Genomic DNA, 72,089 nt, shown 5'->3' with positions numbered 1-72,089 from the left:
CTTTTCTGCCAAACGTGAAATTTTATATACTCTTTTGAATAATATTACCTCATACCTTTCAGCATTATTTCATGCATGGTAAACTCAATTCCTTATACATTGGGACAAATCAGACCTAAGCTACTCTAAGTGAGAGAGACTTCCATGTTTAACCCAGATGGCTAGAAAAATACCCTTATGATAGAAGGAACTTCATACCACACTGATTCTTGTTTCCAGCGCCCACAACTCATGTTATGTGTCTTTATGCTGATAATCAGTCATAGTGGAAAATCTACCTTTCATAACAACCCCTACGTAGCTGATGATAGATTTAAGATTACAGAAAGAATGCCTATGAGACTAGTATATGTACTTTAATATTGCTGCCAACCTGCAATGTAACTTCCAGACATATGTCTCTTCTAGACTTTGAGAATGAATAGAAGCCGAGTGGTATTGGGGATGTTCCTGGTCACAAGGAATTACTTAATATGTCTCCACTTAACAAATTAATCTGAAATGTTTTCATTTTGTTCAAGAAGGTTTGCTCCTGGCTGTTTGGCCTTCTCTGTCTGACACAACCCCTCTAGTGCCTGGCACAAGAGACTTTCTCCTTCTCCTCAAAAAGGTTTCATTTCTCCCCTTTCTAACCCAACAGGATGGGTTCCTACATTCTTCCTGACTTGAAATGCCCTTGGAAGAGTCCACATTTCACCCAGGCTGTCCTCTCTGGTTAGAAGTCCATGAAATACAAGCTGGTCCATAAAATCAAGTATAGCCTTGAGTCCAATTACCCATAATGGCATGGTTTCATTTACACACAGATCTCAGTAGCTGAACCCAAAACTGAAGAGTTAGTCTTGTTTGGCATAGCTATCCAACCTGTGCACAAATAATGCAATTGCTGCCTGGATTCTCAAAGTTTCCACTAATAATATGAACATCCTAAGTTGTAAGGAACTGTAGACAGGGAGGACAATAAGGATATGGGTGGAAGTTATTATTAAATTTATTATCATTAAATAAAGATAAATCAGTATAGAAGACACCATTCTGTTTCTATGATGCATTAATACCATAAAGAAAAGGAAAATGATGAGAACAATTGGTTATGTAAAAGCTTTCTGATGTGACAGCAACATGAATTGACAAGCAATTTCTTTAGTACTGCACATGATGTGAAAACAACAGCGAACCATTGTAGTTGAAGTCTACAAAGTGATTTGCCATTCAACTAAAAAATTAAATGTCTTTACTTTTCTGGCCTCCCTGATTGATTCTTCCTGGTTTAAGTTTAAGGTCCAGGATGTTTTTCACACAATTTATGTTCATAATTAGCCATTATATTCATATGACTATGGGATTGGTAATATGAATCTACTTAGCTTGAACTATGTGTGAATATTTTTCTGCTTTTGGCTATAGAGACCTAGGTACATAGATTCAAAATTTACTTTTTTACTAGGGTGATATCATGAAACTTTGGGAAAAGTAGAGAAGGAACAGGCTAGATGGTTAATGGTCATCAGCTATTGGATTAGGGTACCTGGAATTCCTCATTAGCATGGGGAAGCATTTCAGGAATCTCAGTTGCTGAGTGAAAAGTGTCTATAAGAAAAAATAAAATCGATACCATAATTGAATTGAGAGTATGTGATGCTCATCTGGTAGAGAGAAAAGTGGATGTTTTCCCCAAACAAGCCCAGTGAAGAAGAAATCCTGCTATTGTAAGGAGTCTTCAATATTGCATTGATGATAGAAGATATCCAATCACAGTGGGCTTCAATGTAATTTAGAGTGTTTCCCAAATGTATATGTGTGTATACACACACACACATGTGCACACACACACATGATGTGCACTCACACACGCACATATATATGTATATATATATAAAGTTATATATATATATATATATATATATATATATATATGGTTATATATATATATATATAGTTCATTATATATATACACATATATACAATGAACTTTAATGATTTCTTGAAATTAGAGAAATGGCCCCTTCCCTGAGTGCTGAATTATTTCCCAGCCATTGTGAGAACAAACGATGAGTGTCTAGACCTGCTGAAAAGCATAATATTTTGAATAACATTTATTTAATTCCTGCCCATCTTTAAAAATTTATATTATGAGACCTTGACGTTGTTTCAGGATAAACACAAGTTTACAAAGTGGAAGATTTTGTGTGGTTTTATTTGTCTATCCATTTTTCTCAGAATCCTCTTACTGTAGCATGGCTCCCAATTGCATGAGTAAAAATTGTAATAAGCTCAATAATTTTAATTAGAAAAGTTTCCTTTTGTGAGAGCATACATATATGAGCATGCACAACCCAATCAGAAATGCCAAAGCTCAGAGGCTGTATTATCCACAAGGACTCCACATTTCTTTCCTGTGGTAGCTTCCCTATGGTTGCTTTTCTGTTTAGCACAAGGAAATTTATTAACTTCACTTAACCTTGGAATTGGTTATATGAATCTATACAGCTTAGACTCTGTGTAAACTTTTTGCATTTGTTTGTCAGAAGTACTTGCTTATATGAACTTGGCCTATAGATATCTGGGAGCTAATACATGCAAAGACATAAGTGTGTTTGCAGAGTACAAGAGGCTATAATGACATGATACATCAGCCTCAGGATATTCAAATGAAAGTTTTATTTCAAATTAACAGATAATGTTAGTAGGTCTATGTAATTTTAGGAAGTATCTTGCAGGAATATTCAGGCAGGTGTTGATGAGACAGATCCCTCAGCTCAAGTCTGATGGGGATGTTTCATGGCAGACACAGGCTTAACTCTGCTCTTTGGTCTAATTAAGCACATCTCATACAACAGCATAATTACACACACACACACACACACACACACACACACACACACACACACACACACACACATATATATATATATATATATATATATATATATATATATATATATATATATATCCATATAATCTGAACAAAAATTTGTAATCAGACTTGGGCACCCCAATATATGGTCATATATTATCCCAAAAGATGATCCCATGGCCTTGTCACCAAGGGACAATTAATAATCAATGCTCATCAACAATCAATACTAATCTTTAACCAATAGTGATCAATAAACAATTATGATCAATAATTGGTGATGATGATGATGGTAACAGGGATAGTAAACATTGCTTACTTCTTTTATCCTCCCTTCTGGTTTTGTTGAGAGAAACTCTTGCTACATAGCACTATAACATGCTATGTAGAGCAGGCTTGTTTTAGACTCCTAGACAGCCACCTGCCTCTGCTATCACTGTATTGGATCTAAAGGTATGGGCTGCCACACACAAATGATTTTGCATAAATTTTATCAAAACTTCTGTGTAACTTCACATAGTGGTGTTAACACATTTAGGATTTATTTTAGGGGATAAGTTACATGTGACTCACAGGAGAGAACATATCCTGATTTATTTTGAGAAATTGTTAGTGCCATAATTTTGATGGTACTGAATTTTGGTTTTTTTTTTGTTTTGTTTTGTTTTGTTTTTTGAGACCAGGTTTCTCTGTGTATCCCTGGCTATCCTGGTACTCATTCTGTAGACCAGGCTGGCCTTAACCTCAGAAATTCCTCTGCCTCTGCCTTCCAAATGCTGAGATTAAAAGCATGCACCATTAATTATTAATCATTATTGGATATTGATTAGTATAGATTATTAGCCATTGATTTTATTGAATAGATTATCATAATTATTGATCATTATTCCATCACCATCATCCTCCTGCCTCTGCCTCCCTAGTGCTGGGATTAAAGGCATGTGTCACCACTGCCTGGCTGTGGTACTGAATTTGATTAATCGCATAAACATTCAAAGAGAGTATCTGGAAGTAAGGATTCTCCCTCACTGTTTCCTCATGGTAGGGGTAAAGGGAGAGTCCATGCACTAAGGGCACTACCTGGGTAAGCTTGTCATCTCTCAAAATCTAATTACGGATATGCTCATAGGTGTGTCTCTAAGTTCATTTGAAATCAAGCTGAGTTGATAGTCAAGATGAACCATCCCACTAGCAAATCCTCCCCATTTGATGTCTTTCTACTATATCACTTTAATTAGTATTGATTATAGGTCATTGATTACTATTAGTGATTAGTATTGATTATTGATCATTAATAGTTGTCCCTTAGAATCCATCTAGGATTCTCCTACTGGCTTTAGAATTTGGGCTATCTGCTTGTCATTTAAATTCCTACAAAATGTTACCTATCTCTTTCAGTCTGCCCCCATAACCTCTTTTTTCCTTTATATAGCTGTCTTAGACTTTTCCAAACACCCGTCCTCATTTTTGTTTTATGAGCCAAGGTTTCTCTGTTTAGCCCTGACTGTCCTGCAATTCAATTTGTAAACCTGGCTGGCCTCAAACTCAGAAGTTCGCCTGCCTCTACTTCCCATGTGCTTAGATTAAAGGCAGGTACCATCAATTACTGATCATTATTGGTTATTGATTAGTATTGATTATTGATTTTTGATTAGTATCAATTACTGATTAGCGTTGACTATTGATCTTTATTCCATCACCATCATCCCCCTGCCTCTGGCTCCCAAATCCTGAAATTAAAGGTGTGTGCCACCACTATCCAGCCCAAACATTCCTTTTAAATTATGGCCTGTGCCTGCAAGTTTGTTTTTTCAGATATGTTCTTTAAGTAAAGAAATTAAGTGTCTGGAGAGATGGATCAGCTGTTAAAAGTGCTTGCTACTCTATCAGAGACCAAAGTACTGTTCCCAAACTCAACCTGTAACTCCAGATCCAGGAGATCCAAATGTCCTCTTCTTTTCAGGCATATGGGGGTGAGAGTTATTTAAAAAATTAAAACAACTGTTCTGAAAACAAAATATTTTTCTGATACTATGCATAATTAAACTTAAGTCTTCAAAGGAATGTAGATGAAAAATTGAGTAATGACACTTTTTTTCTCTGTTCTTTGCCATTTAGAGGTAATCTCAATGGAATGCTTTATTCAGTCCTTACATGTACTCTGGAACCACATTGAGGAATTTCACAAGCTTTTTGACATACCCATGATGTCACACCTGTGATGTCAAAACTGTGACGTCACACCCATGATGTCACACCCATGATGTAATACCTCAGTGATGAATGACAGCAGTTATTGCAGTCAAAAAAGAATAATAATAATAATAATAATAATAATAATAATAATAATAATAAATAAAGTGAACCCAGATACTTAGCTAATGAAGTACTGATCATGGATATTGTTGGAGGATGCTGAATCAGGATTCACATTTATTAGTTTAGTCATTTATTTATTTATTATTTATGCATTATGGTCTGAAAGTATATAATTGACATGAACTAATTTTTATATATATATATATATATATAAATTGTATATATGTACATAATTTATATACATATACATACATAATTTTTTATTATTGGATAATATATAAAAAATTTGTAATAATATATTAATATCAAAATATATCAACATATAATAATATATAATATATATAATATCTCCTTATATATTTTTGGATATTTTATTCATATCACATTAATATGTGAGAAATCTTTGATCTGAGAATATATAATGGCCATGAATAAATTTTATATATTCTTTTTTAGTATTGGATAATATTATGCATATGTGTAATATAATAATATATTTAAAAATATATAATACATTAACATATATATTTATATATAACATATTAATATATAATAATAGTATTAAATATTATATAATGCTATATGATAAATGTAATATATCCTTATATATTAATTGGTGGATATTTTATTTACATTACACTTGCATTTCAATAACAATCTATCTTCAAAAAATGAATAATAGCTATGAAGAAATTATGTATATTTTTTTATTATTGGATATTTTATTTATATTTCACGTATTGCGCATATATAATAATTAAAATGTAAAGGTGGAAAATTTTCACTATCGTAAGAGAAGCAGAACTTCCTGTGACTGGAACTCTTCTCTCTGTGTCCTGTTATTGATTGTATTGATCATTTTGATCATATTGATTATATTGATTTAACTTCATCTTTCACCATCCTGGGTCACATTAGAGTATTGTGTCCAAGAAACCTAATTTCCAAATGAGAAGAAGACAGGAAGTAAATTCAAGATATAGAGGAGCTGGGGAAAATCTAGAAACAGTGTGATATAGTATATAATATATAACATTGTAATCTATACGTATTATAGTAGTAAGGAATCTATTTTCAAGAAATTTGAGTGAAAACTGTAATTAATATATATTATATATACTAATTATATGTGTAATAAATCTTATATATATATTTATAATATATAATTATATATAAATAATTTATATATGTATATATTTGTATGTATATTTTATATACTTTATTTATAATGTATACAAAATACATTATACAGAGTAATGTATTATATATGCATATATATATTTATGTATATATACATATATGTATATATGTATATATACATATATATATATTTATATGTATATATAATTTTTTTAGGTTGAGGCTATTTTCCTAACCCAAATTTATATGCATGTATTTTGTTTCATCTATCTATCTATCTATCTATCTATCTATCTATCTATCTATCTATCTATCTGAAAATAATTCATGAAAGTATAATCAGTTTATATTTTAGGACTAATAAATCTATTATCAATAAACGTGAAATATGTCTTCTTCAGATCTTCCATCTGATGAAAAACAATGTGAAAAGTTAAAAAGATGACCCTTTGTGATATTATGAGTGATGGCAGAAGTTAAAACTAAAAATGATTTAAATGATTTAAAAATTATTAAGAAATAATTTAAAAATTTATTTAGAAGGTAATGGATGGAACTAGAAAATATCATCCTGAGTGAGGTAACCCAGTCAGAAAAGAACACACATGGTATTTACTCACTGATAAGCGGAGATTAGCCCAAAAAATTTGAAAAAAACAAAGATTCAACTACCAGACGACCTGAAGCTCATGAAGAAGAAAGAACAAGTGAGGATGCCTAGGTCTTTCTTAGGAGGAGTAACTAAATAACCAAGGGAGCAAATATGAAGACAAAGTGTGGGTCAGAATCTGAAGGGGGGGGGTTGTAGGGAGACCATTGTGTCTGGGTATTCATTCCATAGGCAGTCACCAAAAATAGACGCTGTTAGGGATGTCAGGATGGGAAAGCTGACAGCAGCTGGATAAGGCTGTCTCCTTAGAGGTCTCTCAGAGTCGGACATACCCAGAGACAGATACCCACAGCTATCCATTAATCTGATCAAAGTTCCCAATGGAGGAGTTAGAGAGTAAATTGAAGGAACCGTGAACCATAAGGGCTGGTGGCCCCGTGAGGAAAGCAACAATACCAACCAGCCAGAGCCCCCCAGGGTCTAAACCACCAGCCTAGGAGCATATAGGGAGAGACACATGACTCCAGCTGTATATGTAGGGGAGGATGGCCCTGTTGGGCATAGGTGGGAGACAAGATAATTAGTACCCTGAAGGCTGAACACTGAGGGGGGGATCTGAGGGTGGGGAGGGAGGCTGGGGGTAGGTGGGTAAACACCTTCAGAGAGGCAGGAGGAGGGGGGGATGGGATAAGGGGTTCCTGGGTGGTGGGGGAAATATGGTAAGGGGATAAACTTGGAAATGTAAATATTATATCCAATAAAAGAGGGGAAAAATAGAAAAGCAGTTAGAACCAACATTCTTAATAAAATGTCAGCCCTCATCTAAAAAAAAAATATCTTGATACTAAAATTTGTTTTGAGAATTGTATATTGCAGAATGATCAGCCTTGGTGTATCTACTCAACAAGTAAGCTGGGCAGACCTGCTCAAACCTCTGAGGTCCGGGAATTCCTTCTGGAGGCAGCGAAGACACAGCATCAGAGGATTGTCAATTTGCTCTCCCCCCACTCCTCTTCTAATATCTCAATGCCCATAATCAGCTTGAAGAAGCTAATGATGAGTCAGCGCCCCTATTCCCTGGACATGGGGACTAAGGTGGTAAATGTTGGGCTGTCTCTCTAGGGAAAACTAGTGGTTTTGTCAGAATAGAGAGGATTAGCTAGGGTTTATTGCATAGCCATAACCTATTAGTAGAAATCTGTATAATTAATATCAAGATGAAGATATAAATTCTTAAATGGCACCAATTTACTTTGTTTACAAATTTTAAGGTTTTCATTGGCATGAGCTTCTTAGTGATATAAGAGTGAGATGAATATTATTACTCCCATAGGCATTGTACCAGTATTACACATTTAGGAATACAAAGCTTAGACCCAGTCCTTCTTTAACTTTTTTAACTGATTTGAGATGGTCAGCCTGTGAGTTAAGGGACTATAGCAAACTCATGGCTTGGAGTTTATTATAAGGGTGTTCTCTATGTTTTATTTAGAAATAGCTGAGTGGAGTTAACAGGCAACAGTCCAGATTACCTTACATGGATAGCTGGTTTTCAAAACATCAGAAATCCTTAGAATTGACATGACAAACATTTCAGTATTAATGTTCATTTTCATTAGAGACCTGTCTGCTCCGGACAGCTTCCTATGTTAAACTCTAAGAAGAAATTGAGCATCCTTGGAGTTACTCCAGTTGTGGTGAGACAGCCACTAGGCAAGAATTGCCACTTTCCTTCTACAGACAAATTACTGTCCAGAAAAGGACACACTTGCAGAATAGTCAACTGATTATATCTGCCTAGACAGAGTAATCAGCCCTTAATAATTCTGCAGCACTAAGGTCTGTCAGATGATCCTGGGCCAGAAGGCAGAAGAACGGATGCCCCAACGTTTTGAAGTAGAGCGAGTGTCCAGGTGTTCAGAGGTCTCTATAAATTGGCTAAGTTTTAGAAGCTATGCTTTGTGCTTCCCACAATTATAGCCAACTCAGTCATTCTGGATTTCTGATGGGGTTGAAAACTTATAGCTATTTATCTTGAGAGAAAAGATCTGAGTGGATGGTCGTCAGCTGACATTCATCCTAAAGCCAGGTTCAGGACTAAATGTTTTAGTTAGGAGAGATGACAGAGGTGCTGGTAGGTCAACAAATGGATGGACTGGGTATTAGGACTATCTTGTACCTCACTGGTACAAATTGGCATAATTATGCTCTAATTGTATTTTGAGAGAAAAGTTTCCTTTTAACAGGAAGGGTGATGTGTAGAAGGAGCTAAGGTGGGAGGAGTACTGAGAGGAAGAAAAGGAGTAAGAAGAGGAAAAGAAGAAGGAGAGGAGAAGCTAGGTGATGAAAGAGAGATAGAGGGGGGAGACAGGGAAGCAGATGTTCATGTATCTCCACCAGTCAAAGATAGTAGATATATCTAGGTTGGGTAGTGGGTTACACCTCTGATTGAACAATACCAAACTTATAAAGCCTATGATTAACATTTTTTAAAAAAAATGTATAAATTCAAAAAGGAAAAGGGGGCATGTGATAGGGGTTAATTAAGGGGGGGAATGGGGAAACGGGATGGCATCTGAAGTGTAAATGAAAGATATAATAAAAAAAATTATTAAGAAATAATTTAAAAATTTAATCAGAAGGTAATGTCCTAATTCAAAATTATATCAAATTATTTAAAATTATTTTTAAAAATTCATTTGGAAATAAATGTCATAAATTAAAATAATTAAAATTATATAAAATTATTAAAAATTGTAGAATAATTTATTTAATACCAATTTGAAAATTATCATTGTAAATGTTAATCATTTAAAATACTTTAAATTATTTACAAATTATTTAAAAATTCATTTTGAAATTGATTTCCTAAATTAAAACTATTTAGAATAGTGTAAAAATATTAAAATAATTTTAAATTATTTCATAATTTTTATAATTTTTGTTAACATGATTTAAATCTTATACAAATAATACATTTAGAAATTTATGACCTAAATGAAAATTATTTAAAATTCTTCCAATACTATTTAATAATATTAAATTTATTTTAAAATATTTAAATCTCATACATAAAATACATTTTGAAATTAATGTCCTAAATGAAAATTACTGAAAAATAATGAGAATCATTTCATATTCTCATTTACAATTATTTCAAATTATTTAAAATTGTTTAAAATTAAAGTTGTTTGATATTATTTGAGATTATTTGAAATTAATTAAATATTATTTAAAACCACTTTTAGAAATTAACATCCTAAATTTGAGTGAAATTGAAAGAATTAATGAATATTCTGATTATAAACTACTTTACATAATGTGTGTATTCCAATGATAGATTATTTTATATCACGGGTGTATTCCAATGTGTGCTTGGAAGAAATACTATTCATGGATGTCATGTTTTATTGATTAGATATCAAAACAATTGATAGAGGATGAGATTCACCTAAAACAAACAGACAAGCATATATGTTGTTTCACATATCTATATACATGAGAAATATTATTTCTTCAGAATATAATATATAATTTATGAAAGTATAATTATTATGTATTATATGAGGAAAAATTCTATTAAACAATTTGAAAAAAATACAAAATTAAGATTTACATGGAAAAATGCATTAAAAAACTGAAGATGATTTAAGAAAAATTACAGAAAAATTGAATATTTGCATGGAAATAAATTCTGATAAACTTAAAGGTTTGTATTAAAAATTAGTGATAAAACTTAAGGTACATATAAAAAGTTGTTAAAAACAAAACATTTGTAGAAAATTTTGGTTTATATGAAGTGAGATATAGAAAAATGTATGCAAATATTGAAACTGTAAATGAATGTAACTATGAATGAAACTGTAAATGAAATGTAAATATTATATCCAATAAAAGAGGGAAAAAAGAAAAGTGGTTAGAACCAACATCCTTACTAAAATATCAGTCCTCTTAAAAAAAACTATCTTGATCCTAAAATTTGATTTAAGAATTGTATATTGCAGAATGATCAGCCTTCGTGTATCTACTCAACAAGCAAGCTGGGCAGACCTGCTCAAGCCTCTGAGGTCCGGGAATTCCACCTGGAGGCAGTGAAGACACAGCATCAGAGGCTTGTCAATTTGCCCTTCCCCCACTCCTCTTCTAATATCTCAATGCCCATCATCAGCTTGAAGAAGCTAATGAAGAGTCAGTGCCCCTATTCCCTGGGCTTGGAGACTAAGGTGTAAATGTTGGGCTGGCTTTCTAGGGAAAAGTAGTGGCTTTGTGGGAATAGAGAGGATTAGCTAGGATTTATTGCATAGCCATAAGCTATTAGTAGAAATCTGTACAATTATTATTAAGATGAAGATATAAATTCTTAAATGGCACCAATTTACTTTGATTACAAATTTTAAGATTTTCATTGGTACCAGCTTCTTATTGATATAAAAGTGAGGTTAATATTGTTATTCTCATAGGAATTGTACAAGTATAACACATTTAAGAATACCAGGCTTAGACCCAGTCCTTCTTTAACTTTTTAACTGATTTGAGATGGACAGCCTGTGAGTTAAGGGACTATAGCAAATTCATGGCTTGGAGTTTATTGTTAGGGTGTTTCCTATGTTTTATTTAGAGATAGCTGAGTGGAGTTAACAGACAACAGTCCAGATTACCTTACATGAATACTTGGTTTTCAAAACATCAGAAATCCAGAGAATTGATGTGACAAACATTTCTGTATTAATATTCATTTTGATTAGAGACCTGTCTGCTCCTGGCAGCTTCCAATATTGAATTCTAAGAAGAAATTGTGCATCTTTGGTGTTATTCCAGTTGTGGTGAGACAGCCACTAGACAAGAATTGCCTCTTCCCATCTACAGACAAATTACTGTCCAGAAAAGGACACACTTGCAGAATAGTCAACTGATTATATCTGCCTAGACAGAGTATTCAGCCCTTAATAATGCTGGAACAATAAGGTCTGTCAGATGATCCTGGGCCAGAAGACAGAAGAACAGATGCTCCAATGTTTTGAAGTAAAGGGAGTGTCCAGGTGTTCAGAGGTCTCTATAAATTGGCTAAGTTTCAGAAGCTATGCTTTGTGTTTCCCACAATTATAGTTAACTCAGTCATTCTGGGTTACAACTTATAGCCTAACAGCCAATCCTGGCAATTTACCATAAGAGAAAATATTTGAGTGGATAGTCGTCAGCTGACATTCATCCTAAAGCCAGGCTCAGAACTAAATGTTTTAGTTAGGAGAGATGACAGAAGTTCTGGTTAGTCAACAAAATGATGGACTGCGTATTAGGACTATCTTGTACCTCACTGGTACAAATTGGCATATTTATGCTCTAATTGTATTTTGAGAGAAAAGTTTCTTTTTAACTAGAAGGGTGATATGTAAAAGGTGCTAAGCTGGAAGGAGTACTGAGAGGAAGAGAAGGAATAAGAAGTGGAGGAGAAGCAGGAGAGCAGAAGCTAGGTGATGAAAGAGAGAAAGGGGGTAGACAGGGAGGCAGATGTTCATGTATCCCTACCATTCAAAGATAGTTGACATATCTAGGTTGGGTAGTGGGTTACACCTCTGAACAATACCAAACTTGTAAGCCTATGATTAATATTTTTTAAGAAATATATAAATGCAAAATGGAAAAAGGGGGCATGGGATAGGGGTTTTCTAAGAAGGGGAATGGGAAAAGGGGATGGCATCTGAAGTGTAAATAAAATATCTAATAAAAAATAAAATAAAATAAAATGAAGAAAGAAAGTATAAAAATAGTGAATCTGTTCATAGAGAAATCTCTAAAAAATTCACAATTGATTGACATAGAAAATTCATTATAAAAGTGAAGACTGTTTAGGAAAAAATAGGGAAAAAGACATTAGTAGCATGGAAAATTTTTAATAAAATTGAAGGCATTATTTTTAAAATTAGTGATAACATTAATGTAAATAGAGAAAAAATTGTTGAAAAAATTTAGAACATTTGACGAAAACATTTGGTTAAAATGTATCATATAAATATCATTACACTATATTATATATTCATATTATTTATAACATGTTATATATAATACAATATAAAATAATTATATTAATATGTTGTATTATATTTATTAAGATATTAATTGTGAATATTATATTGTATACTATATTATTATATTGATATATTATATTAACTAATATATTACATATTTTAGTATATTGGTATTCTATATTATAATATTAATATGCATTATATTATATATTATAAATTATATATGTTATATCTTATATACTGTGATATTAACAGTTACATCTTCATATCAATAATATATAATAATGGTGCCATGACTCACTAACTGCTCACCTGCTATAGACGTGTATATCTTTTCTTCCTATGTCAATTGTAGAAGACAACCACCTTCCCAGAATCACCACATGATGTCATAACTGTGTTGCCACACCCATGATGTCACATCTGTGAGGTTGTACCCACATCATACCCATGATGTCACACCATGATGATATAGCTGTAATTTCACTCTCATGATGTCATACCCATGATTTCATACCCCAAATGTTATGCCCATGATGTCATACCCATGATCTCATAGCTATGATATCATACCCATGATTTCACCACAGTGATGTCATACCCATGTCAAACCCGTCATACCCGTGATGAAAAACTCATGATGTCATGTAGAAAGCCGTGGTTAGTGGTGATACATTCAGCCCTTGCAAGATGGCGCTGACATCCCGTGTCTCCACAAGTAAACAACTGACTGTGCAGGTGCAAAAGGCAAAAAGCGTGCCAAAATCACTGCCCATCCCGGGGCATATTATGGGTAATGAGTGAACAGCCAATCAGAATTGAACAAGTCACTCTAGGGTGTATATAAGCAGTGCCTTTTCCAGTCTTTCTGTCTTTCCACTTCTGCTTATACAAGAAGTAAATCCTCGCTGTAGTGACCACCTGAACACTGCCTCACGTGTCTTTTTCGTTGGTGAAGGGGACACAGAGGGGCTCGGAACATCATCATGCCCTTAAAGTTACACTTGCATTGTCACACTTGTGATTTCACACTCGAGATGTCACACTTGTGATGTCACACTCATGACCTATGATTTCATACCCATGAAGTCATATCCATGTAATACTCACGGTATCATACACTCGATGAAACATGCATGATGTCACACTGTGACACTCATGATGTCATATACACGATATCATACCCATAATGTAACACCCATGATGTTATGCACATGATGTAACACAGATTATGTCAGACTCATGATGTCATACCTCAGTGACTCACAAAACATTACCATGATCAAGAAAAATCATCACTGCAGTCAAAAAACAGAATAAAAATAAATAATAGTAGTAATAATAATGAATAAGGTCAACCTCAACCTATAGATAAAGAGTATTGATCATGGATATTGATCCTTGATGGCGAAGTCTGAATCAATATTCAGAATTATTCATTTTTACATTTATTTATTTATCATTTCTTATGGTGTTGAGCACAGCTTGGTCTGTGAAGGTTAGGTTAAGTGTAGTGGAAACGCTTAAGGTGGTATATGTGACTAGGCCATAGCACAGGTTGGCACAAGGTGTAGAAAAACTTAATGTGGACAACAGGAAAATTGTTCCTGAGGGTACCTTTCTGTCTTGGTAAAAGGATGAGACAATTGTTTAGTAATAAATTATATAGAGGGTGACAGGATTCATCCTTGTTTGGGGTGGTGGGCCTTGCACCTCTGAGAACTCAGAGCAGGCCTGCCTGGATAGAAAGAGCTGTCTTGCTTGTATTAGAGCAGATGCCTCCAGGAAGCTTGGGAGGGAGGCAGAAGTGGAAAGCAATGCCAGACTTCTCTGCTGGTGGTTGTTAGATGGGTCTATTTATACCAGCTGTGACTTAAGCTCTCAACAGTGCAGGAGAGGACCTCTGGAGACTCTCAGTGCTCAGGAAAGGAAGGCTTGCAGGTGGATAGTGAAAAGCACTTCAGAAATGACCATGGTATTCATTATCTAGTAAATAAAGAGGTGCTTCTGCTCTAGAAAATGTACCTGGACGTGTATACATTGGCAAGCCAAAAAGAGATAGAAGGAGGTAGGTAGGTATTTAGGTAGGTAGAAAAAGATAGATAGATAGATAGATAGATAGATAGATAGATAGATAGATACATACATACATACATACATACATACATACATACATACATAAATACATAGATAGATACATAGATAGATACATAGATAGATACATAGATAGATACATAGATAGATACATAGATAGATACATAGATAGATACATAGATAGATACATAGATAGATAGATAGATAGATAGATAGATAGATAGATAGATGGATATAGAGCTAGATAGAAAGATAGGAGGTATGTAAGTAGGTAGGAAGGTTGGTAGGTAGCTAGATATGTAGTTAGGTAGATAGGTAGAAAAAAGGTAGATGATAGAAAGATTGCTAGTTAAAAAGATAGGTAGATAGATAGATAGATAGATAGATAGATAGATAGATAGATAGATAGATAGATGATAGATAGATCATGCTGTGTTAGTGATCTCTTGGAGAGAAAGTTTGAAGACACCTTGAGTATTTTCAATGTGCACTCTCAGAAGACATTGGTGTGAATAGGTCAAGGAGGAGTTGGTGAGGAATTGTGCTGCATGGATACTGGTGAGACAAATGAGACATGCTCATTGTGCTTTGTACATAGTTGCCTGTCATCTTGAGTCCACTTGAATCCGTTCAGAGAGCTCTGAGTTGCATGTATGCCTAGTCCCTACACAGGTAAGTACGTGGTTGTGTGGTAGGATATAGAAAGAAGGATCCATGGTGAGAGTGACTTGGTGACTTTAGAGGCAGGAAGAAGATCAAAGTGTCCACAGAGTGCTCCATAGCAGTTGGTGAGTGGCTGGGGTGTGATAGAGGTGGGTGGAGGGTTTGAGAGAAGAGAGAGATTCTGAGGGAGTTTGAATTAGCTCATAATGGTTGCCAGGTAACTTGACAGGTGCCCAGGGATGCTTTTTTTGTAGGTGCTTATAATTGGGGGCCCAAGGCCAGAGCTTGGTTTTTAAGGGGGAATGTGGAGATGATATACTCACTTCTTGTTTAGATATATCCTTGTCCTCAGCTCATCATGCTAGCTGGAATGCATGTGAGATTTTGAAAGATATCAGCAAGAACCTCTGGGCCTTTGTGGACAACAGATGATGGGATGACTTTGTGAGGCAGCATCTACCAGAACTCATTGATGGATACCTGAGATACAAACCTGTGTGACTAGGTAAGTAGACCAAGGATTTTGTGGGGGCCCTTCTTTTCATCTACCACCACACTCTGAGAGTGGCTCAATCCAGGGAAACTGGGATCAATCCAGGGAAACTGAAGGCCTCGTGTATGCACAGAGCAGCTCACAGAGTGCCATGTGTCCACTGCAGTTCCTCCTGATCCTATGTGGGATGCCACTGTTGAGACTAATGCCAATGGAGACGGTTGGTTCCCAACTCATGCTTTGGACTCTGTTCAACTTCCCCTGTCTCCTGAGCTCTCTGACTCCACCACACATGTGATATGTCCTTGTCCTCAGCTCAGCATGTTAGATAGGCAGAAGGTCAGACAGTGAATGTGGGTGGACAGCCACTATGGGGCTCTGAGGTGGACAGATGACTGGATGACTTTGTGGAGCAGCATCTACCCGAACTCAAATTGAGGGGTATTTGAGATACCAACCTGTGTGCCAAGGTGTGTATACAAAATTTTTCAGGGGGTGGGGAGGGCCTCTTTTTGGTTGGAAACTGAGGTCCTCAGTAACACATAAAGCAGCTACCCATTTCTCTGGCTCCAGTGCAGTACCTCCTGCAGCTAAGTGGATAGCTTATGTTGGGACTAATGCCAATTGAGAAGGTTAGTTTCCCACCCCAAACACCTATGTCCTCTGTTAACATTTCCCTGTTCCCTGAGCCCTGTTTCTACCACCTGGCTACCCTATAAGCTGATGATCATCCTGGGAGACCTTTCTATCTGGGTGCCAATTCCTTGCATCTTGTTAGAGTGTAAAAATGCACAGAGGAGTCTGACTCTTCAAAAAAGAGAACTGGCTTGGGCTTAGGGAATCTTTGTGTGGGAAAAGTCAGGCAGCCTCAGGCTGGATCAATCTCTGGGCCTAGCCCAGTCCCAGTGTTCTGAGTGGACACTGAGAGGGTTGCCCCATCTCCTGGTCCTCAAGTCCAGGCCTTTGATTCTGATGCTCTGCCCCTAAGGTCCAGGTCATTATGAGGTTTAGGTAGGGCCCTCACAGGATCCTTTGCAAGTACAAGCTGACACCTCTTGTTGCTTGACTCTCTCTTGCAGCACCCTTCACTGGCTGGCAGATGTCCTGCAGTTGAAAAGCTCCTGTGATGCCTGACACTTCCATCTCCACCATGCACAACCTCCACTTTCCTTGACACTTATGGACAAAAATCCATATTTCCAAACCTTATAGTAAGGAGAATGCATGCACACACAAAAGTGCAGGGGCATTCTCTCTTGCAAGATCACATATATGTGCCATCAACATAGTGGCAGACATGCTTTTAGCCAGTTTATTCTGGATGTACAAGCTGGAATAAGACCTCCTGTGGACTACTAGACCAAAGGGAAAACTGTGGGTGAACAAGGTTCAGCTGACCAGAGCGGAAGGCCTGCAACAACAGGTTTGGGTATCCTGACTTGGGAAGCACAGCCTCCCAGGCCTGAGCACCATGCAGCTTTGACTTAAGCTCTCTACAGAGCAATGGACCTCTGGACATACTCAGTTCTCAAAAAAGAAGGCTTGTTGGTTGATACTAAAAATCATTTCACAAATGAAAATGGATCTTATCATGTGGTAAACAGAAAGCTGATTCTACCCTAGAAAATATAACAGGAAGTGTATGTATTGGTGACACAAAAGGAGATATTAGGAGGTGTGTAAGTACATAGGTAGGTAGGTAAGTAGATAGGTAGGTAAGAAGGCAGGTAGATATATAGATAAGTAGGTATAAAATATAAATAAAGAGATAGATAAATAGATAGATAAATGACAGATATATAGATAAATAGAAAGAGAATTACAGACAGACTTTTACATATATAGCAAGCTAGGTGTTATCAGGCTGTGGGAGTGAGAAACTTGTGGAGAAAGTTTGATGGCACCTTGAGAATTTTTTATCAGACAGCTAAGGGACCTTGGTGTGAATTTGTCTATGAGAAACTGGTGAGTGAAGGCGATTTGCAGCAGAGATCCTGGTGGGATATGAGATAAATGCTCATTGTGCTTGGTGTCTAGGTACCTGTCTCCTGGGATCCACCTGAATCCCTTTAGAGAGCTCTGAGTTGCATGTGTGCTTAACTTTTGATTGGGTAGATAGTTGAGTATGTGCTAGGATACAGAAAGAATGATCCATGGTGAGAGTAACTTGGGAACTTTAGAGGCAGGAAGAAGATCGAAATGTCCACAGAATACTACATGGCAGTTTGTGAATGATTAGGGTGTGATTGAGGTGCCGTGGAGTGTTTGAGAGAGGACAGAGATTCTGAGGTAGCTTCAATTAGCTCATAATGGTTGTGAGGTATCCTGGTCAGTTGCCCTGAGATGCTTATTTTGTAGGTGCTTAAAATTGTGTGCCCGAGGCCAGAGCTTGGTTTTTAAGGGGGCATGTTGAGATGAAATATTCACTTCTTGTTTAGATATGTCCTTGTCCTCAGCTCATCATGCTAGCTGGAATGCAGGTGAGTTTTTGGAAGTGGGCAACAAGACCATCTGGGCCTTTGTGCAAAACAGATGATTAGATAACTTTGTGAAGCAGCATCAACCAGAACTCATATTGATGGATATCAGAGATACCAACCTGTGTGACAGGGTAAGTAGACCAAGGTTTTTGTGGGGGCCGTTCTTTTCATCTCCCACCACACTCTGGGCTCAATCCAGGGAAACTGAAGGCCTCATGGATGCACAGAGCAACCTAGGGAGTGTCATGTTTTTAGTGCAGTGCCTCCTGCTGCTATGTGGGATACCAGGGTTGAGACTAATGCCAATGGAGAAGGTTCGTTCCCCAACACGCCCTGTGGCCTCTGTTCAACTTCCCTTGTGTCCTCAGCTCTCTGACTCCACCACTCTGGTTCTTTTAATCTAAGTTGGTACTATCCAAAATGGCTACCTATTTACAAGTTCTATGATAAAGACTTAGTAACTTTCTACCAAAGCTTCTTGTTTACAAGAGCCAATAACAATCTGTTTCTGTGCTTTTCCACAGAGTCCCAAGAACATGTATGTCAAGCCTATTGGTGATTTTAGGTGTATGGTTGATTTTAGGTTGTCAGTGTATAAGCAGGGCTGCCCCTGACACCTCCTTCCTTCTTAAGTATAGAAGGGCAGTGGCAATTCTAATCTTGTGAAGGATTTAAAGAAAATTTAGTTAATAGAAGTGTTTGTGAGGCATAGGCAGAAGAGATTGTCTGGAGGATCTTCATTTGCTAGGGGAACTGAAGTCCCCTATTGTAGAGAATGTAGGTTTAAAACACCCCTTTGACACAGGGGCTACTTTGAGAGCCTTTTCAATAGACTTTGATTTCCAAGTTCCACAGAAATTGAAGGTCTAAAATCCATTTTGTAAGTGGAGGTAGACAATAGAACCACAATCCTATTGGGAAGACAGGAAATGTTAGATGCTCTTTTATGCTGAATGTGTGGTATAAGGCTCCCTTGATCTGACAGCCCTTTAAGGAGAAAAGACTCAAAGCAACTTGGAAGGACTAGGAATATATAAAGACCACGTAAGGTGTAATAAGTGCTCAAGGCCTCACTTGGCAAATGAGGTCTAGGGAAATGCTAGTCCTAGGAGAGTTCTGCAATTCTGTTCAATGTAGTGAGAAGTAGTAAGTTAACACTCAGAAAAGTGAACCCCATTTAAGAAAGGAAAACTCTGATGCCCTATTGACAGAATCTCCTTCAGGCAGTGTGAAGGTGCCATATACAATTCTGTCTAAGGTAAAGGTCCTGGGTATTTTGTACTGTGGAGACACTTTCTAGCAGTGATCCTAAGTTTCCAGTTCTTATTCAGAGTTTTTTATCTTTTTAGTTTGTGTTCATTCTTAGAGAAAGCAGGCACCAACTTATTTCTCTTCCCCAATGTTCTGGATGCCTGTTGCTGGCTAGGTTATTTCTAGTTTGTTCAGCTACCTAGATTGAGACAGAAATGTCGACATTATTACATTCCTATGGACTTACCTGGCATCAGATGGCACAGGTTCTAGGCTCTTATTCTAAACTTCGACTATTGGCCTCAATCCAATGTGGATTAGGGTCACTTGTTTTAATAAAAAATGAGTCACTTTTGGATCTATGCCTGATCATTTAGGTAGAGAAACTACTTTGACTATATGTGGGAATGTCATTGTTCCCATTTTTGAGAGAGATAATATGTTGGGAGGATAAGGAAGAGCAAAAAGGTCACATAATTGCTCAGGCAAAAGATTACATTGAGAATTGAAAGTAGGTACAGAAAATACCATATCAGGTGCAAATGTCCTCACAGTCCAGAATACCGATTTGCTCTGAGACTCAGAGATGTGCTTCCCAGCTATCAGAAAATTTTTTTCTTACAAATTAGTTTGTAATCTTTTGCTCTATGTTCTCCAAAAGCTGTTTATCAGCAGCACCTGCATGGGCAACAAAGATGGACCTGCTCCATTTCAAGTGTCAATCTGAAAGATAAAAGTTAGATCAGGGCTCAGATTGTTACTGTCAGGTCTAAAAACATCATTTTATGTCCAAGGATATCCATTCAGAGTGGTATGCCATCCCTTCAGTAACTTGGGAATGAATTGTCACTAACATCAGAAGGGAAACATTAAGACCTGCTAGAGAAACAGAAGTGAGGATTATATGATTGGAAGTGTATTCTCTAAAGAAACCATTGTCAGCAGATGTTTGCTCAAAACATTATGAAAATTTTTATACTCTGATCATCTCTCCTGTCACAAGGAAATGAGGACCTCCCTTCTTGTCTGGGGTATTCACTCCTTCTATCATTGATTAAGGAGACATCATATTTTATTTTCTCACTGAAGCAAAGGGAGGCTCAGATTATTCCATTATGTCCAAATGAGGCTTAAACATACATTTAGGTTGAGGAATCACATACACTTTCATGAACATCCCTGTGTGTTTTTATGTCAGTGGCTTCTTTATCAGCCATGTAATCAGAATAATTGGTATTATGTTTCTTTCAAATTTAAGGGTGTCAAGATTTCCCTTATTCTAAGACGTTTGAACATGTGCTTCTTCATTGACAGAGTATGCATGTCAAAGATTCTTTATATCATCATTACTGAACCTACAGTTTTCCTTGAGCTGAGGGAGAAATTTCAGAAACAATAGTCCATAAATTTCTGATATTATGGACTGAACCTCAGATATTTTGCCTATTGTTTCACAGATTTCTCCTTCAGTTCAAGGACAATTGTAGGTTCAATAATGATGCAATGAAGAATTTTTGACATACACACTCTGTCAAGTAAGAAACATACATTATTTCTCCTTTGAATAAGGGAAATCTAGAGACCCTTAAATTTGAAACGGACTTAACACAATTTCTTCTGATTATGGAGCCTACAGAGAAGTCACTGACATGAAAACTCACAGAGATGTTCAGGATGTAAATTGTATATGATTCCTCAAAGTAAATAAATGTTTAAGCCTTCTGACACACTGTAATGATCTGAGGCTTCCTTTGCTTCAGTGAGAAAATATGAGGTCTCCTTAATCAAAGGTAGAAGGAGTGAGTACCCTAGGAAAGAAAGGAGATGCTGATATCTTTTTGAGATGAGAGATGATCACAGAATTAAAGTTCCCATAATATTTTAAGCAAAAATAAATTTGCTTACCTTAGCTCATGAGATCTTAGCATTGCCTGAACTTCTAACTGTTTTTCACAGTCTACAGTATTCATATTTTAGCTGAAGCAGCAGGAGACCAAATACAGTGACCATGATTTATGATCTTCATGGGTATGTGCCCTTAGCATGATTACCTCCTGAGACTTAAGTTTAACCAACCAGAACTATGATAGACTGATGATTTCACAATGTGTCATGTGACTTTACTCAAGGAAGTGGTATAAGGATCCGTGATTTTCTTCCTCCCCTTGATTTCTCTGAACTTTGATTAAAAACAAAAATGTTCCTTGGTCAGAGGTAAAATATCTCACAGGCCACTGAGAATTAAGAATTGTTATGAGAGCCTACTGAGTCAAAGGGATAACTTTTAAGGCCTCAATCATCAGAGGAAAAAAATACAAAAATTTTGGAAAAGAGAAAGACCTTCAATCCTGTTGGAGAGTAGGGAAGTATCCCTGTTTACCTTCTGTAGAGGATGTTGGTCCAGGCACTCCAGGCTCCACATCTTCAGAGAAATCTAGAAATTTGTTTTCTTTGAGGACTCCAAACACTGCAGACTTGACAGTGTTCTGAGGTTTCTTCTGACTAGTTGGGTCAAAGTCCATGGAGCTGTTCCCTATTTAAACTTAAAATAAGCTGCACAGGTGTGCGTTTGGAGGACTGTTACCTTTCTGGTGATCAGAATAAAGATAGATGGTCTTGGATCTAGTTTGAGTTTATCATTCAGTGGCCATTGGACTTGAATCCAGAGTTCTTGAGGTATTATTGGATGGACAAAGGTGTATTTTCTGACCAACAAAGTCTGAGGGAGAATCTCTGGTTTCTCTTAGTTGAATGGTAGACCTGAGTCTGCCGTGAAGAAAGAGAGAAGGTTCTGTGCATTCTTGGTGTAAAGGATTCAGTCTGAAGCACATTACAGGCAAGCCTAAATGTTTGAGGCACACTCTTCATTCACAAAGACAGTTCTATAGCTTTCTTCATCAGAGTGGAATGTCTCAAACCTCTCCAGAGCAGACATAGGAAGAATAAAATGTTTTTTATTCTCCAGGTCAGCTGACCTCTTTGGCATACCCTTAATGTCAAGTGCTGATGTGATTAGAGATAGTAAAACTAAAGTCCTCTTCAGAAGATATTTCAAAATGTTATCAGTCCCCTTAATGTCATGGGTTAGTTTACATCTGAGGGGGCATGACTTAATGGAGTTATTACCTGGAAGCATAAATTGTCCTTATAGAACGGCCCATCTTGGGCCCCATTGTGACTTCATCAATTCTATTGCAGGCTGATAGTGGAGGGTTATATCTGTAGCCTTCTCAAGAAGTTTTAAAGGACTTAAATCCTCGGCTTACTATGTCATAGGTCTCAGGACTTTTTTTGTCATTGAAGACCTATGTGACAACTTATTTCTTAGGTGGTAACTCTGAGATCAATTGGAGCAATTAATGAATGTCTGATGTTTCAGGGTCTCAAAAGTATTGTATGTTAATGCTCCCCTGAACATTGGAAAGTCACTGACAAATTTGATGTTGAGGAAGTACATCTGTAACCACCTCATGTTATTGGTGAAAATTGTGAAGCACACTGGTTCTAGATAATTTAAATTAAGATCAGTTAGGCTATAGGGAAAGATCTGAGGATCCCTGGTTCAAAGCGCATAGATCAGAAGTTCTTTTTATTCATATAGAAATTTGGAAGATCAGTAGTTCTTATGCTGTAGGTCTGAAGTCTACATGAGAAAGACTAGAGTGCATTTGCTTATCTGGTAAAGACAGAATATGCCCAAGGACCCCGTGAGCCCTTGACAATGATTTGAGTCCCACTACAGTGACTGGGGAAAGTGTGAGTCTTTCTGGTTCTGTATCAGAAACACAATTTCAATTACCAATGAACAGAATGAGAATGTTGACATATCCCAAAACTATTAAGAATACCAATCTTTAGAGGCAAATATCAGGAAAAGCAAGACTTTCAATGACTCTTGTATCAGGGGAAGATCAAGAATCAATTTGGAGGGTAGAGAAGGCTGAAACATTTTCTTATCAAATCTTCATGGGAACCTAGAACATCCATGTCATGCAGGCCAGGCAGCAGTGAAATCAATCTCCATCACACTAAGGGGCAGTTCCCAGCTAGGTCTCCTGATAAATCAGCTGCCTATTTTTCAATATGGCATATATTTCTTGCTTTTGCTGACCAACTTTAAAATATATATCCTGGGTTTATAACTTTGTAAACTACTCTTAGACATTAGATCTTCAGGCACCAGAGTCCTACTCTTTGGATAGAGGTCATGAGTTCAGAGGATCAGAGTAAGATGTACTCAGTTAAACTAAGATAGTGATAGTTGATTTTTCAGCAATTAGGTCAGATCAAATAGGCTTAGATCCACATTAGTCAGAAGAAGCACATGCTATTCTCCATGAGGAGCACATTGTATAGCATGCTGTTTTGACTACAAATTGTGAGGTATTCTTAATCAGAAAAGGAATTCTTACCATGCTTTAGTCATAGGAACCCACCTGATGCTTCAATGTATGTGAGGCAGCTAAGAGTAGTAGCTGCAAGTTTGACAAAGGATTGACTAGAAGAAAAAAATTAAAACTCCTGTTGTTTTTATGGGGCACAGCATTCAAAAACATCAGGGTGGCTTTTAAATTAAAAAAAAAAAAGGATTGAAGATGCCATGGTAAAGAAAACTAGGGACCAGGCAATCCTGTTGAGATGGGCTTTCTTAAAGCTTCCATTTGGCAGGCTAGGATGCTCTGATGCCTTGTTGGGAAGGAAAGGTATGTAGGAAGTTTCATAAGGCAGAACCAGAATGTTTTATCCATTGTTGATATAGAAGACACGTGTCTAAATTTTTGTAATAAAAAGCAACCCTGAGGCACAATGTCTTAGATGGGGCCTTTGAGAGTCCATCTCTTTCACCCTGAAATATTCTGAGGCTGCCTGAAATGGGGAGGGTAAACATATCCAATATCCCTTTGGTGAGAACTGGAAAGACTGAATCGACATTGGTTAGACTGATTAGGACTGATAGTTCTTTTAGGGGAGAGGATATTACTGCATCTCCCCCTTTTCAGAGGAATCCCTTTGAGATTGCTTCAAACAAAATGTGTATATCTTTGGTCACCTAGTGCAAGAGTTTCCCAATACGTGTACCCAGGTTCATATTGGAATGCTGGGTCTCACTCTTGGTAACTATGGTAAGGTACCAGGTTCTCTAGTTGACATATGTCATGTTGGAAATTTCCTTGACTAACAGGAATATAGTTGCAATCCCTTTTGGAATTGATGCAGGGATGAATCACCATAAGATATGAACCAAAGCTGTAGGCTCCTGTCTGGAACTAATGGAATGTTTTCCTTCTTCTTGGACAATAGGAACATGTTATGAGCTCTCCTTAGTACAAACAAGGTGACTGATATCCTCTTGGGGTGATGATGAAAGGTTGGCACCCCCTTGGGGACTGTCTCTGTCTAGAGATGACTCAGTGTCTTTTTGGTCTTCAAGTGAACTTTTCAGGTCTCCCTGCATATCAGAGGCATAACTCTTTCTTCTCCTGGTAAAAGTAGTGTGTCTGGGAATCGCACAAGGAGAGGTGGAATGCCTGAGGCTCTCTTTATGAGATGGAGTGGTTTGTGTGCACTCTTCTTTAGAGATGGAGGATGCTATGCCCTCTTGGTGAGTATTTTTCACTTTTCTATCTTTTTTGGAAGAGGAAGAATGTCTGAGCTCTTTTTGTGACAAAGAGTATGGTTTGCAGGTCTTATGGTCAGAATTGAAAACTTGAGTGTTGCTATGGCCAAAAGAGGAATCTTTTGATGTGCTTTTTGTATACTTGGACTGTCTGTGAATGCCTTGGGAGATGTGGTACTTCTGAGACCCTGCTCAGTAGATGGCAAAAATTCTATAGAACCTATAACAAAATCTGAAGTCATAAAAGTGGATTGGGTAGATGGCAGAGGTCGTTCTGACTCTGGACTACGTGATGAAGAAGGTGAAAGTCTGAAGGTATCTTGTTCAAGTGACAAATGTTATATAATCTTTCAGGTGATATATAGTATTCCTGCAGTGTTTTCCATACATGTCAATGTTTCTAGTGTACCCAAGCAGATTCAGAAACTCTAATATCTTCTGGATCAGATGTTGAATTTCTTAAAGCCTCTTTTTCCACTCAGGGCCCTGGGGACTCTTGAGATTAACAGGAAAGGTTCTGGAGGCCCTTGGTCAGATGTCAATGTCCCTAGAACACAATGGGCATACAGGAAAGGTATCAATGTCAATAAGTCAGGTTGTGACACTCTCAAATTGAATTTGGCAGATGGAGAAGATCCTAGACTCATTATGGAAGTTGGCGATAATTTTTAATATCCTGGTGAAGCATTGGTTATTCCTGGTTTCCATGTGTACAGCTATAACATTTCAGATTCTCCTGTAAAGACAGGCAAGGGCCTCCAGGTTCTTCAACAGATATCATAGGTCCAGCATTCAATTGAACACATAGAGACATTGTCAAAAGCTCTAGGGAAGATGATACATATCCTAGTGTTCCTTGTCCAGATAAAGAAATTATCATAGGACATTTGGAAGAATGCATAGATCCTGAAGATTCTGAAGCATTTTGATGTATTTGTTGGATTCACTGAGTGAAATTCAAAGACTCATTTGTTCTCCAGCATGAAGTTTAAGGTCTTAGAGTACTCTCTATCAATTTAGAGAGAACAAAAGTCCCTTCTACAGAAAGGGAAGAATCTGAAAGCCTTAGGGAATTAAGTAAGGGAATAAGCTGGGCAGATATTGAAAGTCCTAGAGGTAAGCCACCAGATACCACATGTCCTGGGGTAGCTGTTGAAGTTTTTGCACACCTAGTGCAGATGGTGAATATAGACGCCCCTTGGCAGATATCAAAGTCTGTAGAAAGCCTTGTGCAGTTGCAGAAATTGTCAGAGATCCTTGATCAGATTTCAATGTTCCCGCCATCTTTTTATGAGGGTCAGTATATCCCTGACACACATGAGTAGATGGTGAGTCTGCTTCAGTGCACTGTGTAGAAGTGGACTGTGTTCCTATATCTATATCCTAAGGCATTTTGCTGAGATGAAGAAATTCTTAATGTGCCTTGTGTACCTGTGCCAGTCTTGACTGTGACTTCAGACTGAGGGGAAAATACTAGAGCTACCTGTGTAGATTTGGTCTCTCTTAGAGCATCATGGTCACATGAGATATATCTAAGAGCCTCATGGGAAGACATGGCATTTTCTAGACCTCCTTCTTGTGTATTGTGGAAGTTGGAAGGGAACTTTTGTTAGCTGGAGAAGGGAATAACTCATTTTGTGTAGAATGTCAGGTTTCATATCCAACTTGATGGGCAAAACAGATTCCAAGGATCCTTTGGAAGATAAGGCAAAATCCATAGCCATTGTGGTATTAGGAATATGTTCTGGAGACACTTGTGTGCATGAAGAAGAAGTAACTGTCCTCTGTGCAGATTGGAAAGTGTCTATACCATCTTGTGTAGATGGAGAAGATGGCTGATCCTCGAGGAAATAGGGAATTTCCTAGCACCTTCTCCGAAGTTTGGGGAGATCCCATGGATTCTTGTGCACAGGCAGAATTTAATAAATCTCCTTTTTTAGTTGTACAGGATGCTTCACACCCTTGTGCATGAATATAATGTCCCATAGACCCTTGTTCACATGAGAATGGATTTATAGCCTTCTCTTCAGATGATATATGTCTTAGAACATCTGTTGTAGATGTGCAACATCCAAGAGCCATTTCAGAAAATGGGATAGTGTCTAGAACTTTTTTTGTATATGTATTCTCTCCAAAAGACCTTTTCTGAGTTAGGGTAGTACTTGGAGAACTTGGTACAGGTTTGAGAATTCGTAGCAACTCTGATGTATTTGTAGAAAATTTAGGAGCCTCTTCTATCAAAGCTGAATGATTTAGAGTCTCCTGGGTAGGCAGGGAATGTTGTATCTTCTGAGCACACTGTAAAAGTATGGAGCTTGCACGGCTCACTGGCATGGTTTTGGCACAACCTTGGCTCTTTTGGACCTGATGACATTCAGGAGGGCCCTTTTGAGTGGTAGGGGACATTTGAATAATTCTCTGTCAGATATGGATATTTTCAAGACTGGTTGTTTAGAAGGAGGATCTTTCACTGTTGTTTTGATAGGGAATTTCCAGGGTCCCTTTCATAGAAGGAGAATAATTTATTCTTTTTTTCTGTGGGAGAGCAGATTTGAGAACATGTCTTTGACCATCTTCTGTAGAGTGGGACAATCCTAGTGCCCCCTGACAGATTGGGAATGCCCCAGAACCCCTGGTGAAAATGGTAAACGTACTAGATTAGTTTGTGTGTGTGCAGAAGGCACAATAATAATTTGGGTAGATTCAGGGTTTTCTCCCACATCTTGTGTATGTGCGGAACACTCAAGAACCTCATCTGGAAATGGAAAGCGTCCTTGAGCTCCTGATGTACTTGTAGAAAATTTTGTTCTTGCTTGGGGAGGTGTGAGCCTTGTGATGCTCCCTTCTGGAACTGCAATTGCATTTAATCCTCTTTGGACTGTAAGAGATGATCTAAGCCCATTTTTTAATGGTGAAGGACTTTGATATTCTTCCTGGTCTAATGGGCAAGGTCTGAAATCACCTTGGTCAGCAAGCTCAGGTATCAAGCTCACTGTACTGAAAGCAGATTACATAGGGAACTTTGTGGGAGTTGGAAATACCTTTGGTTGTCTTTGAGAGCAGACTTATCTATCTGCCATGGCTTGGCAGCTGTCAAATGTGTTAAACTCTCTTGGGACAAGTGGTCTGACTTAATCTATTTGGAATTGATAAAGGAGCATCATAATTGGACAGTGAAAGGTGTGCTGAGAAGACTGTGCTCTCACATCCTGCTTGCACCAGGATAGCACCCTCTAATGGGAGGCCATCTGTGTTGTAGGAATGTCTGTTGGAGCCTTGTTAACTGAATGAGAAAGGCTGATTTAGAACCTTGCACCTCAGAAAATTTGTGGGCTGAATAACCACTTGGGCATTGTGCTATCGAAGAACAAGTGATAAAATTTGAATACAGTGTATGGAGTACATGGAATGATATTACAGATATTATTCTGTATTTTAAACATGACTTATCCTAGATAAATTTATGACAACTGTGAGTCATCCTGGATGCTGAAAGTCATCTTTAAATGACTAAAAATACCCACTACAATATAATTATTGTAACATAAATATTTTAAGTATTGTTTGGAGAATAAGAAAAAAACAATAGTCTCCATATGGTACAGATGCCAGTTGCATTTCAAATACTTTCATCTGTGTGTGACTAAGTGCATAGATTGAGAACACAGATGCAGTTGGACTTGGGAATATAGCACATATGGGCTTAAACAATTTTTTGTTTGGCACAGCTGGAACATAGTTGCACAGAATGATTTTTGAAACACTTAGTCAAGTTGATTCTTTCAAAGGTCATGCTGTATAGCTGTTGATACACTGAGAAAGTGTAAAATTGAGGATATATATGAAGATACCATTTTACTAACAGAAACTTGATTTGGTCGTTACACATCTTGCTAGGGTTTTGTGCAGTTTTTTGATCTTGCTGGGTGAAAGGCATTGGTTTGTTTGTTTGTTTGTTTGTGTATTTTATTTTATTTTGGGAATGATTTCTGTTTCCATTTGGCTACACAGCCAATAAGCCTGGCATCATTCAGAAGCACAGGGGCACTTTAATATCATCTAATTATTTTCCTGTGCCATTACCTTAGTGCTTGGCTGCATTCTTTCTTTTTGGAATTTCCAAATTCTTCATTACCCACTTTCTTTTTTTGACCCAAATATATCCCAATAATTCTAATTTTAAAGGCATATGCTCCCAGGAAATCCTTTCTTTTCCTACAATGTGGGGTAAATTCTGTTCTTGACTAATTCTGTATTCACAGTCGTTATCCCCATACTATACAAGTCATAACTTCGATCTCACTTAATTAAATTTCCGGTTGGTCTTTTACAGTCTTTAAAGAGACTGATTTTATGTACGAGAATAATCCTGCTAAGTGTGAATAATAGCAGGGTAAAATAAACAGGTGATTATAGGCATCAATTCAGATAATATACACCTTTGGAGAATTAATTTGGCAATTTTGATGTCAGAACAAAGTCAGTTTCTAAATTTAAGTTAAAGTAAATGTGTTGTTTTTCACATATGTTATCAAGGTAAAGTGAGTAATGTTTTATATGTATGTGAATGACTGCTTGAAACATGGTAACATTTAAAAGTAATTTCAATTTTTCTCTTTGAAATTAAATATCTGAAAATTTTGATTTATGATTTGCTAAAGTTTCTGTGACTTACTTTACATACTTGTGAATGTTTCTTAAATAATATTATTATTAATAATAACATTATTAATTTGTTCAAATAAAATAAGTTTTTGCATAGTAAATTTATAAATGAAAATAACTGACTAATATATTTTGTAATATTTAACTCAGTAATTCATATTCCTTTCTCACACTTTTAAATGTTATTCATTTTTTCAGCAGAATACAAAGAAATGTTACATTACAGCATTTTCATTATTATGCTTTTATTCATACACACACACACACACACACATATATATATATGTGTGTGTGTGTGTGTGTGTGTGTATATATATTTATTGCATGTGTGTAATGGAATTATCCTTTGTTGTCTAGATGATTACCAGGTTTATTACCTTGCATGAACAAACAACTGGATGCACTGGAAAGCTCAAAGACCAAGCCTTATCAAAAAACATATTAGTAACATTATATATTCGGGTTGGGTGAAGCTTGAGACTGGAAGTCAGTTAAACAAATGCTGGTTTGAATATTTAATAGGTCTCTGGTGTTCTTTCCTTTCTAGTACTGGATCTGTCTAGATGATCACCCAGGTGCTTTCCTGCTATTTTTTCCTGGCACAGCCTTCTGGGAGCAAAAAGACACCATCTCAGGAAGCATGCCTTAGTTTTTTTCTTTCTGCTTATCGTCTTGTAACTCCTCTTTTTTAGAATTCTCTCTCTCTCTCTCTCTCTCTCTCTCTCTCTCTCTCTCTCTCTCTCTGAGTGTGTGTCTGTGTGTGTGCATGTATGGCTGGCTAGGAGAGTGTGAGTGAAGGTGGATGTTAATGGCATGTATGTGTAATGTGTTTGCATTAATGTAGGTACACATATGTGTGGTTATATGTTTATGAATGTGCCTATCAAGACCACAAGTTAATTTTGAGTGTCTTTGATGAGTCTGTTCTTTATTTACTAAAACAGGGTTTGGCTTGTGTTGCTAGTCAGCTTGTCTCTGGGATTCCCAGTCCCCAACTCTCCAGAGTAGAGATGAGCCGACACACTCACTCACCACTGACTACTAAAGTTCTAAAGTTTGGTCCCCATATTTGTGTTGCAAGTGCTTTATTCACTCAACAAACTACTAGCCTCTATTATTTTTTAAAAAAATATCATTAATAATTGGCTTTTATGTCCTATATTTCTATTTTAGAAAGCTTAATGGTGGCATACAAAAAAGCTTTTGACTTTTAAATGTAGATTTTGCATCATTCTACTTTGCTGAAAATGCTTATACATCAGTTTTCTGCTGAAGAATTTTAAGCATAGGATTACGTTCTGCAAATAGAGATTATTTGACTTCTTCCTATCTTGTTTGTATTCCTGGTGGCATGTACACTAGTATAGGACTGTGTAAATCACTACATAACTTTTCGAACATAGACATATTATGTGGACTAGCTGTCACACTAATAGACAAATACTTAAAAAACAGAAAGTCCTACAAGTCACATATATGGAATCTATGTTTATTTCTATGATATTCACATTAGCTAAGAAATGGAATGTTTTTTTCTCTTATGAGCTTAAGAGAATATATATATATATATATATATATATATATATATATATATAAATACATACATATATATACATATATATACATATATATATGCATATATACATATATATGATGGTATTTTAGTCAAACAAGGTAGCTGAAATCATGGCATTTGGAGTCAAATGGATGGAAGGAGATATTGTTATGTTTGGTGAAGTAATGCAGATTTAGAAATAGGGAATTAATATTGGTTTTCTTTCATGTGGGTTTGCAATCATTTTTATTTATTTTATATATTTTTATACATGTGTGTGCTTGAGTTCATTAAACTAGAAAATTCAGCATAAGAAAAGAAATATTGAGAAGAAAATAGAAAATAAAAATAAAATAAATATCACATAAAACCATAAATGGTTGTTTAGTAACTACTGTATTATTAATGTGGTAAAACACAACTACAAAGGCAACTGTTAGGAGGACAGATATTTTGGCCTATAATTTCAGAAGAATAAGATTTCATCATGATGTCACAACTCAGCCCAGGTGCAGAGCTGGTGTCCCAGAACTCCTCCCACATCCAGAAACACTGTGACTCCCAGGAGGTTGTCATAACCAGGCTCACAGTTGAGAAAACCCCTACCCTAATACATGGCCTTAGAGGGATCTCCACGGACCCAGTGGATGCAGACCCTATCTGTCCTGCCCTGCTAAAGACACATTTTCCTGCTGGCCCACATCTATACCTGGGGCAGAGCCAATGCTTCAGACCACCTCCCACACCCAGAGACAGCTAGATTCCCAGAAGGTCCATTACAACATGGAACACAGGCTCACAGAAAAGACAGTATCCAGTTACAAACAGTAAGGCTAGTTAAAACCTAAGATAACCAGATGGTGAGAGGCAAGCCCAAGAAATAAGCAAGAGAAAACCATGACACTTGTGATGATTACAACCAAGTTCGCTAACCACAGAAAGCCCTGGATAATCTTAACCCACCTGAAAATCAAGACTCCAACCTAAAATCTTATTGAATTAAGATGATAGAAGACCTTAAGGAAGAAATAAATAACTCTCTTAAAGAAATACAAGATAACACAGGTAAACTGCGAGAAACCAGTAAAGAAGACACAACCCCTAAAGAAATACAAGCAAAACACAATCAAATAGGTGAAGAAATTGGACAAAATGATCCAGGAAATTAAAAGGGAAATAGAAATATGAAAGAAAACACAAAGGGAGACAACTCTGGAAATGGAAAATCGAGGAAAGAGATCATGAGTTAAAGATACAAACATCTCCAATAGAATACAAGAAATACAAAGAGAATCTAACGTGTAGAACATATCATAGAAGATATTGATGCAACAGTCAAAGAAAACACAAAGCACCAAATATTTTTAACCCAAACCATTCAGAAAATTCAGGACACAGTGAAAAGACCAAACCTAAAAATAATAGAAATAGTAGAGAGGGAAGATTCCCAATGCAAACTGTCAGAAAATATCTTCAACAAAATCAAAAAAAGAAAACTTTCCTAACCTAAAAACAGAGTGGTCATAAAAGTTGTAGTAACTATTGAAAAAGGGGCTGGAGTTCAAGCCTCATGTCTAAGCTGTGGCATCTCTGGCTAGATAAGATGCCATGTTCAGTGGCCAGGGGGTACTTGGTCACCACAGCTAGGAACAGCCCATCAGAAAAAAATAGCCCTGCCACTCACGAGATGCCAGCATGAAGATAGCTCTGCCAATCTTCCATGCTGTGTCTGCAAGCATGGGAATTGCCCAGACCATCCTGACATACATGGACGCCCAGTAGAAAAATGAGACTCTAATGCTTAAAGATTAAGCAAAGACTTACATATTTGGTAAGGACCAAAAATACAAAAATACAAGCAGAGGTAAAACCCAATACCCAACCTAAACATACCAATTTCCTTTCAGACCCTCTTCCCCTCTAACTCTCATCTTCTCTCTCCTCTCACTCCTTCTCTTCTGTCTCCTCTTTCTCCCTTACTTCTCCTCTTCCTCTCTTTACTCCTATCACCTTAGCTTCTCCTACACATAAACATAAAAGAAGCCTAAAGAACACTAAATAAATTGGAACAGAAAAGAAATTCTTCTCATCCCATTATAATCAAAACACTAAATGCACATGCTAGAGTAAGAATATTAAAATTGGTAAGGGAAAAAGGCCAAGTAATATTATGAAGGAAGACCTATTTGAATTGTACCAAGCTTCTCAACAGAAATGTGAAGCCAGTAGATCCTGGAGAGTAGACCCTAAGAGAATACAAATGCAAGCCAAGGGTACTATATGCAAGAAAACTTTCAATCACCAAAATGGAGAAACAAAGGTATTTTATAATAAAACAAAATTTAAAGAAGACATTTTCACTAATCTAGGCTACAGAGAATAATAGAAGGAAAACAGCAACACAAAGACAAAAACCAAGAAATTAATCACAACTCAGAAAAAAACATATATTCTGTAATTGAGCAGTCTGAAAAATGTCCTCTCAGTCTGCATTTCCTTACAGCTCTAGAACAAAAAGAAGACATGACACCCAAAGAAGTGGCGGCAGGAAATGATCAAACTATGGGTAGAAATCAAAAAATAGAAAAAGAACAATACAAAAAAAATCCATGAAACAATGTATTGGTTCTTTTACTAGAGTGCTAAGATCAACAAACTCTTATGCAAATTACCTAAAAGGCAAAGAGAGAATATCCCAATTAGCAAAATCACAAATCAAGAGGGGGAACATATCCAGAGACACCTGATAGGTGGAAAAGATTTTCAAAATGATTCATCCTACAAGGACTCTTACTCAACCATGATAATTGCTGCTGCCTTCATAATAACCAGCAACTGGAAACAACATATATCTCCATAAGCTAAACAATTGATGAAGAATCTGTGGTATATTTATGCAGTAGAATATTACTCAGCTGTTATAAAAAATTAACATCATGATAAATTTTTAGGCAAATGGTTGGAAATAGAAAACAAGACATACTGAGTAAAACAACCCAGTCCCCAAAAGATAAATATGGTATTTATTGATTTATATCTTGATATTAACTGGGCTGGGTGTTTTATTTTTGGTCAACTTGACACATGTACAATGATCCTAGAGCAAAGAAGCTCAATTGAGAAAATGCTGCCTTAAAATTGGGTTGTAAAGGCAAGACTGAAGGGCATTTTCTTAATTAATGATTGATTGGGAGGGATCCTGATCATTGTTGGTACTACCATCACTGGATTTGTGGCTCTGAGTTTTCTATGAGAATGCAAACTAAGCAAATCATGTGGAACTAGCCACTATGCAGTACCCAACCTTGTTCTCTGCATCAGCTTCTGCCTCCAAGTTTTTGCACCATTTCTGTTTCTATTCTGTCTGCCTTCAATGATGAAGAGCAATAAAGAAGTGTAAGCCAAGTAAGTCCTATTCTTCCCAACTTGCTTTTTGGTCACAGTTTTTTGTGACAAAAGAAACACTAAGACATTTGATACTATATAAGTGATGTGTAGTCTACAGTCTGTAGATTCAGAGAAGTTAGGTATAAAAGAAGGGACTGGGGTGGTTACATGGATGTCCATGGTATGGGGAAATAGAGTAGAATGTATTGGTAGACTGGGATGGACAAGAATGAGAAGATCAATTGGCATGGGGAAGAAGATTGCATTGAGGGAGGGAGTGCAGGGAGAGATAGTTGGAACTGAGAGGCATTTCATGCATGATATGAAAACCTAGAGCAGTGATCATATTCTAAAATATGTAAAGGTGAGCCTAAAGCCTAAGTCTCTTATTAAGGAGGGAGACTGATTGCCAATTGGCCATCTCATGTTACCAAACAATGCTACCAATACAGGTACTAAGTTCCATTCCATAGAGTTGTTAGCCATGGGGATGCCATGCAAATCTCCAATCAACTGAGGACACTGTCAAAGACAATGGGCTGTTCTCTGCAAACTGACTCTGCGGCTCCACTGCTGAGGAAAATACCAACACAAATCAGTGATCATGAAGAAAGCAAGCTGTTGCCTACACAGGGCCATCACTCATTCATTCTAGTACCTTTGTTTCAGGAAGATACTCTGGAGTCTAACAAAAGAAAAGTGTTAACTCTAATCCAGCATCAAAACCTTTGTTATGAATCTTTTCTACCTGCAAGACATGCTAGGTTAATGTTGTAGATAACTTGTGGGAGTGAATAAAGAGTAACTGATTTCACTTAAAGTGCATTCCACAAGATGAAACCCATACAAAAGACTGCTTGTCTCTGGGCAGTCTTGTCTTGCATTGACCATGGATTCCCCAGAGATATCCTGGAGGATCCATGGATTCCATAACCCTAGGTAGGAACACCCACACACTGCCCTAAACTCATGGCTGGGTGCTGAGGGCACTCAGATTCCAGGGGATACACAACCCCTTCCACCCCTGCAGAATAGCACTTCCCATCTACCCCTCTCCCAGATCTGAGGCCTGGACCAGACCTCTGCCCTGTCTGCTCTTGTGTGGACCCTGGATTCTTCCCAAGACATTCTGGAAGGTCCACTCAACACAGAGCCAAAGAGGAACAACTGAACTCAGGGCTTCAGACAGCATATCCTGAGATATCCTGGAGGAGACACTGCACTCAGATTAGTGGGCACCTTGTCTTGATACATCCTAGAGGAGACACTTTACCCAGAACAGCAGACATCTGTCTGGTCTGCTACCTTGGAGGCTCCATAATCCTGAAACATCCTAGAGGTACGACTGTTCTCAGTGCAGCTGGGGAAGATCACAGAGACATCTGGCCCCTGAGAAGATCAGACACAAGCAAGATAACTGGAAAAGCAGGCTTTAGTTAGAGACAGCAAGTACAGGCAGCACTACAGTTAACAAGATGGAGAAAGTCAAGCACAAGAACGTAAGCAATAGAATCCAAAGTTACATGGCATCATCAGAACACAGTTTCCCCATCATAGCAAGCCCTGAACATCCCATCACACCACAAAAGCAGGATTCAGAGTTAAAATCACTTCTCATGATGATAATAGAGGACTTTAAGAAAGACATAAATAACACTCTCCAAGAACTTAAGGAGAACACTGGTAGACAGAAAGAAACTTTTAAAGAGGAAGCACTAAAATCAATTAAGCAATTCCAAGAAAACACTACGATCAGGAGAAAGATATACACAAAACAATCCAGGATCTAAAAATGGAAGTAGAAAAAATAAATGAATCACAAAGGGAGACTACCCTGGAGATAGAAAACCTAAAATAAGAATCAGCAGTCATAGACACAAGTATCACCAACAGAATACAAAAGATATAAGAGAGAATCTCATATGCAGGAGATACCATGGAGATCATTGACACAACTGTCAAAGAAAATGCAAAATACAAAAAAGCTACTAACCAAATATATAGAGAAAATCCAGGACACAATGAGAAGGCCAAACCTAAGGAAAATAGGTATAGATGAGGGGGACGACTCGCAACTTAAAGGACCAGTAAATATCCTCAACAAAATTATAGAGGAAAACTTCCCTAACCTAAAGAAAGGGATGTCCATAAATATACAAGAAGCCTACAGAACTCCAAATAGTTTAGACCAGAAAAGAAATACTTCCAGCCACATAATAATCAAAACATCAAATGTACAAAACAAAGAAAAAATACTAAAAGTAGTAAGGGAAAAAGGCAAAGTAACATATGAAGGGAGACTTATAAGAATTATACCAGACTTCTCACCAGAGACCATAAAAGCCAGAAGATCCTGGACAAATATCATACAGACCATAAGAGAACACAAATACCAGCCCAGACTACTATACCCAGCAAAACTCTCAATCAATATTGATGGAGAAACCAAAATATTCCATGAGAAATCCAAATTTACACAATATCTCACCACAAATTTAGCACTTTAAAGGATAATGGATGGAAAACCACACAAGGAGGAAAACTACAACCTAGAAAAAGCAAGAAAGTAATCTTCCAACAACCCTAAAAGAAGGTAGCTATACAAACCTATCTCCACTGCCAATAACAATAATAATAGGAAACAACATTCATTTTTTCTTAATATCTCTTAATATCAATGGACTCAATTCTCCAATAAAAAGATATAGAGTATCAGACTGGATATGTAATCAGAACCCAACATTTTGCTGCATACTGGAAATGCACCTTTGTGAAAAATACAGACACTACATCAGAGTAAAAGGTTGGAAAACAATCTTCCTAGCAAATGGTCCAAAGAATCAAGTGGGAGTTGCGATTCTAATCAAATAAAATAATTTTTCAACCAAAAGTAATCAAAAAAGATAAAGAAGGACCCTTCATATTCATCAAAGGAAAAAATGTGCTAAGAAGAACTCACAATTCTGAACATCTATGCCCCGAATTCAAGGGCACCCACATACATAAAAGAAACTTTACTAAAGCTTAATACATACATTGCACCCTACACAATAATAGTGGGAGATTTAAATACCCCAGGCTCAGCTATGTGCTGATCATGGAAACAGACACTAAACCAAGACACAAAGAAACTAACAGAAATTATGGACCAATTGGACTTAACTGACATTTCATCCTGAAACAAAAGAATATACCTTCTTCTCAGCAGCTCATGGTATCTTCTCCAAAATAGACCATATAATTGGTCAAAAAACAGGCCACAAAGAATACCAAAGGATTGAAATAATCCCTTTTACCTTATCAGACCACCATGGAGTAAGACTCATCTTTTACATGGACAAAAACAACAGAAAGCCCACATACTCTTAGAAACTGAACAATGCTCTACTCAATGATAACTTGGTCAAGGAAGAAATAAAGAAAGAAATTAAAGACTTTTTAGAATTAAATGAAAATGAGGACACTTCATATCAAAACTTGTGGGTCTCCCTGACAGCAGTACTAAGAGGAAAAATCATAGCTCTAGTGCCCACAAAAAGAATATGGAAAGAGCATACATTAACACCTTAACAGCTCACCTGTAAGAGTTAGAACAAAAAGAAGCTAATATACCCAAGAGGAGTAGATGGCAGGAAATAATCAAACTCAGGGCTGAAATCAACCAAGTTGAAACAAAAAGAACTATTCAAAATATCAACAAAACCAGGAGCTGGTTCTTTGAGAAAATCAACAAGATAGACAAACCCTTAGCCAGACTAACCAAACGGTGCAAAGACAGTATTCAAATTAATAAAATCAGAACTGAAAAGTGAGACATAACAACAGAAACAGGGGAAAGTAAAAAAAATCATCAGATCCTACTACAGAGGCCTATACTCAACAAAATTGGATAATCTGGATGAAATGGACAATTTTCTAGATAGATACCAGGTACCAAAGTTAAACGAGGAGCAGACAAATCATATAAACAGTCACTAACTCGTAAAGAAATAGAAGCAATAATTAAAATCTCCCCACCAAAACAATGTCTGGGTCAGATGGTTTCAGTGCAGAATTTGATCAGAACTTCAAGGAAGACGTAATACCAATACTCTTCAAGCTATTCCATCGAATAGAAACAGAAGGAACACTACCAAATTCGTTCTATGAACCTACCATTATGCTCATACCTAAACAATAGAAAGACACAACAAAGAAAGAGAACTACAGATGAATCTCTCTTATGAATATTGATGCAAAAATACTCAATAAAATTCTCAAAAACAAAATCCAAGAATACATCAAAATAATCATCCATCATGATCAATTAGGTTTTTTCCCAGGAATGAAGGGATGGCTCAAAATTCAGAAATCTATCAATGTAAATCACTACATAAATGAACTCAAAGAAAAAAACCACATGATTATCTCACTAGATGCTGAGAAAGCATTTGACAAATTTCAAAACTCCTTCATGTAAAAAGTCTTGGAAAGATCAGGAATTCAAGGCCCTTAACTAAGCATAGTAAAAGCAATATACAACAAGCCAGTAGCCAAAATCAAACTAAATGGAGAGAAACTTGAAGCAACCCCACTAAGATCAGAGAGTAGACAAGGCTGACCACTCTCACCTTATCTATTTAATATAGTACTGAAAGTTCCAGCTAGAGCAATTAGAAAACAAAAGGAAGTCGAAGGGATACAAATAGGAAAGGAAGAAGTCAAAATTATACTATCTGCAGATGATATAATAGTATACTTAAGTGACCCTAAAACTTCCACCAGAGAACTCCTAAACCTGATATACAACTTCAGCAATGGGGCTGGATATAAAATCAACTCAAACAACTCAGTATCATTTCTCTACTCAAAGGAAAAATAGGCTGAGAAAGAATATAGGGAAATGACATCTTCACAATAGCCACAAATAAAATAAAATATTTTGGAGTGAATCTAAATAAGCAAGTGAAAGATCTGTATGAAAAGAACTTCCTGTCTCTAAAGAAAGAAACTGAAGAAGATCTCAGAAGATGGAAAGATCTCCCATGCTCCTGGATTGGCAGGATTAACTTAGTAAAAATGGCCATCCTGCCAAAAGCAATCTACAGATTCAATGCAATCCCCAAAATTAGGATACGGAGAACTATTCTCAACAATAAAAGAACTTCTGGAGGAATCAACATTCCTGACCTCACACTGTACTACAGAGCAGTAGTGATAAAAACTGCATGGTATTGGTACAGAGACAAGCTGGGAGATCAATAGAATAGAATTGAAGACTCAGAAATGAACAAGCACACCTATGGTCACTTGATCTTTGACAAGGGAGCTAAAACCATCCAGTGGAAAAAGGTCACCATTTTCAACAAGTGGTGCTGGCACAACTGGAGGTCAGCATGTAGAAGAATGCAAAGTAATCCGTTCTTATCCACTTGTACAAACATCAAGTCCAAGTGGATAAAGGACCTTCTCATAAAGCCAGATACACTGAAACTAATTGAAGAGAAGTTGGAAAAGATCCTCAAATACCTAGGCACAGGGGAAATGTTCCTGAACAGAACACCAATGGCTTATGCTCTAAGATCAAGAATTGACACATGCAAACTCATCAAATTGCAAAGCTTCTGTAAGGCAAAGAACACTGTCAACCAGACAGATTGGGAAAAGGTCATTAGCAATCCTAGATCCTGTACAGGGCTAATATTGAATATATACAAAGAACCCAAAAAAGTAGACACAAAACAATCAAATAACCCCATTAAAAATTGGGTACAGAGCTAAACAAAGAATTCTCGATTGAGGAAACACGAATGGCTGAGAAGCACCTTAAGAAATGTTCAACATCCTTAGTCATCAGAGAAATGAAAGTCAAAACAACACTAAGATACCACCTCACACCAGTAAGAATGGTTAAGATCAAATATTCAGGTGAGAGTGGATGCTGGCAAGGATGTGAAGAAAGAGGAACACTCCTTCATTGTTGTTGGGGTTGCAAGCTGGTACAACCACTCTCGAAGTCAGTCTGGCGGTTCCTCAGAAAATTGGACATAGCACTACCTGAGGACCCAGCTATACCACTCCTGGGCATATGCCCAGAAAATGCCCCAACATATAATATAGACATATGCTCAACTATGTTCGTAGCAGCCTTATTTATAATAGCCAGAAGCTGGAAAGAACCTAGATGCCCTTCAATAGAGGAATGGATACAAAAATATGGTATATTTACACAGTGGAATATTACTCAGCTATTAAAAATAATGAATTCGAGAAATTCTTAGGTAAATAGATGGAACTAGAATATATCATCCTGAGTGAGGTAACCCAATCACAAAAGAGTACACATGGTATTTACTCACAGATAAGCGGATATTAACTCAAAAGTTTGAAACAACAGAGATGCAACTAACAGACCACATGAAGCTCATGAAGAAGGAAGAACAAGTGTGGATTCTTAGGTCTTTCTTAGAAGGAGTAACTGAACTCCCAAGGGAGCAAATATGGAGACAAAGTGTGGGACAGAAACTGAAGGAGAGGTTGTAAGGAGACCTTTCCACCTGGGTATTCATCCCATGTGCAGTCACCCAAAATAGATGCTGATATACATGACAGGAAAGGAAAGCTGACAGCAGCCTGATAAGTCTATCTCCTTAGAGGTCCCCCAGAGTCTGACATACCCAGAGGCAGATACTCACAGCTAACCATTAATCTGGTCAAGGGTTCCCAATGGAGAAGTTAGAGAGTAAACTGAAGGAGCCAAAATTGTTGGTGGTCCCATGTGGAGAGCAACAATACCAACCAGCCAGAGCTCACCAGGGTCTAAGCAACAGGCCTAGGAGCACATATGGAGGGGCACATGACTCCAGCTGTATATGTAGGGAAGGAAGGCCTTGTTGGGCATAGGTGGGAGAGGAGACCTTTGGTCCCATGAAGGCTGAACACTGAATGGGGCGGGGGCGGGATCTGAGGGTGGGGAGGGGTGAGTGGGGTTTAGGTAGGTGCACATCCTCATAGAAGTAGGAGAATGGGGGATAGGATAAAGGGCTCCTGGGTGGTGGGGCAAATGCAGTAAGGGGATAAAATTTGAAATGTAAATATTATATTCAATAAAAGAGTGGGGGAAAGCAGCTAGAACCAACATCCTTAATAAAATGTCAGCCCTCTTAAAAAAAAAACCACTGTTCTTCTATAATTTTCCTACATAATGTTGGTTTATCACAGTAGTAGTTACCTATTGTGAATATTGCAGTAATAAACATACATTGCATATATGTCAGTAATTGGACTTTTTTTTTCTTTTTTTTCTTTTTTTTTCATTTGAGTATTTTTCTTTTTTCTTTTTTTTGAGTATTTTTCTTTTTTTTCTTTTGAGTATTTGTCCAGGAGTGTGACAGCTAGGTTTTATAATAAGTCTACATTTGAAAACCTATGTAGTGATTTACATAGTGCTATACTAGTTTATAAGCCACAAGGACTACAAATAAGAGAGGAAGAAGTCAAATGATCTCTATTTGTAGAAAATATGACCTGTGCTTTAAAGCCTTCAGCAGAAAACTCATATAAACATTTTCAGCAAATAGGAATAATACAAAATCAACATTTAGAAGTCAACAGATTTATGTATGCCACCAACAATCTAAGAAAGAAATAAAGGACATAAAAGTCAATTCTTAATATCATTTTAAAAAAATAATATGAGCTGGTAGTTTTTTGATTGGTTAAAGCACTTGCCCACAAATGTAAGGACAAAAGATCAAATCACCAATACTTAAATTGAGAGAGTGTGGCTGCTCACCTATATTCTGGAGAGTTAAAGACTGGGAATCCCAGGGACAAGCTGGCTGGCTAGAAAAGCCAAACAGTATTTCAGTAAATAATGTGTAGACTCATCAAAGACACATAACATAAATATGTAGAAAATTCAGGCACATGCACATACAGGCAGATACAGCCATACATATGTGCAACTACCTACATGAAAACACATTACACATACATGGCATTAACATAAACCTCCAGTCACACACACACACAATCATAAATTAAGAAATATATATATATATATGTATATATCTATATATATATAGATATATACATATATATATCTATATATATACATATATATATAGATATATAGATATATAGATATATAGATATATAGATATATAGATATATAGATATATAGATATATAGATATATAGATATATAGATATATAGATATATAGATATATAGATATATAGATATATAGATATATAGATATATAGATATATAGATATATAGATATATAGATATATAGATATATAGATATATATAGAGAGAAACAGAGAGAGAGACAGAGAGAGAAAGACAGAGAGACAGACAGACAGAGAGAGACAGAGAGAGAGAGAGAGAGAAACAGAGAGAGAGAAACAGAGAGAGAGAAACAGAGAGAGAGACAGAGAGAGAGAGAGAGTTACAAACAGAGGAGGAGTTACAAAAAGATAACCAGAAAGGAAAAATTAAAGCAGGCTCCCTGAGATGGTGTATTCTTGTTTTCAGAACTCTCTGACAAGAAAACTACCAGGAAAGCACCTGGGTGATCATCTAAACAGGTCCAGTACTGGAAAGAAAAGAAATCCAAGGCTTACTAAATATCTGAACCAGACTTTGTTTAACTAATTTCCAGTCTCAGGCTTCTCCCATCACAAAATAGAAAATTTACTAATGTGGTTGTTGACAAGGCTTGGTCTTCTCTGTCTTTCCGGTGAATCCAGTTGTTTATTCATGCAAAGGAATGAACTTGGTAATCATCAAGACAACAGTGAAAAATTCTTTTAAAAAATGCAATAAAATCAATAAAGCATATATATGTGAATATGTGTGTGAATAAAAACATATGCATGAATGTGCTGTAATGAATCTGTTTTCTTTGTAGTCTGACCAAGAAAATGAATAACTTTGAAAAGCTCAAGAAATGAATATTAATCACTGGAGTAAATGCTACAATATATACTATTTTGTTATTTTAATTTTTAAATTTACTATGCAAAAAAGTTATTTAATCTGAACTATTTTATAATGTTAGTATTAAAGATATTATTTAGGAAACATTCAAATGTGTGTAAAATAATTCACAGAAATCTTAGCCAATCATAAATCAAGTAATGTCATACATGTACATATAACCACTACTCAGTTTACCTTGATAGATTAGGTGAGGTAAACATAGTGACTATAACTGAAATTGATAAACCCATTTAGTGTTGACATTAGAATTGCCAAGTAAATTCTAAAAAGGTATATATTACCTTAATTGATACTAATAATTTTCTGCCCATTAACCCTGCAGCAAGTTCTTCATGCCTAGCAGGATTATTCTGGTATGTAAAAAAAAAATCTCTTCAAATACTGTAAAATAACAACTGGAAATTCAGATAAGCGAACCAAAATTATGACACGTACTAGCATGGGGATAATGACTGTGAATACATAAATAGTCAAGAACAGAATTTACCACAGATTAAAGAAAAATAATGGATTACCTTGAAGCAGATATATGCCTTTAAATGAAAATTATTTGGATATATTTGCATTAAAAAAAGAAAGTGAATGATAAACATTTGGAAAATACAAGGAGAAAGAATGTTGCAGAGCAATAAAGGAATTGTACAGTATTATAATTAGATAATAGAAAAGTGCTTATCTGCTTCTGAACTACACAAGGCTTATTGGCTGTGTAGCCAGAGGAAACAAATTATTCACAAAATAAATCAAATAAAGCAGAGAAACAAACAAAGCCCTTTCAACCAGCAAGATCAAAATCCTGCTCAAATATTTTGGCAAGGTGTGTGAATACAAAATCAAGTTTCTCTGTCAGTAAAATGGTATCTTCATACATATCTTCAATTTTACACATGTTCACTGTACCATCTGCTGTACTAACATGACCTTTCAAAGAATCACCTTGACTAAGGGTTTCAAAAATTATTCTCTGCAACAATGCTTCAGCTGTGTCATTGGAATGAAAGCAAATGGCCCAAGTAGAGCCACCAAGATGAGTCAGTAGCCTATTGTGCCTTCAGGAGAATTATGTGCTCTTCCAAACACAATCCAAATACATAAATGTTATAAGTACTCACTGTACACTTTGACAGGCAAAGCAATTACTTAAGACCATAGGAGCTACATTCAAGAGTCTGACAGCATCTGTGTTCTCAATCTATACACTTAGTCAAACACAGATAAAAGTATCAACTTGCATCTATACTCTAAGTAAACTAATATTTTGTGTTTATTTTCCAAATAATAGCTATAATAGTATATAATTTGCACAATAATAATATTGCAATATGTGTTATTTAGTCATTTAGAAATGACTTTCAGCATCCAGAAAGACTAAGAGTTGTCATAAATTTTTCTAGGATATGTCATCTTTACAATACAGAATAATATCTGTAGTATCATTCCATAGATTTTAGGTTCTATTCAAATTCAATCACTTCTTCTTTCCATAGTACAATACCAAAGTGTAACTTCCAAACATATGTCTCTTCTATACTTTGAGAATAATTGAAGCCGAGTGGTATTGGAGATGTTCCTGGTCACAAGGAATTACTTAATATGTCTCCACTTAACAAATTAATCTGAAATGTTTTCATTTTGTTCAAGAGGGTTTGCTCCTGGCTCTTTGGCCTTCTCTGTCTGACACAACCCCTCTAGTGCCTGGCACATGAGACTTTCTACTTCTCCTCAAAAAGGTTTTATTTCTCCCCTTTCTAACCCAACAGGATGGGTTCCTACATTCTTCCTGACTTGAAATGCCCTTGGAAGAGTCCACATTTCACCAAGGCTGTCCTCTATGGTTAGAAGTCCATGAAATAGAAGCTGGTCCAGAAAATCAAGTATAGTCTTGAGTCCAATTACTCATAATGGTGTGGTTTCATTTACACACAGATCTGAGTAGCTGAACCCAAAACGGAAGAGTTAGTCTTGTTTGGCATAGCTATCCAACCTGTGCACAAATAATGCAATTGCTGCCTGGATTCTCAAAGTTTCTACTAATAATATGAACATCCTAAGCTGTAAGGAACTGTAGACAGGGAGGACAATAAGGATATGGGTGGAAGTTATTATTAAATTTATTATCATTAAATAAAGATAAATCAGTATAGAAGACACCATTCTGTTTCTATGATGCATTAATACCATAAAGAAAAGGAAAATGATGAGAACAACTGGTTATGTAAAAGCTTTCTGATGTGACAGCAACATGAATTGACAAGCAATTTCTTTAGTACTGCACATGATGTGAAAACAACAGTGAACTATTGTAGTTGAAATCTACAAAGTGATTTGCCATTCAACTAAAAAATTAAATGTCTTTACTTTTCTGGCCCCCCTGATTGATTCTTCCTGGTTTAAGTTTAAGTTCCAGGATGTTTTTCACACAGTTTATGTTCATAATTACCCTTTATATTCATATGACGATGTAATTGGTAATATGAATCTACTTAGCTTGAACTATGTGTGAACATTTTCCTGCTTTTGGATATAGAGACCAAGGTACATAGATTCAAAATTTACTTTTTTACTAGGGTGATATCATGAAACTTTGGGAAAAGTAGAGTAGGAATAGGCAAGATGGCTAATGGTCATCAGCTATTGGATTACGGTACCTGGAATGCCTCATTAGCATGGGGAAGCATTTCAGGAATCTCAGTTGCTGACTGAAAAGTGTTTATAAGAAAAAATAAAATCGATACCATAATCGAATTGAGAGTATGTGATGCTCATCTGGTAGAGAGAAAAGTGGATGTTTTCCCCAAACAATCTCAGTGAAGAAGAAATCCTGCTATTGAAAGGAGTCTCCCATATTGCATTGATAATAGAAGATATCCAATCACAGTGGGCTTCAACGTAATTTAGAAGTGTTTCTCAAATGTATATGTGTGTATACACACACACACACACACACACACACACACATATATATATATATAATAAACCTTAATGATATAAATTTATATTATGAGACGTTGACTTTGTTTCAGGATAAACACAAGTTTACAAAATGGAAGATTCTGTGTGGTTTTATTTGTCTATCAGTTTTTCTCAGAATCCTCTTACTGTAGCATAGCTCCCAATTGCATTAGTAAAAATTGTAATAAGCTCAATAATTTTAATTAGAAAAGTTTCCTTTTGTAAGAGCATACATATATATGCATGCACAACCCAATCAGAAATGCCAAAGCTCAGAGGCTGTATTATGCACAAGGACTCCACATTTCTTCCCTGTGGTAGCTTCCCTATGGTTGCTTTTTTGTTTAGCACAAGGAAATTTATTAACTTCACTTAACCTTGGAATTGGTTATATGAATCTATACAGCTTAGATTCTGTGTAAACTTTTTGCATTTCTGTTTAGCACAAGGGAATTTACTAATTTCCCTTAACCTTGGAATTGGTTATATGAATCTATACAGCTTAGACTCTGTGTAAACTTTTTGCATTTGTTTGTCAGAAGTACTTATTTATATGATCTTGGCCTATAGATATCTGGTAGCTAAGACATGCAAAGACATGAGTGTGTTTGCAGATTACAAGCGGCTATAACAATATGATACATTAGCCTCAGGATATTCAAGTGAAAGTTTTATTTCAAATGAATAGATAATGTTAGTAGGTCTATGTGATTGTAGGAAGTATCTTGCAGGAATCTTCAGGCAGGTGTTGCTGAGACAGATCCCTCAGCTCAAGTCTTCTGATGGGGATGTTTCATGGCAGACACAGGCTTAACTCTGCTCTTTGCTCTAATTAAGCACATCTCATACAACAGCATATATATATATATATATATTCTGAACAGAAATTTGTAATCAGACTTGGGCACCCCAATACATGGTCGTATATTATCACAAAAGCTAATCCCATGGCCTTGTCACCAAGGGACAATTAATAATCAATTCTCACCACAATCCATACTAATCTGTAACCAATAGTGATCAATAAACAATGATGATCAATAATTGGTGATGATGGTGATAGGGATAGTAAACATTGCTTACTTCTTTCATCCTCCCTTCTGGTTTTGTTGAGAGAAACTCTTGCTACATAGCACTATAACCTGCTATGTAGAGCAGGCTTGTTTTAGACTCCTAGACAGCCACCTGCCTCTGCTATCTCTGTATTGGATCTAAAGGTATGTGCTGCCACACACAAATGATTTTGCATAAATTTTATCAAAACTTCTGTGTAACTTCACATAGTGGTATTAACACATTTAGGATTTATTTTAGAGGATAAGTTACATGTGACTCACAGGAGAGAACATATCCTGATTTATTTTGAGAAATTGTTAGTGCCATAATTTTGATGGTACTGGATTTTGTTTTTTTGTTTGTTTGTTTGTTTTGTTTTGTTTTGTTTTGTTTTTTTGAGACCAGGTTTCTCTTTGTAGCCCTGGTTATCCTGGTACTCATTCTGTAGACCAGGCTGGCCTTAAACTCAGAAATTCCCCTTCCACTGCCTTCCAAATGCTGAGATTAAAGACATGCTCCATCAATTATTGATCATTATTGGATATTGATTATTATAGATTATTAACCATTGATTTTATTGAATAGATTATCATAACTACTGATCATTATTCCATCACCATCATCCTCCTGCCTCTGCCTCCCTAGTGCTGGGATTAAAGGCATGTGTCACCACTGCCTGGCTGTGGTACTGGATTTAATTAATCGCATAAACATTCAAAGAGAGTATCTGGAAGTAAGCATTCTTCCTTGCTTTTTCCTCATGGTAGGGGTAAAGGGAGAGTCCATGCACTAAGGGCACTACCTGGGATAGCTTGTCATCTCTCAAAAAATAATTACGGATATGGTCATAGGTGTGTCTCTAAGTTCATTTGAAATCAAGCTGAGTTGATGGTCAAGATGAACCATCCCATTTGATGTTTTTCTACTATATCACTTTAATTAGTATTGATTATAGGTCATTGATTACTATTAGTTATTAGTATTGATTATTGATCATTAATAGTTGTCCCTCAGAATCCATCTAGGATTCTCCTACTGGCTTTAGAATTTGGGCTATCTGCTTGTCATTTAAAATTCCTACAAAATGTTACTTATCTCTTTCAGTCTGCCCCCAAAACCTCTTTTTTTCTTTATATAGCTGTTTTAGACTTTTCCAAACACCCCTCCTCATTTTTATTTTCTTGAGCCAAAGTTTCTCTGTTTAGCCCTGACTGTCCTGCAATTCAATTTGTAAACCTGGCTGGCCTCGAACTCATAAATTCGCCTGCCTCTACTTCCCATGTGCTTAGATTAAAGGCAGGTACCATCAATTACTGATCATTATTGGTTATTGATTAGTATTGTTTATTAATTATTGATTAATATGGGTTATTGATTAGCATTGATTATTGATTATTATTCCATCACCATCATCTCCCTGCCTCTGGCTTCCAAATCCTGGGATAAAAGGTGTTTGCCACCACTATCCAGCCCAAATATTCCTTTTAAATTCAGGCTTGTGCCTGCAAGTTATTTTTCAAATATGTTCTTTAAGTAAAGAAAATAAGTGTCTGGAGAGATGGATCAGCTGTTAAAAATGCTTGCTACTCTAGCAGAGACCAAAGTACTGTTCCCAAACTCAACCTGTAACTCCAGATCCAGGAGATCCAAATGTCCTTTTCTTTTCAGGCATATGGGGGTGAGAGGTATTTAAAAAATTAAAACAACTGTTTTGAAAACAAAATATTTTTTCTGATACTATGCATAATTAAATTTAAGACTTCAAAGGAATGTAGATGAAAAATTGGGTAATGGCACTTTTTTCTCTGCTTTTTGCCATTGAGAAGTAATCTCAATGGAATGCTTTATTCAGTCCTTACATGTACTCTGGAACCACATTGAGGAATTTCACAACCATTTTGACATACCCATGATGTCACACCTGTGATGTCAAAACTGTGATGTCACACCCATGATGTCACACCCATGATGTAATACCGCAGTGATGAATGACAGCAGTCATTGCAGTCAAAAAAGAATAATAAATAATAATAATAATAATAATAATAATAATAATAATAATAAATTAAAGTGAACCCAGACACTTAGGTAATGAAGTACTGATCATGGATATTGTGGGAAGATGCTGAATCAGGATTCACATTTAATTATTTAGTCATTTATTTATTTATTATTTATGCATTATGGTCTGCAAGTATATAGTTGCCACGAACTAATATATAAATAAATAAATATATATATATATATATATATATATATATATATATATATACATACATTTATATACATATATATACATCATTTTTTATTATTGGATAATATATAAAAATTGTGTAATAATTATATATTAATATTAAAATGTATCAATATATAATAATATATAATACATTTAATATCTCCTTATATATTTTTGGATATTTTATTCACATCACATTATTATATGACAAAACTTTGATCTGAAAATGTATAATGGCCATGAATAAATTTTATATATCCTTTTTTAGTATTGGATAATATTATGCATACATGTAATATAATAATATATTTAAAAAATATATAATACATTAACATATAATATATTTATATATAACATATTAATATATAATAATAGTATTAAATATTATATAATGTGATATGATAAATGTAATATATCCTTATATATTAATTGGTGGATATTTTATTTACATTACATATGCATTTAAATAACAATCTATCTTTTAAAAATGAGTAATAGCTATGAAGAAATGTTTTTATTATTGGATATTTTATTTATATTTCACGTATTGCGCATATATAATAATTAAAATGTAAAGGTGGAAATTTTTCACTATCGGAAGAGAAGCAGAGCTTCCTGTGACTGGAACTCTTCTCTCTGTTTCCTGTTATTGATTGTATTGATCATTTTGATCATATTGATTATATTGATTTTACTTCATCTTTCACCATCCCGGGTCACATTAGAGTATTGTGTCCAAGAAACCTGATTTCCAAATGAGAGGAAGACAGGAAGTAAATTGAAGATAGAGAGGAGCTGGGGAAAATCTAGAAAGAGTGTGATATAATATATAATATATAACATTGTAATCTATATGTATTATAGTAGTAAGGAATCTATTTTCAAGAAATTTGAGTGAAAACTGTAATTAATATATATTATATATACTAATTATATGTATAGTCTTATATCTATATTTATAATATATATTTATATATAATTAATATATATGTATATTTTTGTATGTATATTTTATATACTTTATTTATAATGTATACAAAATACATTATACAGATTAATGTAATATATATATATATATCTATACATATATATAATTTTTTTTAGGTTGGGGCTATTTTCCTAACCCAAATTGATATGCATGTATTTTGTTTCATCTATCAATCTATCTATACTTCGTGCATTTTTATTGATCTATCTATCTATCTATCTATCTATCTATCTATCTATCTATATGCAAATAATTCATGAAACTATAATCAGTTTATATTTTAGGACTAATAAATCTATTTTCAATAAACGTGAAATATGTCTTCTTCAGATCTTTAATCTGATGAAAAACAATGTGAAAAGTTAAAAAGATAACCCTGTGTGATATTATGAGTGATGGCAGAAGTTAAAACTAAAAATGAATTAAAATGATTTAAAAATTATTAAGAAATAATTAAAAATTTATTTAGAAGGTAATGTCCTAATTCAAAATTATTTAAAATTATTTAAAATTATTTTTAAAAATTCATTTGGAAATAAATGTCGTAAATTAAAATTAATTAAAATTATTTAAAATTATATAAAATTATTAAAAATTGTAGATGAATTTATTTAATACCAATTTGAAAATTATCATTGTAAATGTTAATTATGTAAAATACTATAAATTATTTACAAATTATGTAAAAATTCATTTTGAAATTGATTTCCTAAATTAAAATTATTTAGAATAGTTTAAAAATATTAAAATTATTTTAAAAATATTTAACAATTTTTATAATTTTTGTTAACATGATTTAAATCTTATACAAATAAATCATTTAGAAATTAATGTCCTAAATGAAAATTATTTAAAATGATTCCAATACTATTTAATTGTATTAAATTTATTTTAAAATATTTAAATCTCCTACATAAAATACATTTTGAAATTAATGTCCTAAATGAAAGTTACTGAAAAATGAGAATTATTTCATATTCTCATTTATAATTATTTAAAATTATTTAAAATTGTTTAAAATTAAAGTTATTTGATATTATTTAAGATTATTTGAAATTAATTAAATATTATTTAAAACAACTTTTAGAAATTAACATCCTAAACTGGAGTGAAATTGAAAGAATTAACCAATATTCTGATTATAAACTACTTTATATAATGTGTGTACTCCAATGATAGAATATTTTATATCACGGGTGTATTCCAATGTGTGCTTGGAAGAAATGCTATTCATGGATGTCATTTTTTATTGATTAGATATCAAAACAATTGATAGCGGATGAGACTCACCTAAAACAAACAGACAAGCATATATGTTGTTTCACATACGTATATACATGAGAAATATTATTTCTTCAGTATATAATATATAATTTATAAAAGTATAATTATTATGTATTATATGAGGAAAAATTCTATTAACAAACAATTTGAAATAATACAAAATTAAGATTTACATGGAAAAATGTATTAAAAAACTGAAGATGATTTAAGAAAAATTACAGAAAATTTGAATATTTGCATAAATAAATTTTGATAAAAGTAAAGGTTCGTCTTAAAAATTAGTGATAAAAATTAAGGTACATATAAAAAGTTGTTAAAAACATAAAACATTTGTAGAAAATTTTGGTTTATATGAAGAGAGATATAGAAAAATGTATGTAAATATTGAAAGTGTAAATGAATGTAACTATGAATGAAACTGTAAATGAAATGTAAATATTATATCCAATAAAAGAAGGAAAAAATAAAAGTGGTTAGAACCAACATCCTTACTAAAATGTCAGTCCTCTTAAAAAAAAAACTATCTTGATCCTAAAATTTGTTTTAAGAATTGTATATTGCAGAATGATCAGCCTTCGTGTATCTACTCAACAAGCAAGCTGGGCAGAACTGCTCAAGCCTCTGAGGTCTGGGAATTCCATCTGGAGGCAGTGAAGACACAGCATCAGAGGCTTGTCAATTTGCCCTTCCCCCCTCCTCTTCTAATATCTCAATGCCCATCATCAGCTTGAAGAAGCTAATGAAGAGTCAGTGCCCCTATTCCCTGGGCTTGGGGACTAAGGTGTAAATGTTGGGCTGGCTTTCTAGGGAAAAGTAGTGGCTTTGTGGGAATAGAGAGGATTAGCTAGGATTTATTGCATAGCCATAAGCTATTAGTAGAAATCTGTACAATTATTATCAAGATGAAGATATAAATTCTTAAATGGCACCAATTTACTTTGATTACAAATTTTAAGGTTTTCAATGGTACCAGCTTCCTATTGATATAAAAGTGAGGTTAATATTGTTACTCTCATAGGAATTGTAGCAGTATAACACATTTAGGAATACAAGGCTTAGACCCAGTCCTTCTTTAACTTTTTAACTGATTTGAGATGGACAGCCTGTGAGTTAAGGGACTATTGCAAATTCATGGCTTGGAGTTTATTGTTAGGGTGTTTCCTATGTTTTATTTAGAGATAGCTGAGTGGAGTTAACAGACAACAGTCCAGATTACCTTACATGAATACTTGGTTTTCAAAACATCAGAAATCCAGAGAACTGATGTGACAAACATTTCTGTATTAATATTCATTTTGATTAGAGACCTGTCTGCTCCTGACAGCTTCCAATATTGAATTCTAAGAAGAAATTGGTCATCTTTGGTGTTACTCCAGTTGCGGTAAGACAGCCACTAGACAAGAATTTCCTCTTCCCATCTACAGACAAATTACTGTCCAGAAAAGGACACACTTGCAGAATAGTCGATTGATTATATCTGCCTAGACAGAGTATTCAGTCCTTAAGAATCCTGCATCACTAAGATCTCTCAGATGATCCTGGGCCAGAAGACAGAAGAACAGATGCTCCAACGTTTTGAAGTAAAGGGAGTGTCCAGGTGTTCAGAGGTCTCTATAAATTGGCTAAGTTTCAGAAGCTATGTTTTGTGTTTCCCACAATTATAGTTAACTCAGTCATTCTGGGTTACAACTTATAGCCTCATATCCAATCCTGGCTATTTACCATAAGAGAAAAGATTTGAGTGGATGGTCGTCAGCTGATATTCATCCTAAAGCCAGGTTCAGAACTAAATGTTTTAGTTAGGAGAGATGACAGAAGTTCTGGTTAGTCAACAAAATGATGGACTGTGTATTAGGACTATCTTGTACCTCACTGCTACAAATCGGCATAATTATGCTCCAATTGTATTTTGAGAGAAAAGTTACCTTTTAACTGGAAGGGTGATATGTAAAAGGAGCTAAGGTGGAAGGAGTCCTGAGAGGAAGAGAAGGAGCAAGAAGAGGAGGAGAAGGAGCGCAGAAGCTAGGTGATGAAAGAGAGAAAGAGGGGGGAGACAGGGAGGCAGATGTTCATGTATCCCTACCAGTCAAAGATAGTTGACATATCTAGGTTGGGTAGTGGGTTACACCTCTGATTGAACAATAACAAACTTGGAAGCCTATGAGTAACATTTTTTAAAAAATATATAAATGCAAAATGGAAAAAAGGGGCATGGGATAGGGGTTTTCTAAGAAGGGGAATGGGAAAAGGGGATGGCATCTGAAGTGTAAATAAAATATCTAATAAAAAATAAAATAAAATAAAATGAAGAAAGAAAGTATGAAAATAGTGAATCTGTTTATAGAGAAATCTCTAAAAAATTCACAATTGATTGACATAGAAAATTCATTATAAAAGTGAAGACTGTTTAGGAAAAAATAGGGAAAAAGTCAATAGTAGCATGGAAAATTTTTAATAAAATTGAAGGCATTATATTTAAAATTAGTGATAACATTAATGTAAATAGAGAAAAAATTGTTGAAAAAATTTAGAACATTTGATGAAAACATTTGGTTAAAATGTATCATATAAATATCACTACACTATATTATATAATTATATTATTTATAACATGTTATATATAATATGATATAAAATAATTATATTAATATGTTGTATTATATTTATTAAGATATTAATTGTGAATATTATATTGTAAACTATATTATTATATTGATATATTTTATTAATTAATATATTACATATTTTAGTATATTGGTATTCTATATGATAATATTAATATACATTATATTATATATTATAAATTATATATGTTATATCATATATACTGTAATATTAACAGTTACATCTTCATATCAATAATATATAATATTGGTGCCATGACTCACCAACTGCTCACCTGCTATAGACGTGTATATCTTGTCTTCCTATGTCAATTGTAGAAGACAACCACCTTCCCAGAATCACCACATGATGTCATAACTGTGTTGCCACACCCATGATGTCATATACCTGTAATTTCACTCTCATGATGTCATACCCATCATTTCATACCCATAATGTTATGCCCATGATGTCATACCCATGATGTCATAGCCATGATATCATACCCATGATTTTACAACAGTGATGTCATACCCATGTCAAACCTGTCATACCCGTGATGAAAAACTCATGATGTCATGTAGGAAGCTGCGGTTAGTGGTGATACATTCCGCCATTGCAAGATGGCGCTGACATCCTGTGTCTCCACAAGTAAACAACTGCGCAGGTGCAAAAGGCAAAATGCGTGCCAAAATCACTGCCCATCCCGGGGCCTATTATGGGTAATGAGTGAACAGCCAATCAGAAGTGAACACATCACTCTAGGGTGTATATAAGCAGTGCCTTTTCGGGTCTTTCTGTCTTTCCGCTTCTGCTTATACAAGAAGTAAAGCCTCGCTGTAATAACCACCTGAACACTGCCTCACGTGTCTTTTTCATGGGCAAACAGGACATGGAGGGGCTCAGGAAAATCGTCATGCCCTTAAAGTTACACTTGCAATGTCACACTTGTGATTTCACACTCGAGATATCACACGTGAGATGTCACACTCATGACCTATGATTTCATACCCATGAAGTCATACCCATGTAATACTCATGGTATCATACACTTGATGACACATGCATGATGTCACACTGTGACACTCATGATGTCATATACACAATATCATACTCATAATGTAACACCCATGATGTTATGCACATGATGTAACACAGATTATGTCAGACTCATGATGTCATACCTCAGTGACTCACAAAACATTACCATGATCAAGAAAAATCATCACTGCAGTCAAAAAACAGAATAAAAATAAATAATAGTAGTAATCATAATGAATAAGGTCAACCTCAACCTATAGATAAAGAGTATTGATCATGGATATTGATCCTTGATGGCGAAGTCTGAATCAATATTCAGAATTATTCATTTTTACATTTATTTATTTATCATTTCTTATGGTGTTGAGCACAGCTTGGTCTGTGAAGGTTAGGTTCAGTGTAGTGGAAACCCTTAAGGTGGTATATGTGACCCGGCCATAGCACAGGTTGGCACAAGGTGTAGAAAAACTTAATGTGGACAACAGGGAAATTGTTCCTGATGGTACCTCTCTGTCTTGGTAAAAGTATGAGACAATTGTTTAGTAATAAATTATATAGAGGGTGACAGGATTCTTCCTTGTTTGGGGTGGTGGGCCTTGTACCTCTGAGAACTCAGAGCAGGACTGCCTCGATAGAAAGAGCTGTCTTGCTTGTATCAGAGCAGATACCTCCAGGAAGCTTGGGAGGGAGGCAGAAGTGTAAAGCAATGGCAGACTTCTCTCCTGATGGTTGTTAGATGGGTGTACTTACACCAGCTGTGACTTAAGCTCTCGACAGTGCAGGAGAGGACCTCTGGATACTCTCAGTGCTCAGGAAAGGAAGGCTTGCAGGTGGATAGTGAAAAGCACTTCAGAAATGACCATGGTATTCATTATCTAGTAAACAAAGTGGTGCTTCTGTCCTAGAAAATGTACCTGGACATGTATACATTGGCAAGCCAAAAAGAGATAGAAGGAGGTAGGTAGGTATTTAGGTAGGTAGAAAAAGATAGATAGATAGATAGATAGATAGATAGATAGATAGATAGATAGATACATACATACATACATAGATACATAGATAGATAGATAGATAGATAGATAGATAGATAGATAGATAGATATAGAGCTAGATAAATAGAAAGATAGGAGGTATGTAAGTAGATAGGAAGGTTGGTAGGTAGCTAGATATGTAGTTAGGTAGGTAGGTTTTAGACAGATTGCCAGTTAGATAGATAGGTAGATAGATAGATAGATAGATAGATAGATAGATAGATAGATAGATAGATAGATCATGCTGTGTTAGTGATCTCTTGGAGAGAAAGTTTGAAGACACCTTCAGTATTTCCAATGTGCACTCTCAGAAGACCTTGATGTGAATAGGTCAAGGAGGAGTTGGTGAGGAATTGTGCTGCATGGATACTGGTGAGACAGGTAAGACATGATCATTGTGCTTTGTACATAGTTGCCTGTCATCTTGAGTCCACTTGAATCCGTTCAGAGAACTCTGAGTTGCATGTGTGCCTAGTCCCTACACAGGTAGGTATGCAGTTGTGTGCTAGGATATAAAAGAAGAATCCAATGTGAGAGTGACTTGGTGACTTTAGAGGCAGGAAGAAGATCAAAGTGTCCACAGAGTGCTCCATGGCAGTTGGTGAGTGGCTGGGGTGTGATGGAGGGGGGTGGAGGGTTTGAGAGAAAAGAGAGATTCTGAGGGAGCTTGAATTAGCTCATAATGGTTGCCAGGTATCTTGGTCAGTTGCCCTGAGATACTTATTTTGTAGTTGCTTAGATTTGGGGGCCCAAGGCCACAGTTTAGTTTTCAAGGGGGAATGTGGAGATGATATACTCACTTCCTGTTTAGATATGTCCTTGTCCTCAGCTCATCATGCTAGCTGGAATGCATGTGAGATTTTGGAAGATGGCAGCAAGAACCTCTGGGCCTTTGTGGACAACAGATGATGGGATGACTTTGTGAGGCAGCATCTACCAGAACTCATTGATGGATACCTGAGATACAAACCTGCGTGACTAGGTAAGTAGACCAAGGATTTTGTGGGTGCCCTTCTTTTCATCTACCACCACACTCTGAGAGTGGCTCAATCCAGGGAAACTGGGATCAATCCAGGGAAACTGAAGGCCTCGTGTATGCACAGAGCAGCTCACAGAGTGCCATATGTCCACTGCAGTTCCTCCTGATGCTATGTGGGATGCCAGTGTTGAGACTAATGCCAATGGAGATGGTTGGTTCCCAACTCATCCTTTGGTCTCTGTTCAACTTCCCCTGTCTCCTGAGCCCTCTGACTCCACCACACATGTGCCTTACCAGATGAGGATCATCCTATGAGGGCCATATTTGCTTTGTGCCTTGACCTGGGAAGTGAGAGAGTGTGCCCAGAAATCATAGAGTCTGCATCCACAAGAAGAGAACTGGCTGTCAGCATTAGGAGATACCCATGTGGATGGAGTCAGGCAGGTAAGTTTCTTTTATAATTCAGGGCAGATACTTGGAGGAAGCTTAATAGGAATGGAGAAGCAGAAATCAATGTAAGGATTCTCTCCTGGTAGTTGTTTGTGGGGTCTTTTCCTACAAGCTATCACATAAGCTCTTGAAAGAAAAAAAGGAGAACACATTTTCCCCTGTGTGCTACATGGTGTTTGGTGAATGCCTGGGGTGTGGTGGCAGTGGTGTGGAGGGTTAGAGGAGAGAGATTGTGAGGGAGCTAAAATTAGCTCATAATGGTTGACTGGTTTCCTGGACAGTTGCCTAAAGATTTTTACTTAGAAGGTGCTTAGAACTGGGGGCCTGAGGCCAGAGCTTGGCTTCCAAGTGGACAAGTTGGAATCTAATATTCATTTCTTCTTTTGACATGTCCTTGTTCTCAGCTCAGCATGTTAGATAGCCTGCAGTTCAGAGTGTGAATCTGGGTGGACAGCCACTATGGGGCTATGAAGTGGACAGATGACTGGATGACTTTGAGGAGCAGTATCTACCAGAACTCAAATTGAGAGGTAGTTGAGATACCAACCTGTGTGCCCGGGTGTGTAGACAAAATTTTCCAGAAAAAACTTTTCAGGGGGAGGGGAGGGCCTCTTTTTGGTTGGAAACTGAAGGCCTCAGGAACACATACATCAGTTACCCATTTCTCTGGCTCCAGTGCAGTGCCTCCTGCAGCTAAGTGGATAGCCTATGTTGGGACTAATGCCAATTGAGAAGGTTAGTCTCCCACCCCAAACCCCTGTGCCCTCTGTTAACATTTCCCTGTTCCCTGAGCCCTGATTCTACCACCTGGCTGCACTATGAGCTGAGGATCATCCTGGGAGAGCTTTCTGTCTGGGTGCCATTACCTTGCATCTTGTTAGAGTGTAAAAATGTTAGAGTGTAAAAATTGCCTCTTCAAAAAAGCATACTGGCTTGAGCTTAGGGAACATTTGTGTTGGAAAAGTCAGGCAGTCTCAGGCTGGAGGCTGGATCAATCTCTGGGCCTGGCCCAGTCCCAGTGTTCTGGCTGGGCACTGAGTGTTGGGGGCCCTTCTACTGTTCCTCAAGTCCAGGCCTTTGTTTCTCATGCTCGGACCCTAGGGTCATGGTTAGAATGAGGTTTAGGTAGGGCTCTCACAGGATCCTTTGCAAGTACAAGCTGACACCTATTATTGCTTGACTCTCTCCTGCTGCACTCTTCAGTACCTTGGAGATATTCTGCAGTTAAGAAGCACCTGTGTTGGGGGACTCTTCCTTCTCCACCATGCACAACCTCCTCTTCCCCTGAAACTTATGGACCAAAATCCTTATTTTTTAACCTTATTGTCAGGCGAATGCATGCACACACAAAAAGTGCAGGAGCATTCTCTCTTGCAAGATCACATATATGTGCCTGTGAACATAGTGGCAGACGTGCGTGTAGCCAGTCTATTCTGGCTGTACAGGCTGAACTAGGGCCTCTGGTCGACTTCTAGGTCCAGAGGAGACCTGTGGATGAGCAAGGTTCAGCTGACCAGAGAGGAGGGCATGCAAAATCAGGTTTGGGTGTCCTGACTAGGGAAGCACAGCCTCCCAGGACTGCTCACCATGTAGATCTGACTTATGCTCTCTACAGTACAATGGACCTCTGGAGACTGTCAGTGCTCAAAAAAAGAAGGCTTGCTGGTTGTTACTGAAAACCATTTCACAAAAGACAATGAAACTTATCATCTGGTAGACAGAAAGGTAATTCTGCCCTAGAAAATGGAACTGGAAGTATATGTATTGGTGACACAAAAGGAGATATTAGCAGGTGTGTAAGTAGGTAGGTAGATAGGTAAATAGATAGGTAGGTAGGAAGTCAGGTAGATATATAGAAAAGTAGGAATAAAAAATAAATGATGAGTTAGAATAATGGAGAAATGACACATATATACATAGACAGACAGACAGACAAACAAAGAGACAAACAGGCAGTCAGACACATTTACATATATAGCAAGCTAGTTGTTATCAAGCTGTGGGAGGGAGCAACTTGCAGAGAAAGTTTGATGGCACCTTGAGAATTTTTATTGGGCAGCCACAGGGACCTTGGTGTGAATTGGTCTAGGAGGAATTGGTGAGCAGAGGGGATATTCTGCAGGGATCCTGGTTGGACATGAGATAAGCGCTCATTGTGCTTTGTGTCTAGGTGCCTGTCACCTTGGATCCCCTTGAATCCCTACAGAGAGCTCTGAGTTGAATGTGTGCCTAAGTTTTATCAGGTAGATAGTTGAGTATGTGCTAGGATACAGAAAGAAGGATCCATGGTTAGAGTGACTTGGGGACTTTAGAAGCAGGAAGAAGATTAAAGTGTCCACAGAGTGTTCCATGGCAGTTGGTGAATGGCTTGGGTGTAATTGAAGTGGGGTGGAGGGTTTGAGAGAGAAGAGAGATTCTGATGGAGCTTGAATTAGCTCATAATGGTTGCCATGTATCCTTGTCAGTTGCCCTGAGATGCTTTTTTTTTTGTAGGTGCTTAGAAGTGGGTGTCCGAGGCCAGAGATTGCTTTACAAGAGGGCATGTCGAGATGAAATATTCCCTTTTTGTTTAGATATGTGTTTGTCCTTAGCTCATCGTGGTAGCTGGAATGAAAGTGAGATATTGAAAGTGAGCAGCAAGACCATCTGGGTTTTTGTGCAAAACAGATGATTGGATGATTTGTGAGTCAGCATCTACCAGAACTCATTGTTGGATACCTGAGATACCTACCTGTGTGACTGGGTAAATAGAACAAGGTTTATGTGGGGGCATTTTTTTCATCACCCACCACACTCTAGACTCACGCCCTGGAAACTGACGACCACATGGATGCACAGAGCAGCACAACCATTGCCATGTGTCCAGTGCAGTGCCTGATGCTGCTATGTGGGATGCCAGTGTTGAGACTAATGCCAATGGAGAAGGTTGGTTCCCAAACTCCCCCTGTGGTCTCTGTTCAACTTCCCCTGTCTCCTGAGCTCTCTGACTCCACCACACAAGTGCCTTACCAGATGAAGATCATCTTATGAGGGCCTTCATGGATTTGTGACTTTACCTGGGATGTGAGAGAGTGTGGCCAGAAACCATTGACTCTACATTCACAAGAAGAGAACTGGCTGTCGGCTTTAGGAAATACCCATGTGGATGGAGTCAGGCAGGTAGGTGTCTGGTATGATTCTGAGCAGATACCTGCAGAAAGCTTTATAGGAATGGAGAAGCAGAAATCCATGTAAGGCTTTTCTCCTGCTGGTTGTTAGTGGGGTCTTTTTCTACCAGCTATCACTTAAGCTCTTGACAGAAATGAAGGGGAACACATTTTCCCCTGAGTGGTAAATGGTGTTTGGTGAATGCCTGGGATGTGCTGGCAGTGGTGTGGAGGGTTAAAGAGAGGAGAGAGATTGTGAGGGAGCTGGAATTAGCTCATAATGGTTGCCTGGTTTCCTGGTCAGTTTCATAGAGATGCTTCCTTAGTAGCTGCTTAGAACTGGGGGCCTGAGGCCAGAGCTTGGTTTCCAAGTGGGCAGGTTGAAATTTAATATTCATTTCTTTTTTTGATATGTTCTTGTCCCTAGATCAGCATGTTAGATAGCCTGCAGGTCAAATTGTGAATATGGGCGGCCAGCCACAATGGGGCTTTGAGGTGGACAGGTGACTGGATGACTTTGAGGAGTAGCATCTACCCAAACTCAAATTGAGAGGTATTTGTGATACCAACCTGTGTGCCTGGGTGTGTAAACAAAATTTTTCTTGGGTTGGGCTGGGGCTTCTTTTCAGTAGGAAATTGAAGCACTCAGGAACACATACAGAAGCTACTCATTTCTCTGGCTCCAGTGGAGTGCCTCCTGTATCTAAATGGATAGCCAATGTTGGGACTAATGCCAATTGAGAAGGTTAGTTTCCCACCCCAAACCCCTGTGTCCTCTGTTCACATTACCCTGTTCCCTGAGCCCTGATTCTAACATCTGGCTGCCCCATCAGCTGAGGACCATCCTGGGAGAGACTTCTGTCTGTGTGCCTTTCCCTGGCATCTTGTGAGAGTGTAACCATGGGCAGAGGAGTCTGCATCTTCAAAATAGAGAACTGGCTTGAGCTTAGGGAAACTTTGTGGGGGAAATCCAGTCAGCCTCAGTCTAGATCCATCAGTCTGCCTGGCCCAGTCCCAGTGTTCTGGCTGGGCACTGAGTGGGAGGGCCCAGCTCCTGGTCCTCAAGTCCAGGCCTTTGATTCTGATGCTCAGCCCCTAGGGTCCAGGTTAGAATGAGGTTTATGTAGGGCTCTCACAGGATCCTTTGCAAGTACAGGCTGACACCTCTTGTGTCACCCTGTGGACTCTGTTCAACTTCCCTTGTGTCCTCAGCTCTCTGACTCCACCACTCTGGTTCTTTTTATCTAAGTTGGTACTATCCAAAATGGCTACCTATTTACAAGTTCTATGACAAAGACTTGGTAACTTTCTACCAAAGCTTCTTGTTTACAAGAGCTAATAACAATCTGTTTCTGTGCTTTTCCACAGAGTCCCAAGAACATGTATGTCAAGCCTATTGCTGATTTTAGGTGTATGGATGATTTTAAGTTTTCAGTGTATAAGCAGGCCTGCCCCTGACATCTCCTACCTTCTTAAGTATAGAAGGGCAGTGGCAATTCTAATCTTGTGAAGGATTTAAAGAAAATTTAGTTAATAGAGGTGTTTGCCAGGCATGGGGAGAAGAGATTGTCTGGAGGATCTTCATTTGCTAGGGGACCTGAAGTCCCCTAGTGTAGAGGGTGGAGGTTTAAAACACCCCTTTGACACAGGGGCTACTTTGAGAGCCTTTTCAATAGACTTTGATTTCCAAGTTCCCCTTTCACAGAAATTGAAGTTCTAAAATCCATTTTGTGGGTGGAGGTAGACCATAGAACCACAATCCTATTGGGAAGACAGGGAATGTTAGATGCTCTTTTATGCTGAATTAGTGGTATAGGGCTCCCTTAATCTGACAGCCCTTTAAGGAGTACAGACTCAAAGCAACTTGGAAGGACTAGGAATATATAAAGACCACGTAAGGTGTAATAAGTGCTCAAGGCCTCACTTGGCAAATGAGGTCTAGGGAAATGCTAGTCCTAGGAGATTTCTGCAATTCTGTCCAATGTAGTGAGAAGTAGTAAGTTAACACTCAGAAAGGTGAACCCCATGTAAGAAAGAAAAACTCTGATGCCCTATTGACAGAATCTCCTTCAGGCAGTGTGAAGGTGCCATATACAATTCTGTCAAAGGTAAAGGTCCTGGGTATTTTATACAGTGGAGAAACTTTCTAGCAGTGATCCTAAGTTTCCAGTTCTTATTCAGAGTTTTGTATCTTTTTAGTTTGTGTTCATTCTTAGAGAAAGCAGGCACCAACTGATTTTTCTTCCCCAATGTTTTGGATGCCTGTTGCTGGCTAGGTTAATTCTACTTTGTTCAGCTACCTAGATTGAGACAGAAATGTCGACATTATTACATTCCTATGGACTTATGTGGCATCAGATGGCATAGGTTCTATGCTCTTATTCTAAACTTCGACTATGGGCCTCCAACCAGTGTGGACTAGGGTCCCTTATTTAAAAAAAAAAAAAAGAGTCACTTTTGGGTCTATGCCTGGTCATTTAGGTAGAAAAACTACTTTGTCCATATGTGGGAAGGTCATTGGTCCCACTTTTGAAAGAGATAATATGTTGGGAAGATAAGGAAGTGCAAAAAGGTCACATAACTGCTCAGGCAAAAGATTACATTGAGAATTGAAAGTAGGTACAGAAAATACCATATCAGGTGCAAATGTCCTCACAGTCCAGAATACCCATGTGTTCTGAGACTCAGCGATATGCTTCCCAGCAATCAGAAAATTTTTTTTCTTACAAATTAGTTTGTAATCTTTCTTTCTATGTTCTCCACAAGCTGTTTATCAGCAGCAGAGGCATGGGCAACAAAGATGGACCTGCTCCATTTTAAGTGGCAATCTGAAAGATAAAAGTTAGATCAGGGCTCAGATTGTTGCTCTCAGGTATAAAAACATCATTTTATGTCCCAGAATATCCATTCTGAATGGTATGCTATCCCTTCAGTAACTTGGGAATGTCTTGTCACTAATGTCATAAGGGAAACATTAAGACCTCCTAGAGAACTAGAACTGAGGATTCTATGACTGGATATGTATTCTCTGAAGAAACCATTGTCAGCAGATGTTTGTTCAAAACATTATGAAAATTTGTATACTCTGACCACCTCTCCTGTCACAAGGAATTCAGGACCTTCCTTCTTGTTAGGGGTATTCACTCCTTCTACCTTTGATTAAGGAGACATCAAATTTTATTTTCTCACTGAAGCAAAGGGAGGCTCAGATCGTTCCATTTTGTCCAAATGAGGTTTAAACATTCATTTAGGTTGAGGAATCCCATACACCTTCATGAATATCTCTGTGAGTTTTTATGTCAGTGGCTTCTTTGTCAGTCATGTAATTAGAATAATTGTTATTAAGTCCCTTTCAAATGTAAGGGTGTCAAGATTTCCCTTATTCCAAGAACTTAGAAGTTCATTGACAGTATATGCATGTCAAAGATTCTTTATATCATCATTACTGAACCTACAGTTTTCCTTGAGCTGAGGGAGAAATTTGAGAAACTATAATCCACAAATTTCTGATATTATGGACTGAACCTCAGACATTTTTTCCTTTTGTTTCACAGATTTCTCCTTCAGTTCAAGGAAAACTGTAAGTTCATTTATGATGCAATGAAGAAACTTTGACATACACACTCTGTCAAGTAAAAAAACATACATTATTTCTTCTTTGAATAAGGGAAATATAGAGACCCTTAAATTTGAAACGAACTTAACACAAATTCTTCTGATTATGGAGCCTACAGAGAAGTCACTGACATGAAAACTCACAGAGATGTTGAGGATGTAATTTGTATGGGATTCCTCAAACTAAATAAATGTTTAAGCCTTCGGACACACTGTAAAGATCTGAGGCTTCTTTTGCTTCAGTGAGAAAATATGAGGTCTCCTTAATCAAAGGTAGAAGGAGTGAGTACCCTAGGAAAGAAAGGAGATCCTGATATCTTTGTGATAGGAGAGATGATCACAGAATAAAAATCTCCATAATATTTTAAGCAAAAATAAATTTGCTTACCTTAGCTCATAAGATCTTAGCATTGCCTCAACTTCAAACTGTTTTTCACTGTCTACAGTATTCATATCTTTAGCTGAAGCAGCAGGAGACCAAATACAGTTACCATGACTTATAATCTTCATGGGTATGTGCCCTTAGCATGATTACCTCCTGAGACTTATGTTTAACCAACCAGAACAGTGATAGACTGATGATTTTGCAACGTGTCATGTGACTTTACTCAAGGAAGTAGTATAAGGTTCCACGATTTGCTTCCTCCCCTTGATTTCTGTGAACTTTGATTAAAAACAGAAATGCTTCTTGGTCAGAGGTAAAATATACCAAAGGCCGCTGAGAAAAAAGAATTGTTATGTGAGTCTACTGAGTCAAAGGGGTAACTTTTAAGGTATCCATCATGAGAGGAAAAAAATACCAAAATTTTGGAAAAGAGAAAGGCCCTCAATCCTGTTGGAGAGTAGGGAAGTATCCCTGTTTACCTTCTGTAGAGGCAGTTGTTCCAGGCACTCTAGGCTCCACATCTTCAGAGAACTCTAGAAAATTTTTATCTTTGAGGACTCCACTCCAGACTTGACAGTATTCTGAGGTTTCTTCTGACTAGTTGGGTCAAAGTCCATGGATCTGTTCCCTATTTAAACTTAATATAAGCTGCACTGGTGTGGGTGTGGAGGATTGTTACCTTTCTGGTGATCAGATTAAAGATACCTGGGCTTGGATCTAGTTTGAGTTGAACACTCTGTGGGCATTGGACTTGAAACCAGAGTTCTCTGAGGTTTTTTGTGTGGTCAAAGGTGTGTTTCCTGACCCATAAAGTCTGAGGGAGAATCTCTGGTTTCTCTTAGTTGAATGGTAGGCCAGAGTCCACCATGAACAAAGAGAGAAGGTTCTGTGCATTCTTGGTGAAAAGGATTCAGTCTGAAGCACATTACAGGCAAGCCTAAATGTTTGAGACACACTCTTCATTCACAAAGACAGTTCTATAGCTTTCTTCATCAGAGTGGAATGTCTCAGACCACTCCAGAGCAGACAGGGGAAGAATAAAATGTTTTTTATTCTCAACATCAGCTGACATCTTTGGCATACCCTTAATGTCAGGTGCTGCTGTGATTAGAGACAATAAAACTAAGGTCCTCTTCAGAAGATATTTCAAAATGGTATCAGTCCCCTTAATGTCATGGGTTAGTTTACATCTGAGGGGGCATGGCTTGATGGCATTATTAGCTAGAGGCATAAATTGTCCTTCTAGATGGGTTCATCTTGGGCCCAATTGTGACTTCATTAATTCTATTCCATGCTGATAGTAGGGGTTATATCTGTAGCCTTCTTAAGATGTTGTAAAGGACTTAAATTCTTTGCTTATTATGTCATAGGTCTCAGGACCTTTTTTGTCATTGGGGACCTATGACATAATATTGAATAATATGAATAATTGAAGAATGTCTGAGGATTCAGGGTCTCAAACGTATTGTATGTTAATGCTCCCCTGAACATTGGAAAGTCACTGTCACATTTGAGGTTGAGGAAGTACATCTGAAACCACCTTGTGTTATTGGTGAAAGTTGTCAGGCACATTGGTTCTAGATAATTAAGATTAAGATCACTTAGGCTATATGGGAAGATCTGAGGATCCCTGGTTCAGAGCAGATAGATCAGCAGTTCTCTTTATTCATACAGAAATTTGGAAGATCACTAGTTCTTACACTGTAGGTCTGATGCCTACGTGAGAAAGACTGGAATGCATTTGACTACAAGGTAAAGACAGAATATGCCCGAGGACCCCATGAGCCCTTGAGAATGATTTGAGTCCCACTTCAGTGACTGGGGAAAGTGTGAGCCTTTCTGGTTCTGTGTCAGAAACACAATTTCAATTATAAATGAACAGAATGAGAATGTTGGCATATCCCGAAACTATTAAGAATACCAATCTTTAGAGGCAAATGTTAGGGAAAGCAAAAATTTCAAAGACTCTTGTATCAGGGAAAATTCAAGAATCAAGTTGGAGGGTAGAGAAGGCTGAAACAGTTCCTTATCCAGTCTTCATGGGAACCTAGAACATCCATATCATGCAGGCCAGGCAGCAGTGAAATCAATCTACATCACACTAAGGGGCAGTTCCCAGCTAGGTCTCCTGATAAATCAGCTGCCTATTTTTGAATATGGCATAGATTTCTTGTTTTTGCTGACCAACTTTAAAATATATATGCTGGGTTTATAACTTTGTAAACTACTCTAAGACATTAGATCTTCAGTCACCAGAGTCCTACTTTTTGGATAGAGGTCACAAATTCAGGGGATCAGAGTAAGATGCACTCAGTTAAACTAAGATAGTGATAGTTGATTTTTCAGCAATTAGGTCAGATCAAATAGGTTTAGATCCACATTGGTCAGAAGAAGCACATGTTATTCTCCATGAGGAGCACATTGTAAGGCATGCTGTTTTGACTACAAATTGTGAGTTATTCTTAATCATAAAAGGAATCCTTACAATGCTTTAGTCAGAGAAACCTACCTGATGCTTTACTGTGTATGTGAAGCAGCTAAGAGTGGTAGTTGTTTGACAAATGGTTGACTAAAAGAAAAAATTTATAACTCCTGTTGTTTTTATGGGGCACAGAGGGCAAAAACATCAGGGTGGCTTTTAGATTAAAAAAAAAAAAAACAGAATTGAAGATGCTATGGTAATGAAAAGTAGGGACCAGGCAATCCTCTTGAGATGGGCTTTCTTAAAGCTTCCATTTGGCAGACTGGGATGCTCTGATGCCACATTGGGAAGAAGAGGTAATTAGGAAGTTTCCTAGGGCAGAACCTGAATGTTTCATCCATTGTTGATTAGAAGACACATTTCTGAATTTTCTTTGTAACAAAAAGCAACTGTGAGGCACAGTGTCTTAGATGGAGCCTGTGACTGGCCATCTCTTTCAACCTGAAACATTCTGAGGCTGCCTGAAACAGGGGGAACATATCCAACATCCCTTTGGAGAGAACTGGAATGTCTGTATCGAAATTGGTCAGACTGAGTAGGACTGATTGTTCTTTTAGGGGAGAGAATATAACTGCATCACCCCCTTTGCAGAGGAATCCTTTTGCGATTGTTTCAAACAAAATGTGTATATCTTTGGTCTCCTAGGGCAAAAGGGTCCCAATATGGCTACCAAGGCTCATATTGGAATGCTGGGTCTCACTCTTGGTAGGAATGGTAAGGTAACAGGTTCTCTGTTTGACATATGTCATGTCTGAAATTTCCTTGACTAACAGGGAATATAGTTGCACTCCCTTTTGGAACTGTTGTAGGGATGAATCACCATAAGATATGAACCAAAGCTGTGGGCTCCAGTCTGGAACTAATAGAATGTTTTCCTTCCTCTTGGACAATAGGAACATGTTATGAGATCTCCTTAGTAGAAACAGGGTGACTGATATCCTCTTGGGGTGATGAGGAGAGGTTGACACTCCCTTGGGGACTGTCTCTGTCTAGAGATGACTCAGTGTCTTTTTGGACTTCAACAGAAATTTTTAGGGCTCTCTGGATATCAGAGGCATTCCTCTGTCTTCTCCTGGTAAAAGTAGTGTATCTGGGAATCTCACAAAGAGAGGTGGAATGCCTGAGGCTCTCTTTATGAGAGAGAGTGCTTTGTGTGCACTCTTTTGTAGAGATGGAGGATGCTATGCTGTCTTAAGGAATATTTTTCAGTTTCCTATCTCTTTTGGAAGATGAAGAATGTCTGAGCTCCTTTTGTGACAAAGAGTATGGTTTGCAGGTCTTATGTTCCGAAAATAAATCTTGAGTGTTGCTTTGGCCAAAAGAGGACACTTTTGATGTGCTTTTTGTATACTTGGACTCTTTGTGAATGCCTTGGGGAGATGTGGTACTTCTGAGTCCCTTCCCAGGAGATGGCAAAGAGTCCCAGGCTCCTTTGGCAGAATCAGAAGTTGTGAGTTTTTTATTGGTCTCAGTTTTAAACTTTTAACCCCTTTTGTCAGATTTGTAAGCTCTTACAACTGTGATGGAAGAATGGCGGTTTCTAGGTCACATATTCTGGTGGCACAGATTTTAAAACTCTTTGATCTAAAGAGGCATGTCTTGTTCTTGTTTCCCTCAATTTAGAATGTCTAGACCAACCTCCTAAAGAGGAAGTATGATTGAGAATATCTTTATTAGGGTAACTAGAATTTGAGTGTATTTTGGCATACTTGAAAGATGTGAGGAATCATTCAGCAGAAAAAATATGTTCTTTTCCCCTGAGACTCAGGCAGAGTCACACAGGAAAGAAGGATTTGAACCTGGAGAGTTGGGCGCAGTCTGCCCTCTGGCAATGAACAAGAAATATGTTTTAAGACATCAAGTTCTGAAAGAGAAGAACTGATAGCCTCTTCAGGAAATGGGACAGATTTCAATATCCTTTGGGTAACACTGAAAACTATAGAGCCTTTCTTGAGAAAAGAGAATTGTCTCTAGCATTCTTGAGAAGGGATAGCAAAAAATCCATCATGTGCACATAGTGACAGTCCCAGAAAGTCTGTTGAACAGGAAGTTTCCACAGTGACTTGGGTAGATGTCATAGGTTCTAGAAGCCCCTGGGCTGGTTGAGAAACTTCTAGACATTTTTGCGGAGAAGTTGGTGTTCCCAGGATTACTTGTTCAGATATTAAAATTCCCAGAGCACCTTCATTAGGTTTCAAAAGCCCCAGAGAATGTGGCACAGATGACTAAAATTCTACAGAACTTGTAACAAAATCTGAAGTCATAAAAGTGGATTGGGTAGATGGCAGAGGTCCTTCTGACTCTGGATTAAGTGATGAAGAAGGTGAAAATCTAAAGGGATCTTGTGCAAGTGACAAAGGTTCTATAATCTTTCAGGTGATAGTTAGTATTTCTGCAGTGTTTTGCATACCTGTCAATGTTTCTAGTGTTCCTAGGCAGATTCAGAAGCTCTAAGATCTTCTGGATCAGATGTTGACTTTCTTAAAGCCTCTTTTTCCACTCAGGGCCCTGGGGGCTCTTGAGATAACACAAATGTTTCTGGAGGCCCTTGGTCAGATGTCAATGTCCCTAGAACACAATGGGCATACAGGAAAGGTTTCAATGTCAATAACTCAGGGTGTGACACTCTCAATCGAATTGGACAGATGGAGATCCTAGACTCACTATAGAAGATGGTGATAATTTTTAATATCCTTGTGAGGCATTGGTTATTCCTGGATTTTTGTGTACAGGTATAAAATTCCAGATTCTCCTGTAAAGACAGGCAAGGGCCTCCAGGTTCTTCAACAGATATCAAATGTTCAGGATTTACTTGAACACATAGAGACATTGTCAAAAGCCCTAGGGAAAATGATACAGATCCTAGTGTTCCTTGTCCAGATAAAGAAATTATCATAGGACATTTGGAAGAATGGATAGATCCTGAAGATTCTGAAGCAGATTGATGTATTTCTTGGACTCACTGAGTGAAATTTAAAGAATCTTTTGGTCTGCAGCATGAAGTTTAAGGTCCTAGAGTACCCAATATACATTTAGAGAGAACAAAATCCCTTCTACAGAAAGGGCAGAATCTGAAAGACTTAGGGAAGTAAGAAAGGGAATAAGCTGAACAGATATTAAAAGTTCTAGAAGTGAGCCACCAGATATCACATGTCCTGGGGTAGCTGTTGAATTTTTTTTTGCACACCTGGTACAGATGGTGAATATACTAGAGGCCCCTGGGGAGAAGGCAAAGGCTGTATACACCCTTGTGCAGTTGCAGAAATCATCAGAGATCTTTGATCATATTTCAATGTTCTTGCCATCTTTTGATCAGGGTCGATATGTCCCTGACATACTTGAGTAGATGGTGAGTCTGATACAGTGAACTGTGTAGAAGTGGACTGTGTTCCTATATGTTGTATATGTGAAGAAGGACTTGAAAGCCTTTATGGAGATGTAGAATATTGGGCAGAGTTTTGTGTACATGTGGACTGACATACTGTCCTCTGTGAAGATAAACATGGACCCACAGCTTGATGAGCAGAACCTGAAGATGATTGAGTTCCCTGTACTGTGCAAGAAAGACCCAGAGGACTATAAGAAACTTCAGAACATTGTGAAGTAATCATTATTGCCTGGGCTGAGATGGAAAGTTTCCAAAGCTGGTAGGATGATTGCAAGTGTGCTCAATACCCTTCACTGAATCCAGATGTTT

The sequence above is a fragment of the Arvicanthis niloticus genome, assembly GCF_011762505.2.
Source record: "Arvicanthis niloticus isolate mArvNil1 chromosome Y unlocalized genomic scaffold, mArvNil1.pat.X SUPER_Y_unloc_24, whole genome shotgun sequence".
Taxonomy (NCBI): Eukaryota; Metazoa; Chordata; class Mammalia; order Rodentia; family Muridae; genus Arvicanthis; species Arvicanthis niloticus.
Note: the sequence above shows the minus strand (reverse complement) of the source record.